The following is a 72,089-nucleotide window of genomic DNA, read 5'->3' on the forward strand; positions in this document are numbered from 1 at the left end:
ACCAGAGGACATAATCTCAGAATGAGATAGCACTCAGTTAATTGAGAAATGAAGAGTAATTTCCATGCTCAGAGAATATGTGGCTTTTTTTTTGGCAACCGAAGTAGAGGCTAAGTTGTTGGTTATTTTCAAATTGTGTCAGGTACTTAATCAGAAAGATGATGAAGTTTGTCGAGGTAAGTGAGCAGAATGGAGTTGAAGATTATCAGATCAACCATGAGTTCGTTGTATGGTGGGGCAGACTCGATGGGATGAATGGCATACGTCCACTTTGTTTAACATTTGGTCTAACGCCAAATTTTATTCATAAATTGAGAATTGTGAGTGGATGCGATGAAATGATAGAAAAGGTTTATCAAACAGATCAGGAACGAAGCTCATAAGGTCATGAAGAAGAAAGGTGCAGTGACCTGGGAACAACAAATGACACTCTGCACAGCACAGGTGGCGGTTTACAGACGCTATGATTGCTGAAGAAAATTGGTCGGCCTTGTACAGTTAGCGAGTCAGTCATCACGCTGCATGTGAAAGAATGAAAGGTTCGTTTCATTGGAGCAGTTTGCTGCGGTTCCAATTCCGAGTGTCTGTTTCAAATACTGATCAAATCATTGTGTGGACTGTTAGTTTAAAATAATCATGAATAATCCCATTGGATAAACTTGTGCTCCCGATCACTTGTTAGTTATTTCTCTATCAGTCATTTAAATTAATGGAAGGACAAGATGGAATGAGGGACATAAAGAAAAAAATGTGTACCTTCTCATTACACCAATTTAATTTACAACTGATTAGAACATCTGCTCTCATTCTTTATTTCAATTTTAATGTGGTGATTATCATTCGTGAATTTCCCGTGCAGTGAAGGGCAAGAACAAAATTCTCGATCCAGTGTAAACCAGAGGCGTGGGATGCAAAATAAAAATGCAGTAGTGTTATGTGGAAAGAGCAACCAAAATGTGACTCAACCCGTGAATGTGGAGCACCGTAGTATAATAACCCATAATCTCCCGGTCTCCTCAGCACGTTTTGGAAAGGGGTGACATGTGACCTCATCAAGGTTACATGTGGTGAAATCCGTGGATGAGAAATGTCTAGAGTTAAATTGATTCCACATCATATTGTTTCTGCTTTCACCAGAATTACAATAACAGCAAAATTCAAGAAATAGCCATGCTCGTCGGAATGAACATCTGTCATTGATTCATTCTGAATCAGAACTGTGTCAGAATGAAACAGCAAACAAGAATTTCCCGTCATATTCACACCCACATTTTGCCTTGACTCATAATTTCTTCAGTGACGTTCTCTCTCACGTGAAGAAGTAGCCATGGAGAGGGATATAAAGACGAGGTTGCGGTTCAATAGCCATTCTCATATGGATTAACTGAATTGGGTTAAATCGCAAGAAACGCTGTTTTGATCGTTTCATTTTATTAATTAAACTGAAAGTCACACTGTTCATTGTAATAATTGGAAGTGAATAAGATTTATCTCATTGGAACGATTAATGATATATGCAAATTTGTTCCGATTTATTTCAGCTGAAAGAAAATACTGCTTAGAAAAAGAGACGATTAAAGTCCAAAAGAAAAACCAACAGTTCTGTTGCTCGTGCTTTGGCAGAGTTCAATGATCACTAAATGGACCAAACATCATGGTGATCACATCTTTTAGCCACGTGATTAAAGCAGGAAGTCTATCTCCAAGTAACGGTTCACTTACCGCTCATTATGTAATATCTTTCCTTTACAATAAAAAAATCCACTGAGTTCCATTTGCAATGCTTCAGATGGCATAGTATGCCAAATCTTTCCAAATCCAGGGTATTTGAAACAAAATCTTATTCAGCTGTGCATGTTCACGTAATTTCTAGACTTTTAAAGTCAACCAACTGAGACATTGTTTCCCCGCGGCTTCCAACCGACTCCACCCCACCCCTACAACTTTACCTCGCCACAGGCTATTTCTATACTTGTGAAATTTATTCCTTGTATGTCACCAAGTGTGCCTTTCCAAATATTTTGTAAAACAGGTTCTCGGAGTGTCAGCGAAACTGCTCTCATCATTTCTTTGTCCCTCAATGGTTTTGAAGGTTTGACTTTTAGATATTTACTAACTTGAACACAAAAACACGAGTCACAAAAATACTAGACACAACTAAAAACAGTCACAAAAAGCATTGGCTCGTTACAATAAGACCCTTATGAAAAATGTTCTACTCAACAGTAATTCGACGACTGTGAACATCTTCATATCGTCCTTGCAAAGAACACTCTTATTATTCCTAAACTTTTATAATCGTAATTTATTTCGACATTTGTATCAGAACTAGGAAGAAAACGAGAAGCAATTCACGAGTATTTGCAGGAGTGAAAGTCAAAATAAATTAATTTTACAGTGTCACCATTAGTATTTTCTCTGACTAAGCAGATAAAGATGTTTAAAGTGCGAGCTCAAAATGTTTTTACCTACAGTTGTACTCAGTCAAAATTAAGTTACTTTATTGTGCGACACTCCAACTGGAACCCTGATTGGAAAGCGGCTCCATATGTTGATGTTCGAATCCTCCGTCATTTGTAATAAAGCATGGTTATTGGTTTTAGTGAAATATTTCCTGTGCAATTACTGAAGTCAGATGTAAGAAATCAAGTGCATGTATTGGGTGGAATTGTTCACCAAATATTTACTGTGGTTCTTGTTCTCAGGAACAATAAGATACTTCCTCAGGTTTTTCTCCTGAGCAGTAATTAGATGACCAGGAAGACTTTGTGTGACTGTATGCGCCGTGTCTGTGAGCATTTTTTAAAAATTACATTGAGATATTTTACTAATAACGGAAGGGATTAATAATCGTGTGTTAAAAGTCTTAACTAATGTCATATTTTCTTTATAAAATTACGAGGATTCCTTTGTGCAACAATGATTTGGAGATGCCGGAGTTGGACCGGGGTGGACAAAGTTCAAAATCACACAACAGCAGGTTATAGTCCAACAGGTTTGTTTGGAATCACTAGTTTTCAAGGTGCTGCCTCTGTATCGGGTGATCTGATGCACAGACAGCGCCAGGTAAACCAATGCTTCCAAATAAACCTGCTGGACTATAACCAGGTGTTGTGTGATTTTTTAACTTCGTGAAACAAACTGAAAAACCACATGTGATAAGTGAGATATATGCAAAATCGATTTTCAAAGCATTTCATCTTTACAATCAATTTGACTCGGCCATTGGAAAAATAAACCGAACTCTCAGGCAGTTCATCAATTGAACATTAAGTAGAAATTAAACTTAATAAAAGACATAGCAATAATGAGATGAATTACAACATTGTATTGTATAATAAAGGTAATCTGAAGAACTGAAGGGTACTAGCAAGTGGCATTTGCTTCATTTTACTGAAGAAAAATCGAACTTTTTTTTCATCTTGCTTGGACTAGAAAATAAGGATAAGTACATGTGAGGTGTTCAAATATACAATACTGGTGTACTAAATGTTTATTGAATCTCTTCTGCAGAATTAAGTTCACAGAATAAACAATGTTTGGGCATTCATGATCTGATTGGAATTAAAATCCTGTTGTCCACCATATGCATAATAATTGGATGTAGCAAGGTATTTTGATTTTAAAATCAAATGAATTTCATTTCTTAGATATATTAAATTTTGAAAACTACTAAGTCCTCAAACTTAAAATTTAGAGACAATGCAATGTGATACATCCTTTTATTAATAACCTGCAGATAAAAGATTGCAGATGTGAGATTATTAGAATGAATCACAGACAGAAGCAGATCCAAAACTGGATTTAAAAACAATGCAAACTCCGCTTAGTTATATTCTAATCACCATTCTAAGCTGCTCTGATGCATCTCTGTTCAAGATGAACTCACACCTCCAACAGTAATTATTGGTGAAATGGCATTAGATATCTCATAATTTATCAGGTTGTGATTACTTTGATTCTCCTAGGAGAGAGACACTAGTAGAGCTCCACAAGTTCCTTTCGTTATCTTCCCACCAAGGAAGGGTGGGATTATAATCGATTGGGATTACTCAAATGCAAACGAACCAGTGTTCATTCCGATAACTGGGCTGGTAATTAATTAGACTGTTTCTGTGTAATCGACTGAGAATGAAATGGCAATTCACAATAATGATGGAACTAATCACATGCTCTTACTTAAAAATTAAGATTATGATAATTGAGAGAAAGATAATAGACACATCATGCACTTATTGTAAATTCATAAAAAAAACAACTGCTGTAAATGTTTAAAGTGTTTTTTTTCTTATAATAGAAAGATCATTAGAACATTTAGCAGGAGGACGCAATCTGAAGAAAATGTTATTCACTGTGATTATTCAGCTGCAGAGAACTTCCCCTCCTTCCACAAACGTATAACTTCCAACGATTCCATATTCACTCTGATTGATAAAGGAAAGAGCAAACAGCTGTAAAATCCTTTTTTCTTGTTTACACAAAATGTCACAAATTTGAAATTTATTTTAGCTTTAAATTATTTAAATCTTACTGTGAACAGAAATACAATAAATCTTGGCGTTGAAGAACAATATAATCAAACCAAATTAAAATACACATTGATATTCACAATAATTGGGGGAGTGAACACTGCAATTTATTTCCACCAGTTGACGTACTGAGCCATAATTCCAATTTCATACTCCATTTGGATAGGCAATGGTTAGATATTAGCAATAACAAAATTATTATTATACTGTCAGTGAACTGAATATTAATGAGAAATCTCACATTGCTATTTGAATGAGCAATGTGTCGAAATAAACAGTAATTATTGGTGAAATGCCATTAGATATCTCATAATTGATCAGGTTGTGATTACGTTTCTTGTAGAAATGAGTAGCATTCAAATATTTCCAATGAGCATTGGATGGAAAATCAATGCTTTTTCGTGTAGACCTGAACGGTTTTTTTTTATTACAGTATCGGCACTAAGAAATAATGGATTAAACTGATGTAGGAATCTCACCTTACTGAATATTTCCAAGCTTTCTAAGATGTTTCTAGTTCAATCTTCAGTATAAAAAGGGTAATTTTGGCTCAGCACATCTGTAACTGTAAACATTTCAATACATCTCCACCAAAGTTATTAATCTGACAATTCAGAACAAATATAAAAAAAATCCTCTGTAAATGTCATTGACTATATCTTTTGATTATAGTTAAGTTCATTCTCTACTTACTTTATTCGTATTTCTGACACCAGTGATTAATATTGATTAGATTAAATGTCATATGAGTGAGACATTAGTTGTCTCTCAATGATCTGTGCAGCACAGGAATAGGTCATTTGGCCCATAACGTTGTGCTGAACATAATGCAAAAGAAACTCACTGCATCTGCCGACCCTTGGTCCATATTCTCCCAAATTATCTAAATGAACAGTAAAGAGCCTTAATGCATCTGCCTCTCCCACCATCTCTGGAAGTTCATTCCAGACACCTACCCCCACTCCCGTGTAAAAAAACAAATTGCCCCTTGAACTGTCTCCCCTAACCTTAAACGCAAGTCACATAGTTTTGACGTTTCAACTCTGGGAAAAACATTCACAGTGTCAACCCTATCTATGTATCTCATGATTGCATAGACTTACATAAAGTCTTCCCCCAGCCTCTGCCACTCCACAAAAAGGCAGAATGAGTTTTTCTCGCCTCTCCAAATCCAGACAGCACGGGTAACTGCTCTCTGTACCTTCTCCAAAGCCTCCATACCCGTCTTGGAATGTGGCGAACAGATATGAATACAATCATTTAAGTATGCCTTAACCAAAGTCTTATAACATGACTTTGGTTACAACATGACTTCCTGACTCTTGTAACCAGTTCCGTGACCAATAAAGACAAGCATGCCATTTGCCTTCCTTACCACCCTATCTAATTGCATGGTCATTTTCAGGGAGCCATGGTCTTGAACGCCAAGATCACTTTGAACAACAAAGCTGTTCAGGGTCCTGCCATTATACACTTTTCCTTAGTATTAGATCTACCAAAGTGAAACACCTCACACTTATATGGATTAAACTTCACCTTTAATTTCTCTGCCCATATCTGCAATTTATCTTTTATCCTGCAGTATTCCTTGACAACCTTCTACATTATCCACAACTCCACTGAACTTTGTAATGCCTGCAAACCTATTAACTCACTCAATTCGATTTTAATCCATGTCACTTATATACATTTTTATCACAAACGGAAAAGTTTCAGTACAGATCCCTTTGGAAAAAAAGACAGAAAATGAAAGAAATGCAGAATTCTTGAATAAATGCGGTTTTTCAATGACAGAACAATGCTGATGAATAATCTCTGAAGGTCTATTTTTGTTTTTAAATTAACCCAATATTTTAATTCTCAGTTTTCTGATCTTAATGAATACCGAGTAAAAAAAGAGCTTTGAAAATATTGAATCATTTTAAGTGTTGAGTTCTAACATTAATTGTTAGTTTATTGTCATTTCAATTACCACACCATAATGTATTTTAATCTTAGTAATGAGCATCAGGCGATTCACATTTCAGTTTAATCCATTATTTCTGATTGCAAGTATCATAATGAAATATTAACTTTCTTTTCAGGTCAACAGACCTGCAATCCACCAATGGTTTCTCATCCAAAATTCATAATAACTATCTCGTTTTCTTTCATTTGAATTCTCATATTAATGGAAGGAATATTAATCAGACTTGTCAATTAAGAAGTGGCTAACTATTTTTCACATAAATATTTCAGTTCTTTCCAACATATTGCACAATTACATTGCAATAAGGGTTTTCTCATCATTCTTAAATTTGCTATCACCCATTTTAAAACTAATTATTGCAATTAACAAACCGGTAATCATTGTTGAAATCTAATATCTCCAACTTTAGATGAGGAATTACGGCTCAGTACATCAACTGATGCAAAACGTATTGCACTCTACAATCTCTTAATCTTACCAAAAATAGTTTGAAGTGTGGAAGCTTAGTTGGATTGAACTGACTGTGAGCAAAAATGCATTCTGAAGATGGGTCACTGGACCCAAAGCATTAACTCTGATTTCTCTTCACAAATGCTGCCAGATCTGCTGAACTATTTTCCAGCAATTTCTGATTTTGTTTCTGATTTCCAGTAGCCACCGTTTTTTGCATTCTTGTCCTGATAGTTTTTCATTTCAATGCCAACATTTCTGTTTTCTGATTATTACAATAAGAGCTAACTGTTTTCATGCTAAATATCAATTCAATTTCATGTATTTCTTCCATACGCAAAACAGAATTAACAATTGTTTGTTCTCGCAAGGATTGTGACGGTTTATACCTCAGGTTGAGGTTTAGGGTGTAGGTTTGCTCGCTGAGCTGTAGGTTTGATATCCAGACGTTTCATTACCTGCCTAGGTAACATCATCAGTGGCAACCTCCAAGTGAAGCGAAGCTGTTGTCTCCTGCTTTCTATTTATATCTTTCTCCTTGGTGGGATAGCTGGGTTTTGTGGTGATGTCATTTCGTGTTCGTTTTCTGCGGGGTTGACAGATGGCATCCAGATCTCTGTGCTTGTTTATGGCGTTGTGGTTGGTGTGTCAGGCCTCTAGGAATTCTCTGGCATGTCTTTGCTTAGCCTATCCCAGGATAGATGTGTTGTCCCAGTTGAAATGTATTTTTTTTTTTACACGGATGAAAAAAAAACACCATTTCGACTGGATCAACACATCTATCCTGGGATAGGCTAAGCACTCCAACCACAACGCCATAAGCACACACATGGATCTAGATGCCATCGATCAACCACGCAGAAAACGAACAGGAAATGAAATCACCACAAACCCCAGGAACCCCATCCAGGAGAAAGATATAAATAGAAAGCAGGAGACAACAGCTTCGCTTCACTTGGAGGTCGCCACTGATGATGTTACCTAGCCAGGTAATGAAACGTCTGGATATCAAACCTAAAAATCAGCGAGCAAACCTACACCCGAAATGTTTGTTCTATTACAGTAAAACTTGAATTCTTAGAAATCACAATTTTGTGAAAATGAGGGAAGTTGTCTTTCGCTGAGTAGTCACATTGAATGACTAATTCTTTATTTCCAATTCATATGCATTACAAAGCAGTTTAATTTTAATTTCTGTATATGAATAATTGTTTCAAACATATCGAATTATTTGACTATCGTGACATTTTTATTTCATTGAGATCAATGTCGCTTCGGTCCATCAGTATTAGAAATTACTAATTATTTTAATTGGTCCATTACACACTGAACTGTCTAATACAATCCTAGTCCAATTATCACAATAAATATCTGAGCAGTTTCCCATTGAGTAACCATAGTAAGTATATGATTATAGTCCTGCCCATCCTGCATGGGAACATTATTGAGCGCTCTGGTAATGTCTGTACTAATACACCAGGAGGCATGGGTTGAATTCCCACCTTCAACAGAGATAGAACATAGAACATAGAACATAGAACAATACAGCACAGAACAGGCCCTTCGGCCCACGATGTTGTGCCGAACTTCTATCCTAGATTAAGCACCCATCCATGTACCTATCCAAATGCCGCTTAAAGGTCGCCAATGAATCTGACTCTACCACTCCCACGGGCAGCGCATTCCATGCCCCCACCACTCTCTGGGTGAAGAACCCACCCCTGACATCTCCCCTATACCTTCCACCCTTCACCTTAAATTTATGTCCCCTTGTAACACTCTGTTGTACCCGGGGAAAAAGTTTCTGACTGTCTACTCTATCTATTCCTCTGATCATCTTATAAACCTCTATCAAGTCACCCCTCATCCTTCGCCATTCCAACGAGAAAAGGCCGAGAACTCTCAACCTATCCTCGTACGACCTACTCTCCATTCCAGGCAACATCCTGGTAAATCTTCTCTGCACCCTCTCCAAAGCTTCCACATCTTTCCTAAAGTGAGGCGACCAGAACTGCACACAGTACTCCAAATGTGGCCTAACCAAAGTCCTGTACAGCTGCAACATCACCTCACGACTCTTGAATTCAATCCCTCTGCTAATGAACGATAATACTCCATAGGCCTTCTTACAAACTCTATTCACCTGAATGGCAACCTTCAAAGATCTATGTACATAGACCCCAAGATCCCTCTGTTCCTCCACCTGACCAAGAACCCTACTATTAACCCTGTATTCCGCATTCTTATTTGTTCTTCCAAAATGGACAACTTCACACTTGGCAGGGTTGAACTCCATCTGCCACTCCTCAGCCCAGCTCTGCATCATATCTAAGTCCCTCTGCAGCCGACAACAGCCCTCCTCACTGTCCACAACTCCACCTATCTTTGTATCATCTGCAAATTTACTGACCCACCCTTCGACTCCCTCATCTAAGTCATTAATAAAAATTACAAACAGCAGAGGACCCAGAACTGATCCCTGCGGAACTCCACTTGTAACTGGACTCCATGCTGAATATTTACCATCTACTACCACTCTCTGACTTCGACCGGTTAGCCAGTTTTCTATCCAATTGGCCAAATTTCCCTCTATCCCATGCCTCCTGACTTTCCGCATAAGCCTACCATGGGGAACCTTATCAAATGCCTTACTAAAATCCATGTACACTACATCCACTGCTCTACCCTCATCCACATGCTTGGTCACCTCCTCGAAGAATTCAATAAGACTTGTAAGGCAAGACCTACCCTTCACAAATCCGTGCTGGCTGTCCCTAATCAAGCAGTGCCGTTCCAGATACTCGTAAATCCTATCCCTCAGTACCCTTTCCATTACTTTGCCTACCACAGAAGTAAGACTAACTGGCCTGTAATTCCCGGGGTTATCCCTATTCCCTTTTTTGAACAGGGGCACAACATTCGCTACTCTCCAGTCCCCTGGTACCACCCCCGTTGCCAGTGAAGACGAGAAGATCATTGCCAACGGTACTGCAATTTCCTCTCTTGCTTCCCACATAATCCTAGGATGTGTCAAAGCACCTCTGTGAGTTGGTTAGAACATATCTAGGTGTCTATTGAATTGCTTTTCAATCCAACATTTCCTCAACTTGTATCTGTTGTTCATTGCTATGACCACAATATCTGCACTTTATTGGCTTTAGGTCACTGATTAAAATATAAAGGGGATTATGCTGCTTCTAAATACCTATCAACTTTGCAGTATTAAAGATTCTACAGTGTAAATAATATTTAAATTGAGAGGGGAAAGATCGAAGAGGGATCTGACGGGCAATTTTATTCGTACAATATGTTTGGCACATATGGGATGAGCTGTGAGAGGAAGGGGCAGCGGCTGGTACAATTACAACATGTAAACGACTTTTGGACAGTTACATGGATAGAAAACATCCAGAGGGGTATGGAACAAACACAGGAAAATGGGACGAGTTTAGTTTAGGAAACCTGGCCAGCATGCCAAGTTGGGCTGAATGGGCTGTTTCTGGGATGTGCCAATCTACCATTCTACAATTCAAAAGTTGACTGTGATTGGTAAAGGAGAGAACGAGCGTGTGTTAATTCTGTTTTGTGTCCAGAAATAAAGTGGAATGAATTTTAATTTTGTCATGTAAAATAGTTCACTCTTATTGTGATTAAAAACACAATGAATATGAACATTGAAGTGAAATATAATTAAATCAATTCAACTATGTTTCCATGGTTAAAGCAGAAATTGACCTTTACAATGATTGTGAGATTGTACACTGCAATATCTTCACAACAGTTCTTGCACTGAGCCATTATTGCACATTTATACCCCTTACTGAACTGAACAATTATTAGAAATTAGAATTTTGAAAATCTATCTACGCACTTAGAAGAAGGAGCAATTTTATTTTGCAATGTGACTGCGCAATGTGTAGACATGAACAAGAATTATTGCAGTGAAATGTAATTGCAGTTCCCTGAATTTCTACGGCTGAGATTAATGCGATCATTCAAATCAGTAAAAGTCAGATACTTTCAAAATATGTTGGATGCAAAATCACTGGTTCCATTGTGGGATAGTTGACCTGAAAACAACAATATTGTTACAGTGGATTAAATTAAACAATACATTAAATTAAAATGTGGATCACGTTAGAAACACAAACAAATTATTCTGCAATTATTATAAGGCTAATGAATTCAAAATAAATGCTGTAATCTGAACAAATAAATCAATTCAATATTTTAAAAACACTTTGCTCTGATGTTGATTAGACGTTCATTATGCTCAGTAAACTGAAAACTGAAATATAGTCGCGAGATTGATGGACTGGGAACAATAAATGAGCCATTCAGTTATTATTGAAAATAATTTATTTTTGATGAAAAATGCAGACAATACAATTCAAAAGTTATTGTGTTTGTTGAACTAAACAAGTGATGTAGGTAACTTCATTTCTCGCAAAAAATACAGTAATGCATTTCATTCAATTCAATTAATTGTAGAAACATGTATTTTTAATTTATGTGATTTTATCCTGATCAATGTTGAAACATTAGTACCTGAATTTGGAAGAAAATTATTGGTAAAGAAAGTGAATATCTGAGTGACCACAAGATACAGTCAATGACATTTGATAGAAAATCAATTTGCATGATTTTGTGATTATTGAACATTAATAAGTAATGTTGTAATAAACATTAAAACAAAATCAACAGTTCCAAAGCAGCTGTTTGTTGTAACAAATTGAACATAAAAACACTTCTGCAGGGCACATGATCTGAAAAAGCAAAAAATCTCTTGACGTGATATTTCAGCTAAAAGATACTTTCCTTTTTTTTTAAAAAAAAAGGGGTACAACTTTCAAGAATTCAAAAGTTATTGTGTTTGTTGACCTGAACAAGAGATGTAGGTAACTTCATTTCTCACAAAAGAAAGTGGAATGGGAACTTTAAATTTTTTTTTAGCAAGAAACACAATGTAGCTTTTAGTGTAATCATTTAAATTAAAATGCATGTTCGTATGGAATTGAAATATAATCAAAGCAAATGAAACAGGATTAAAATAAACATCAACACGAATTCCATTATTGAACTAAAAATCAACTAGCATTGCACTATTACAATAAAAATCAGCATTTGCTATGATTGCAAAACTGTACAGTGCAATGTGTTTACACAAGTCAATGTATGGAAACATGATACTACACTTTGGGATGAATGTACTGGATTGAACTATTATTAAATATTGGATATAAGCAACAATTAGTCTGAAAAACAGTTAATGTCAAACATTAAATTGGTGAGAAATCTGATTTTACTGTGCAACTGTGTAAAGTGTAGACATGAACAGTAATTATTAGGGTAGAATAGCAATCTGACATGACTTAAGGTTTCATATTAATTCCATGATTACTTTGTGTTTTCACATCAAGAAGAGATAACATATTTACTATGAATGCTTGGTTGTTTCATTGGTTGGTTTGTGGATGTTTTAACCTGGATAGAATGACTACATTTTTCATTGTAAGAAATAACATATTAAACTAAAATGGGAATCTCACGATGCTTGTCACAAAGATTTAACTGAATTACCGTCTGGTTAATGGAGTGACAATGAATTTACAATTAATTTTAGTACTCTGGCAAATTAAATGATTCGATATTTTAAAATTATTTTGCTCTAATGTTGATTAGACTTTTTATTGAGATCAGAGACATGAAGATTAAATTGCTTTTTTGGTAGATTGACAAAAAACATATTAGACATTCAGTGATTATTAATTATCATTGTTTTGTCATTCATAATTCTCAGTTATTCAAGAATTTCTTGCTTTACATTTCTTCCCAAAAAGAATAATTTCATGGAATTTTTCATATCATCAATATTTACAAATTTGAGTCAGAGTTGGGAAGAGAATAAATAGATAAGGAATGTGGGTATCACAGCAAAAAATAGGCAACAGTATTTGTCGCACAATTATTTTCAAAATTTCTCTGAAAAAATGTATAATCGGTTATGCGCAAATGCTTGCAGCTACAAATACAGTGAGCCATAATTACACTTTTGCTGTGATGAATAGTCGAGAAACCTATCACAAACATTAGTAATATTCAGGAATTTCTTCATCTCAATAAATGTCAGTATTAGCTTGCTCATCTATTAATGATGAAGGGTGATTATTGGTCAGAGAAAGATGTGTGTAAATTATAAGAAGGTGCCTATTGCATATCTTTGGATGGGGTGTTATGGTGATGTTTGTTGTGGTTATTCATCCTGGGAAAAATAAGATTATTACAAAGAGATATTCAGTGAACAGTGATTAGGTGACCTTGAAGACCATCGTTTGGTTTTATGTGCAGTGATTAAGAGTAATTTGATTTCAGTAGCATTGGGCTATTTTGCATGATTTGGCAAATTATTAATAATCTTGTGACAAAATTTTGAGGATGATCATGAGCTGTATTCGATCCATCCAGTGGGTTGGTACAAACATCCTTCACTGTTTTCCTTCCCATGAGAGGCGTGCTATGCTCAGGAACTGGCTGGAAGCCAAGATGCCAGAAAATCTGGTTCAACCTCTCGAATACACAACTCTCAGGCTGGTTGTCACTGGATCCCCGGAACTTTTGTGACCTCTTTTCTGGAGCTGAATGATGCTGGCTCTGTTTGATTTCATTTGAGCAGGTTTCTTTTCGATCAGATTTCTGTGGCTGTCGGTGAATTTCAAACATTCAATTTCGGGCCACAGGTCACTTGACCTCAGTCAATAATTAAAATAGAGTTCAGTTATTGTGACAGCGATGTGATAATTAACGGTGGCGTTTTAACTAATGAAATGATTAAACATTTTCCAGCAGTTTACACAGACATTAATTAGATATTCATTAAGATATGTAAACTGAGAAGTATAATCTAGTTGCAGGATTACTGAATTGTAAGAAAGATTTAGTTACTGTGTTTTCTAGAAGGAATTGTTTAATCATTCAAATAGGTCAGCTCTTCCTGAATTCTACGTACCTTTATTTGTAGCGAACACTCATCTAGGACTCATTTGATTTGTCTTTTAAACTGTGTTTCAAGATTTCAACGGGACATTGACATTGATCTGAGCTGAGAAGTAGGAGATTGAGTTCAACCTGGAAAAGTGTGAAGAGATTCATTTTAGAATTTTGAATTTGAATGCAGACTATTGAATGAAATGTAGGATTTTTGGCAGTGTGGAGGAACAGAGGGATCTTGGAGTCCATGTCCATAGATCCCTCATAGAGGAGGTTTACCAGGATCCTGCCTGAAGTAGAGGGCACGTCTTCTGATGAAAGGTTGAAGGAGCTAGGGCTTTTCTCATTGGAGCAAAGAAGGATGAGAGGCAACTTGACAGACAGGCTTAGATAGAGTGATGAGAGGCTTAGATCGAGTGAACAACCAGAGACTCTTTTTCCCAGGTGGAAATGACTATCATAAGAGGGCATAATTTCAAGGTGAATGGAGGCATGCTTAGTGGAGATGTCAGAGGTAGGTTCCTATTACAGAGTGATGAGTGTGCGGAATGTACTCCTAGCAGTGGTAGTAGAGTCAGATACAGTAAGTGTATCTAAGTAACTCATGGCTACGTACATGAATGATAGCAAAATGAAGGGAATATAGGTTAGTTTGATCTTAGAAGAGGATAAAAGGTTAGCACATGGACCAAATGTCCTGTACTGTGTTGTACTGTTCGATGTTCTATGTACTGAACTGAACAGTTATTACATATTAGCAACAAATAGATTTTCAAAGCTCTATTAGCGAACATTAGAATAATGATAAATCTCACCTTGCTATTTGACTGAGCTATGTGTGGACATAAACAGGAATTATTGCAGGGAAAAGTAATTAAGGTTTTCAAAATTAATAAATTTGAAGTTACCGAGGTCATTCAAATGGCGGCCTTTGTGGGGAGCCGCAGAAAATGGGGGAGATACTAAATGAGTATTTTGCATCAGTATTTAATGTGGAAAAGGATATGGAAGGGATATAGACTGTCGGGAAATAGATGGTGATATCTTGCACAATGTCCAGATTACAGAGAAGGAAACCCTGGATGTCTTGAAATGGGTAAAGGTGGATAAATCCCCAGGACCTGATCAGGTATACCCGAGAACTCTGCGGGAAACTAGAGAAGTGTTTGTTGGGCCTCTTGCTGAGATATTTGTATCATCGATAGTCACAGGTGAGGCGCCGGAAGACTGGACTTTGGCTAACCTGGTGCCAACGTTAGGGCAAGAAGGGCAGTAAGGACAAGCCAGGGAACAATAGACCAGTGAGCCTGACCTCGGTGGTGGGCAAGTTGTTGGAGCAAATCCTGAGAGACCAGACGTACATGTGTTTGGAAAGCCAAGCACTGATTATGGATAGTCATCATGGCTTTGTGCGTAGGAAATCATATCTCACAAACTTGCTTGAGTTTTTTGAGGAAGTAACAAAGAGGTTTGATTTTGGCAGAGCAGTAGATGCGACTTATATGGACTTCAGTAAGGCGTTCTTCCCATAGGAAACTAATTAGTAAGGTTAGATCTCACGGAATATGGGGAGAACTAGCCATTTGGATACAGAACTGGCTCAAAGGTAGAAGACAGAGGGTGGTGGTGGAGGGTTGTTTTTCAGACTGGATGTCTGTGACCAGTGGAGTGCCACAAGGATCGGTGATGGTTCCTCTACATTTTGACATTTATATAAATGACTTGGATGCGAGCATAAGAGGTATAGTTAGTAAGTTTGCAGATGACTCCAAAATTGGAGGTGCACTGGAGAGCCAAGAGGGCTACCTCACATTACAACAGGATCTGGACCAGATGGACCAATGGGCTGAGAAGTAGCAGATGGAGTTTAATTCAGTTAAATGCGAGGTGCTGCATTTTGGGAAAACAAATCTTAGCAGGACTTATACACTTAGTGGTAAGGTCCTTGGGAGTATTGCTGAACAAAGAGACCTTGGAGTGCAGGTTCATAGCTCCTTGAAAGTGAAGTCGCAGGTAGATAGGATAGTGAAGGCGGCGTTTGGTATGCTTTCCTTTATTGGTCAGAGTATTGAGTACAGAAGTCAGAAGGTCATGTTTCGGGCTGTACAGGACAGTGGTTAGGCCACTGTTGGAATATTTCGTGCAATTCTGGCCTCCTACCTACCGGTAAGAAGTTGTGAAACTTGAAAGGGTTCAGAAAAGACTTACAAGGATGTTGCCAGGGTTGGAGGATTTGAACTACAGGGAAAGGCTGAACAGTCTGGGGCTGTTTTCCCTGGAGCATTGGAGGCTGAGGCGTGACCATATCGAGATTTACAAAATTTTGAGGGGCATGGATAGGGTAAGTAGGCAAAGTCTTTTCTCTGGGGTCGGGGAGTCTAGAACTAAAGATGGTAGGTTTAGGTTGAGATGGGAAGATATAAAAGAGACCTACAGGGCAACTTTTTCACACAGAGGGTCGTAAGTGTATAGAATGAGCTGCCAGAGGAAGTGGTGAAGGCTGGTACAATTGCAACATTTAAGAGGCATTTGGATTGGTATATGAATAGGAAGAGTTTGGAGGGATATGGTGGGATTAGATTGTGTTGGGAAATGTGGTCGGCATGGATGGGTTGGAGTGAAGGGTCTGTTTCCATGTTGTATGCCTCTATGACTCGATGACTCTTAATGAGAAAAAAGTCAGATTTTTACAACGAGTGTTGTATCAGAAATCATTGATTCTTTTGTATGTGTGATGATCTGAAAGAAAATGGATTTTTATATTACTGTATTAGTACAAGGGAACACTAGATTATTTTCAAATATGAAATTCACTGTAATTGTTAGCCAGAATAAGTTAAAGCTTTGTGTAATTATTGTAATGCTGATGACTTAATAATTGTTGTTAGAATTCTGAAAAAAGAAAATGTTATACTATTTGTCCTAAGAGTCAATAAATTAAATTGATATATGAACCACAATATACCTGTTAGCAAAACTAATTTAAATTATTATGCAATTATTGTCAAGGCAATGACTTGATAATTAGTGCTAGTATCTAAACAAATAAATTGATTCAATATTTTGAAAGCATTTTGCTCTGAAATTGATTGGATATTTATTAAGATCGGAAAACGGAGGGAATAAAATGCAATAGCTCGCTTGATTGGATTGAAGAAGAAAATGAGACAGTCCATGTCAGTGTCGGTACCACAGCACAGTCGTTTTGGAGACAGGTCCCACCTGCAGATAGAGCTGAGCGATGCAGCAACCAACAGATCAGACCTAAACTCTACATTCATTCCACATCCAGTCGAGAATGGTGGTGGAGAATTGAACAACTCACCGGAAAAGGAGGTTCTACAAATATTCCCATCATCAATGATGGAAGAGCTGAACACATCAGTGCAAAAGATAAGGCTGAAGCTTTCTGGGAGCTAAATATCCAAGAATGCACATCCAAATGAAAAGGCAGGCAGGTGGGCAGAGAGGCTGGGGTTAGTGAACAGTAAGAAATGGAATTAAGTCAAGAGCAATAAATGACATTGGCTCAGATGATGTAGAATCTGTGTGGGTGGAGATGAGGAACCGCAAAGGTTAAAAAAAACATAATGGGAGTTATCTGTAGAGCTCCAAACAATAGTCAGGATTTGGGCATAAGTTACATGAGGAGATAGGAAAAGCATGTAAGGAAGGTAAGGTTACAGTGATCGGGGGGATTTCAATATGCAGGGGGACTGGGAAAATCAGGATGATAGTGGATTGCAAGAAAATGAATTTGTGGAATCTCTGCAACATGGCTTTTTGAAGAAGGTTGCAGTGGAGCCCACTAGGGAACAGGCAATTCTGGATTTAGTGTTGTGCAATGAGGCAGACTTGATAAGGGAGGTTAACGTGAATGAACACTGAGGAGGCAGGGACCATAATATGATAGAATTTACACGGCAGTTTGAGAGGGAGAAGATGGAATCAGGTGTAACTGTATTCCAGCTGAATAAAGGCAGCTACAGAGACATGAGGGAGAAGCTGGAGTGAATTGACTGAGAGAGGAGTCAAGCAGGAAAGAGAGTGGAACAGTGATGGCTAGGGATTCTGGGAGTGTCCGGGTGACACAGTAAAAATTCATCCCGAGGAAAAAGCAGCATGGATCAGGGAGGGTGAGGCAACCATGGCTGACTCGGGAAGTCAGGGAAAGCATACAAGCAACATATCACATGGCAAAGGGCAGTGGGATGTCAGTGAAATCGGAAGCCAAAAAAGAACAATGGAGAACAATGAAGAAAAAACATAAGGAGAAAGAAGATTAAGCATGAGAGAAAGCGAGTGTGTAATATTAAAAACATGATTGCCGGAGTTTCTTTAGTTACATAAAGTTCAAAAGAGAGGCGAAAATGGACATGTGCTGCTGGAAATTGAGGCTGGAAGAATAGTAATGGGGAACAAAGAAATGGATAAGGAACTGAATAAGTACTTTGCATCAGTCTCCATGGTGGAAGACACAAATAATATCCCAAAATTTCAGGGACAGTCGGGGTGGCGGGGGTGGCGGGGGTGGGGGTGGGGCGGGTGGCGGTGGAACAGAGATGAGTGTGGAATATAAATCACGAACAGATCAGGCTTGGTCTTATTGAATGGTGGAGCAGGCTCGAGGGGTCGAATGGTCACCTTCTTCTTCTTTCTCACATGATCCCAGGACTGAGAGCTTTGTTTAAAATTCATTCACTAGATGTAGGTGCCACTGGCTAGGTCAAAATGTATTACCCAGAGAGCATTTAAGAGTCACCAAGGAGAAAATGCTAAAAAATTGAAAAATTTGAAAATAGATCTATTACCTGGACAGATGGACCACGCCCCAGAAGGTGATAGCTGAAGGGATAGTGGAGGCTTTAATTGTGAGCTTTCCGGTATCACTGGAGTCAAGGACTGTCCCAGAGGACAGGAACATTGCTAATATAACCCCCAACCACAAGAAGGGAGTAAGGAAAAAGAAGGGAAATAACTGGGTATTAATCCTGGCCTCAGTCATTGGTAAATTGTTGGTACTATTTTGTCAGTAATATTTAACGAACTGGTTATTTCAATTATAATGCAATCTCTACAAAAAGACCAAATTTTTTTTGACGACAACAAATTTTCAAACAACTTCTCTCAATCTATCTCTCCTTCCTTTTCATTAGACAACGTAGGGAGGCATGGAAACACTACAGTGATGTAAGCTATATGTAATACAGTGAGACAGGAAAGCTAGTATGGCTCATGTTGATTCTTGAAACCCACACAGTGAAGCAACACATTCACTGCATAATAAAGATTAGACAACATTTCAACCCCACTCATACCGGCATGACAGAAATAAAATGTGGGTTGGTTGGACAGGCTGGTTTTGTTTCAGTTGGAGTGAGGGGTGACATGACTGAAGTATATAAGATCCTGCATGGTTTGATAAGGTGGATGTGGAAAGGATATTTCCTCTTGTGGGTCATTCCTGAACTAGAGGGAACTGCTTTAAAATTGGCTTCACCCTTTCAGGACATAGATAATGAAATTTGTTTCCTCTCAGAAGGCTGTGCAACTTTGGAACTCTGCCCCAGAAGGTGGATTCACTGAGTATTTTTAAGACACCGGTTGATAGATTCGTGTTAAGGGGCATTGGGGCAAGATGGAATAAAAATCACAAACAGATCAGGCTTGGTCTTCTTGAATGGTGGAGCAGGCTCAAGGGGCATAATGGTCACCTTCTGCTTCTTTCTCACATGATCCCAGACTGAGAGCTTTGTTTAAAATTCATTCACTGGATGTAGGCGCCACTGGCTAGGGCAACATTTATTACCCAGAGAGCATTTAAGAGTTAACAATATTGCTGTGGGTCAGGAGTCACATGCAGGCCAGACCAGGTAAGGATGGCAGATTCCTTCCCTAAAGGACATCAGTGACACAGATGGGTTTTTCCTGACAATCAATAATAGTTTCATGGTCATCAACAGACCCATAAGTTTAGATGATTATTAAATTCAAGGTCCACATTTGCTGTAATGCGATTTGAATCAGGGTCCCCAGAATATTCGCTGGGTCTCTGGATTAACAGTTCAGCAATGATAACACGAGGCTGTTACCGAGCTACAAAGGGACAGTTTTACGGGTGGAAACCAAAACCTTGATCAAACTGGATTAAATAAAGGAGTGCTGATAGAATGGAGGAGAGTTGAAGGGATTGGGGGAAGAGAATTACCAAGTTTAGGTTCAAAGCAGCTGAAACTAAAGCCACCAACAGGGAGGAGATGAAAACAAGAAACTCTCATGCAGCTGGAATTGGATAAGTGCAGCTCCCTCAGGGAGGTGTGGAACTACACTGGGAGGACAGGGTGAAGGCATGGGTAGGTTTAAAAGCAGTGAACCAAATTTTGAAATCATATTTCTGAACATAATGTCGATGAGGTTAAAATGGAGGGAGATGTCTTACGTGACTTGCTTTAAGGACACAGACAGTAGAATCTGAGGTGATCATGAGGATGTGGAGGTGAATGTGGGAGACAAGCTGGGACTGTGTTGGAGTAGTCACTGTGAGAGGGAACAAATGCTGGATGGAGGGTTTCAGCAGCTGATGGACTGACACTGAGGTGAGCCATCGGAAACTGAGCAAGTGACCACCATCTAATAGGACAGAGAAACTGATCCATCAGCCTGAAACTGACTGACCACGTGGCTGTCAGTGACTCCAACACAAGTGAATGGAAACATTGCTCAGAGCCTGTTTCTGTAACATTCAACACAACCAGGAAATGGAAAGTGAATAATTAGCTGAAAACAAGGCGACTGCTCTGTTAGAGTCAAAATCATTCAATGTTCAGTTATTGAATATTACTGACTCTCAGAATATTCTAACCTGCAGAATCACAGTAAAAGGGGAAAGTAAACAACATTCTTGGCAAAGACAGAATGAACCAACTACTTGTATAAAACTAGCTCAAAACAAAGGTGCTGAATCCTCCACAAACTGACAAACACAGGTATATGACAAACACACCATCAGTTTGTAGATAGACAATGAAATTCTTCAGAAAAACACTTCCCTGCTTATGGTGTGTGGTAGAAATCATTCTCAGTGAGAACTGCCACTTATTTCCTTTGAAAAGAGTCTCTGTTTCCCTTCAGAAAAGCAGGTGTGTCGCGCACTTACAGACTGACTTACAGACAAAGGAAACCTGATCTGAGACTCGCAGGTTAATTAAGCTATTAGTGACAGTCCATTGCACACAAGAGCTTACACCACAACAGATTACACCACAACAGATTCTAGGGAAACCAACAATGAAATGAAAAAGGTGAATTAGTCTTAATAATCACGCAGCCTCTCTCGATTAAATAATTCTAGTCAACTTCCAAACATTTTAAAACTATTAATACCAATGCATACATATTTATTTCCTTTCCTAAGTTTCCTCCAAAAAATATATCTGACTATTCTCTTCAAAATATATTTTAAATGGTCAATTCATAATCACAATTCATTTCCAATTATTCTTAGAGCAAAACAACTTGCAAACTAAAATAGTTTTCATGTCAATAATGACACTGGAAACTTTGTTATGTAGTTTAACCATATTTCCAAATATTGTTTTGGTTCATTATTGCAGTGAAGCTAAAATTAAAGTCTATTTATTTTCTCTGATATCCTTCCATTACTTTATTCCCTAATAACAATGCCCACGGTGTAATGGGTGACAAGCATTAAAATAAAATTGAATTTTCAATGCAAGAACTGGTACAAATAATCACATATTATTCAGTTCATTCATTGTCGTTGATTATCAGAGTTATATTCATTGTATGATCATGTTAAATTCACTTAAATAATCACAGTACAATTCTCACCTCTATAGATATGTCAAAGTGAATGTCAAATTATTAATATTCCAAGTCAAACCAAATTTACATTTTGCTCTGTTTTATTCCAGGAATGACAGGATGTGTTGAATTATTATGGGAAACAGGAACAAGTGAAGGTGGTGGCTCTCAGACGTGAGGCCTTAAAGCCAAAGGGCCAGGTGGTAGTTACAGTGGGGGAGGTACCTAGTGCCCCGCTCTCCTCAGAAGGCAGTGAGGATGGTGACACTGACTGGAACGGGTTAGATGGTGAAGCAGCCACGTATGGACAGAGGGACGACAATGGGTGGGATGACCGACCGCCCTATAAGACCCAGAAGGCCCTGTCTATGGCTCCACTGTGCATCAAAGCTCAAACTTGGACAGACAGTAGGGAGCAACAAGGGGAACTGACAGAAACGAAACCTGAACCGTTTATCCAGCTGAACGACAGATGTTGGTGAATGAACACCCAGCCTGACAGAGAATTGGTAATAATGGGCCTTATTGGGACAATATGGATGAATTAGTATATGTACACAGTCTCACCGAAAATGATGTACGGACCCTCCCTCAGCCCAAGATGCCCTGACGTGTACAGCAGAATCTGTCCCTGCAATAAGAGGGTGAGGGGGAGAGTCGGTTCCCCCAATGCACAGCCGATCAGTGGCTCCAGGCATTTACAGATATTACAGGGACACACTGGGGAGGGGACAGGCTGAATGGGCTAAAATAACTTTGGTGACTCAGAGACAAAAGGGTGATATCGAGGATCATACAGAAAGGAAGCCTGATGTATGTAAGGACCACGGGGGATGACCAAACCCCAACCTGTGATGATGAAATCGGTTTGATGTATTTAAAAGATGACATGGGACCCTATTTAACTGTAATTATAAACATGGGACTCTCAGTGGGAGATAATTCTAACCACATTCTGAATTGGGCCATGAGAGCTGAGGCAAACACAGAAACACAGGGGAATAGCTGCAGTACAGGGAGGGTAACCAGACCCACAATGTTACAAGGGAAGCAGGAAAGGGCACATAGACAAGGAATGTAGGCAGAGAGAGGGAGATAGGTGTTCATATTGTGAGTGGCCTGTGTTCATGTAGGTATATGCATAGCCCATGAATATTCATTGATGCGCTGTTAAGGGGCCAACACTTTCATGATTCTAACACCGGAGCATCTTTGTACTTTATGCCTCACCCTGTAGCTCAAATCCTCCAACCCTAACAACATCCTTGTAAGTCTTTTTTGAAACCTTTCAAGTTTCACAGCACCCTTCTGATAGGAGGCAGGCCGGAATTGCACACAATATTCCAAAAGTGGCCTAACGAATGTCCTGTACAGCAACATGACCTCCCACATCCTATACTCAATGCTCTAACCAATAAAAGAAAATACACTGAACACCTTCTTCATCATCCTATCTGCCTGCAACTTGACTTGCAAGGACTATGAACCTGCAGTCCAAGCTCTCTTTGTTGCGCAAACGTCTTCAGGGCCTTGCCATTCAGTGTACAAGTCCTGCCCTGATTTGCTTTTCCAAAATGCAGCACATCACATTTACCTAAATTAAACCCCATCTGATCAATATCTTATTGTAATCTGAGGTAACCTTCTTCATTATCCACACCCCACCAATTTTGTATGACCTGTAAACTCATTTACGATACCAAATTATTTAAATGAATAACGAAAAAAATCCAGAAATAAACATCCATTTCTCTGAGTTTGAATGTGCTCTGTGTAAATCCTGCCCAATGACTCTGTACCAGAGAGAGGCTGCACATGCACCTGGCTGCACCTTGCCCCCTACAAAGATGGTGGCTCCACACGTGTACAGAGAATTCTTTCCCCGAATAAAGATGGCGGCGCGCACTCATGCCTGCAGCCACACTGAGGCAATTCCCCGTTTACTGAAAAAACGAGACTGGGACGTTCAAATTTGTGTTTTCCGATGTGCACATTTTGTTTGTAAAACCTCTCCGCTCAAACAGAATTGCTCTCACCTCCTGCTGTTCCACAGACAGCCTTGATGATTTTTGCGGGTACCTATTCTCTGCCTGGTTACTCGTTTGTCCTTAGTGTATTTGTACAATCACTCTGGATTCTCCTTAAGCCTATTTCCTAAAGCTATCTCATGTCCCCTTTTTGCCCTCCTGGTTTACCTCGAGTATACTCCTACTGCCCCTATACTCCTCTAGGGATTCACACAAACACAGCTCTCTGTACCTGCCATATACCTCCTTCATTTTCTTGACCAGGCCCACAATATCTTTCGTCAGGCAGCATTCTCTACACCTACCAGCCTTGGCTTTAACAGGAACATACTGTCTGTGTACTCTCATTGTCGCAGGCCTATGGAGGCAATGGCAGATGAGGAGACAGAAGCAATCATTCTCAGTAAAGAGGTAATGTTGGGAAAGATAACAACAGCCTAAAGGTAGATGGGTATCCAGGCTCTGATGGAATGCATCCCAGGGACTAAAAGAGATGGTGGGGGGTTGGGGGGAAGGGGGGGTGGGGAGTAACAAATACACCTCGTGATAATTCACTAGATGGTGGGGGTGGGGGTGGGGGTGGGGGGAGAAGGTGGGGTGGGGAGTAACAAATACACCTCGTGATAATTCACTAACATTTATTGGATTCTGGGATGGTTTTGACAGACTGGAAGCTGCAAATGTGGTGCCACTATCTATCAAAAAGGACCCGTTAGCTTAACTTCTGTAGTGGGGAAAATGCTTGAATCTCTCAAGGAAGTAGTGGTGAGATATCTGGGTAGAAATTGTCTCATTGAGCAGGCACAGCATGGGTTCATGAAAGGCAGGTCACGTTTAACGCATTTACTGGAAGTATTTGAGGATACGACGAGTGCGTTGGACAAGGTGGACTCGGTGGATGTGGTGTACATGGATTTCCAGAAGGTATTCGACAAGTTGCCACACAAAAGGCTGCTGAATAAGGTAAAAATGCATGGCATTGTGGGTAATGTATTATCATTGATACTGGATCGGTTAACCAACAAAAAATAAAGAATGGGAATAAACGGGTGTTTGGATTAATGTTGGCACAACAACTGTTTGCAATTTACACAAATGTTTTGGAGTTGAGGACCAAGTGTACGGTGTCAGAGTTCATATTTGATACAAAGATGAGGTCGAGCAATGTCTGCAGAGGCCACTGTCAGTCTGCACAGGGATACAGATAGGTTAAGTGAGTGGGTAAGGATCTGGCAGATGGAGTTCAATGTTGGGATATGTGAGGTCATCCATTTTGGTCGGACTCACAGCAAACTGAGGATGAAATGGTGAAAACGTGCAGCATGCTGCTGTGCAGAGGGAGCTGGGTGTCCTTGTGCATGAATCACAGGAAGTTGGTTTGCAGGTGCAGCAGGTAATTATGGCAGTGAAGGGAATATTGTCCTTCATTGCTAGAGGGATGGTTATGCTGCAACTCTACAGGGGAGGCCACACCTGGAGTACTGTGTACAGGTTTGGTCTCCTTACTTCAGAAAGTATGTACTGACACTGGAGGGAGTAAAGAGGAGGTTCACTAGTTTGAGTTGGGAGTTGTGGGTTGGTGTATGTGGAGAGATTGAGAAAACTGGTTCTATAGTCATTGTAATTTAGAAGAATGGGAGGTTGGAGAGGAAACAATAAAATTATGAAGGGAGCAGATAAGACAGAAGCAGGGAGGCTATTTCCACTGGGGGCGGGTCAAACTACAGAGTATTACCTCAAAATAAGGGGGAGCAGATTTATTCTGAGTTCAGGAGGAGCTTTCTTCAGCTAAAGGGTTGTGCATCTGTGGAATTCCCTGCCGAGTGCAGCATTTGACGTTATCAACTTGAATGCCTTTATGGCAAAATGTAGATTTGTGAACAGGAAAATAATTAAGGGTAGTGGTGAGAGATCGGGAATGTGGAGCTGAGGCCATGAAAAGATCAGCCCTGATCTTATTGAATGGCAGAGCAGGCTTGAGGGGCCAGATGAACGTTCTTGCCTTGTGCCATCAAAATTGGCCTTTGTCCAATTCAGAACCTTAACGTTTAGATCTTGTATATTGTTTTCTGTAACTATTTTAAAACTAGTAGAATTATTAGAGACTCCCAACAGTGTGGAAGTAGGTCATTCAGCCCATCACATTGATACTGACCTGGAGAGCCTCCTAACCTCCCCCTGTAACATTGCATTTCCCAGGGCCAGCCAACCTACACATCCCTGAACACTGTGGGCAATTCAACCTGGATAATCCACCCAACCTGCACATCTTTGGACCGTGGGAGGGAACCAGAGCACCCGGACGAAATCCTTGCAGAAAATCCCAATAAGGTGATCATCCCTTTCTTACTTTCTAGTTCCACCTAAAAAACTTCACTGGGCGTACTCCCAGGAATATCTTCCCTAAGCAAAAACATGATGCTATCCCGAATCAAAAATGCCACTCCCCTCCTCTCTTGTCCCCCTTTCTATTCTTCCTATAGCATCTATACCCTGGAACATTAAGCTGGCAGTCCTATCCATCCCTGAGTGATGCCTCTGTAATTGCTATAATATCCCAGTGCCATGTTCAAAACCACACCCTGAGCTCATCTGCCTTCCCTGTCAGGCCTCTTCTATTGAAGTAAATGCAGTGCAACTGCTCAGTCCGACTTCATTTTGTGCCTTGCCCTTGCCTGCCTTGATTATTTGACTTCTGAACTGTACCAGCCTCAGACATACCTCTATTCTCACTATCTTCTTGGGTTGACACCCACTCCCTCACTGGTTTAATGCCTCCCGAGTATCACCAGCCAGTCTCCCTGCCTAGATATTAGACACCTTCCAATTCAGGTACCATCCATCCTTCTTATGCAGGTCAACTCTACTTCAGAGGAGATCACAATGATCCAAAAAACGTGAATCCTTTTCCCCTGCACCAGCTCCTTAGCTGCTCATTGAGCACCACCTCCTCCTCTGTAATATGGACATTTTTCAAGATGTCACCATTTATTTCCCCACATTCTATATCTCCCATGTACTTCTTCACAGTAAACACTAATGCAAAATACTTGTTTCCTATCTCGCCCATCGCCTGCAGCTCCACACAATGGCTGCCTTGCTGATCTTTGAGGGTCTCTATTTTCTTCCTAGTTAGCCTTTTGTTCCTCATGTATTTACAAAAGCCCTTTGGATTATCCTTAACCCTATTCGCCAAAGCTATCTCACGTCCCCTTTTTCGCCTCCTGATTCCCCTCTTAATTATACTCCTACTGCCTTTATACTCAAAAATGGTTTGGATTGGAATAAATGAAAAATATAACATCCTGACAAAACAAACGAGGGCAGGACTTACACTCCATAAAAGTAGAGCCTTGAGTAGTGATATGGGAACAAAGAGACCGAGGGCTTCACGTCTTTGAAGTGTGTGTTACATGTAGACAGGGTGGTTAAGAAGGTGCTTAGCAAACTTACCTTCATCGTTCAGACCTTTGAGTCCAGGAGTTGGGACTATATGTTGAGGATGTACAGGACGTTGGGCAGGCCACTTCTGGAATACTCTGTCCAGTTCTGGTTGTGCTGTTATAGGAAGGATGTTATTAAATTGGAGCAGGTTCAGAAGAGATTTACCAGGATGTTTCCATGAATGGAGGGATTGTGTTCCAAGGAGAGGCTGGATAGGCTGGGAATTTTTTTCACTGGCGTGCACGAGGTTGAGGGGTGACCTTATTAGAGGTTTACAAAATCAGAAAGAGTGTAGATAAGGTGAATAGCTGGGGGAAGAGTGAGATTCAAAACTCGGGTGCATTCATTTTGAGAAGAAATTAGAAAGATTTGAGAAAAGACATTAGGGTTTTAAAAAAAATTATACGTGTGAAATGAACTTCCAGAGGAAGTGGTAGCTGTGAATACAATTACAATATTTAAAAGACCTTCAGATAAGTACATAACTAGGAAATATTTGGATGGATGTGGACCAAGCGGAGGCAGGTACAATTAGTTCAGTTTGGAATTATGGTCGGCATGGACTGGTTGGACCACAGGGCCTGTTTCCTTGCTGTATAACATTAGGACTCTAATCCTCACTAACTCTAAATTCCTCCATCCTCAACTCTCCCGATCACTGTCACTTCATCCAGCCTCACAACTCTTCCTTATTTATATAATTCCTCACCAGCCACAGAATGCTCCCTATCTCATGTCCTCCAGTTTCTCAGATCTCTGCGATATGTGCCTTTCTTTAGTTCCAGCCTTGAGGATGCCCTCATTCACTCCGATTGGTTAGAGGACAAACTGGTACGACCTGGTCCTCCAGTACTGCCCTCTGCCCCCTATTGGCCTGCGCTGACATCAATCATCAGGGCCCATTGTGAGGTGAGTGGTGGGATCCTCCCTCTCTCTGCCCTGGGATGAGCTTCAACATTCACAGTCAATGGGGCAGTATCACAGAGCACAGGGGCTGGGGCTATTCAGCCCATTTGGGATGTACCCTCTCCCTCTGGAGATGCTGCAAATCTGTCCCAATTCCCTTCCTATTTGCCCATAGCCCCCCAAATCTTCCCTTAAAAAGTAAAATTCTAAATATGTTTATGAATAACTGCTGAGTCTGTGTCCAGCATATTCACATTATTTGCCAATTACCTGAAAATAGCTACTAAGATTGCGACATTGTTAACAATTCCCCTCTCTCTGCAGATTAGATATCCTAGAAACAAATTTGCACCTGGTCAAAATCACTGCTTAACCTTCTCAGCTCCAAGAACAATGATCTGTGCTTCTACTAGCTCTCCACAAAAGAGGAACACATCTTATTTTCATTTATTAGTGTCATAGAGATGTACAGCACAGAAACAAACCTTTGGTCCAATTTGTCCATGACAACTCGGAATCCTCAACAAACAGAGCCCCATTTGCCAGTTATTGGTCTGTATCATTGGAAACTCCTCCTATTCATGTACCCAATCGGATGCCTTTCAATGTTGTAATTGTATCAGCATCCACTACTTCATCTGGCAGCTCATTCCACACATACACCACACACAGCTTGAAAACTTTGCCCCTTGGATCCGTTTTTAATCTTTGCCCTCTCAACGTAAGCCAATGTGATCTTGTTTTGAACCCACCTAATTGGGGAGGAAAACACCCTGGTTGTTCACCTTATCCATGCCCCTCATGATTTTATAAATCTCCATGAAGTCACCTCTCAGTCTTTGACTCTCCAGGGAAATTAACCCTGGCCTATTCAGCCTCTCCTTGTAGCCCAAATCCTCCAACCCTTGCAAAGTCTTTGTAAATCTTGTCTGAACTCTTTCAAGATTCACTACATCCTTTCCAAAACAGGGAATTTCGAACTTAAAACATAATTCCTGAAATGGCTTAATCAATGTCCTGTCCAACCACAATTTGATGTCCCAGCTTCTGAACTCAATGCATTGACCAATAAATATAAGCATGTCAAACACCACCTTCACTCGTCTGTCTACCTGCGACTCTACTTTCAAGGAATAATGAACCTGCACTCCATGGTCTCTATGTTCAGCAACATTCCCAAGGACTTTACCATTAAGTGTACAAGTCATGCTCTGATTTGCCTTTCCAAAATCCAACAGCTTACATTTGTCTAAATTGAACCCAGTCTGCCATTCCTCGCTCCAATGGCCCATCTGGTCAAGATACTGTTGCATTCTGAACTAACCTTCTTCATTGTCCACTACACCTCCAACTTCTGTAAACCCACATACCATATCTCATATATTCACATCCAAGTCATTTATTTAAGGACCCAATATCCATTCCAGCAGGACAATGCTGCTCACAGGCCTCCAGTCCACAAAGCAACCCTCCATCACCACCCTCTGCCTCCTACCTTCAAGCCAGTTTTGCATCCAAATGGCTAGTTCACCGAACATATCATGTTATCTAACCTTGCTAACCAGTCTGCTTTGTGGAACATGGTTCAGTGTCAATATAGACAACGTCCACAGTCTGCCTTCATCAATCACCTTTGTCACATCTCCAAAATAACTCAATCAAGTTAGAGAGAGAGAATTTCCCACACACAAAGCCATGTTAACTATCCCTAATCAATCCTCGTCTTTCCAAATACATGTAAATCCTGTTCCTCAGAATCCCTTCCAACAACTTACCGACCGCTGACGTTAGGTTGACTGTTCTCTTGTTCCCTGGCCTTTCCTTACCACCTTTTTTAAATAATGGCACCCATCTTCCAGCACCTCATCTGTCACAAACAATGATATAAATACCTCAGGGAGGGGCACTGCCAACACCTTCCTAGCTTTCTACAAATTTCTGGGATACACCTGATCAGGTCCCAGGGATTTATCCACCTTGCTACTGTTTAAGACATCCAGTACTTCCTCCTCTGTAATATAGACACTTTTCAAGTTATCACTACTTATTTGTCCAAACTCTCTCGAATAGAATAGCATAGTATTTCTCCCACCTCCTGTTGTTCCATAAATGGCCTTGTTGATCTTTAAGGGGTCCTATTCTCTGTCTGGTTATTATTTTATGCTTAAAGTATTTGTAGAAACTCTTTGTATTCTCCTTAAACTATTTCCTAGAGATATTTCAAGTCCCCTTTTTGCTCTCCTGATTACCCTCGAGTATATTCCTGTAAAAACGTGATCCTGTACTCCCAATTCCTCTGTCCCTGCCATATCTGCTCCCAGGAGAAGCAATTCCACTCCAGGACATCCCAGAAAGGTTTCCTCTTTCAAGGACCGCATTTCCCTCCCACTTGATCAACAATGCACTCCAACGCATATCCTCCACTTCCTGTACCTCTGCCTTCCCCCCCCCCCAACCCCTCCAACCACAATAAGAATGTAATCCCCCGGTCCTCACCTGCCACCCACTAATCTCCATTAACCTCTGCAATGTCTGCTACCTACAGTCAGACCCCACCACCAGGGATATATCTCCCTCCTCAGCCCTTTCTATCTTCTGCAGAGACCATGGGATCTTTGGTGCTGATGTGCTGCCCCACGGATACCTCAGTCACTCACCCTGCCAAATGGCCTAGTGAGATTATCACTAGATGGATAATCCAGACACCCAGATAACGTTCTGGGGTCCAGGGTTTGGATCCCGTCACGGCAGTCAGTGGAATGTGAGTTCAATAAAAATTTGGAATTAAGAATCTATTAAAGACCACGAATACATTGTTGATTATTCCGAAAAAAAACCTCATCAGATTCGCTAATATCCTTCAGGGAAGGAATCTGCCATCCTTACCTGGTCTGGCCTACATGTGACTCCAGAGCCACAGCAATGTAGATAACTCTTTACTGCCCTTTGGGCCCAGTCAGTGATACCCTCATCCTGTGAATGAATAACAAAGAAGGTCAAGTCTTGTACACAACCATACTATTCTTACAGATAAGTGATCTCTTAGTAAATTTGCTTCTCAACTCCCTGCTGACGATTGGGGAAGTGGGAGGGCGGTCAATAGTACCATCCCAATAAGGAGATCATCCCTTTCTTATTTCTCAGTTCTGCCTGGATGTACTCCCAGGAATACCCTCTTGAAGCCCAGCTGTAATGTTATCCCCCTGCTCTGTTGCCCCCTTTATATCTTTGCTATAGCATCTATACACTGGAACATTAAGCTGCTGGTCCTATCCATCATTAAGTTATGCCTCTGTAATTGCTATAATATTCCAGTGCGATGTTCAAAACCATACCCTGAGCTCCTCTGCCCCCTGCATTGAAATAAATGCAGTATAACTGCTCATTCTGTTCCTTGCCCTTGTCTGCCTTGACTGTTTGATGTCTGAACTGTACCAGCGTCATACTTAGCTCTTCCCTCACTCTCTCTCTGGGTTTACCCACATTCCTTCACTGGTTTAATGCCTCCTGAATAGCACTAGCCACTGTTCCCTTCCAGTGCCAGTACAATCCATCCTTCTGATGGAGGTCAATTCTACCCCACAAGAGATTCCAGTGATCCAATAATGTGAACTCTTCTATCCCTATGTCATTGACAGCGATAAACAACAGCCTCCCCTCAAAATGGTTATTCTCCCCTTTAAGAATATTCTGCTCCCTCTCTGAGACATCCTTATACAAAAATTACACATTCGAATAATAAACCTTACACTCATCAGGTCATCATAAAAGGATTACAGGACACATTGAAGGTTTGGGGAGACCTTTTGAGAGAATGCGATGATTCAAAGGAGAATTTTTAAGCAGCAAATTGGATTGATCTGGAACACAATACTCACACACACAATGCGAATATCCAGATCCTGATGTACTGAGTAATTCAATCAGAGTTTAGCAGAATATTTACTGAGATTACCATCTGAATGTCCACCTGTAATATCCCGTAATACAAGTTTATAAAATCTGTCACTATCAGTTCAAGTTAGAAACTCACATCATCCCCTCCTTGTGGCCCAGGATTACTGTACATATTACCCTAGAGGACATCAGCAGTCAACTCAGAGGGAAATCTGTGGGTTTCTAGGAGATTCCAACTTGAGATCTCATGTGACTGAACACAGCAGTTCTTTGACACATTGGAGAAAATGATCCAAGGGTCAGTGAGATATGGGGAACAAGAATTACTTTATATTCTTTCATTCCGTGCTGCCGCTCTGCCTCATCAATAAGGCATGGGTGTGAAAGGCTAATGCCAAACGATGGGCAAGTTGTCTCCATCCTGACAAATGGGTAGGAAGATCTTCTCAATCACTCCAAAGCGTATCCCTAAAAAGATAGTAACACTGTCTGCTTCCCACTGCTCCCAGTAAATGTTTGGAAGAATGGGAAGGGGGGGGGGGGGAATATCTCCTAGAAAAGGCATAACTGTAAAGGTCTAAGAGGAATATGAAAAGAGAGAGATGCACAGGAGAAGGGGGCAACAAGTTGTCAGATGGGGTGTAACTTGGGAAAATGGGAAGTTGCTCATTTTGGAGGAGATAATAAAAGAACAAAGTACTATTTAAATGGTGGAAACTGTAGAAAGCTGCACCACAAAGGGACCAGGGGTAATTGTTCAGGAAACACAGAAAGCTACCACACAGTTACAACAGGGAATCAGGAAGGGGAATCGAATGTTTGTTTCAAAAGTTTTCAGTATGAGAGTTTGGAGTATATACCTGAGAGTAACGTGTGGAAGTGCTGGTGAGACCACCATATCTGCAGTAATGAGAGCAGTTTTGGTCCCTTTAGATAAGGAAATGTGTCACTTTATTGGAGGCATTTCAGGGAAGATTCAATGAGATGATCCCTGGTTTGGAGGGATTATCTTTTAAATAAAGGCTGAAAAGTTTGGAACTCTACTCACTGGATTTTGGAGAAAGAGAGGTGGTCTCATTGAGACAGATGGGATTCTTAAGGGGTTTGACAGGATAAATACTGAGAGGATGTGTCCGAGGGTAAATACTGAGAGGGGAGTCTGAAACAATATTCTGAGTTACGGAATCAAGAGTTCTGTTTTGGATTCAAGTATAAGGGAACACAGACGTGGGTAAGGGATTTCAGTAGCAATGGAGCTGGGGTGAGGTGGAGAAAAGCAACGTTTAAGAGATTGGATTTCCTGGTGCTGTGATTGTGTGGATGTCTGATCAGAAGGTCACCTTGGGGTCAGATATAACAGCAATATTGTTGAGAGTGTCGTTCTGCCTCAGAGTTCCCAGTGGGAGGCAGGGGCTCAGCAGTAAGGCAACGGGTATAACCTTGACAATGTTTCATTGGAGGAAATTGCAGCTAATTGAGTAGTGGGAATGTGGTAAGCAGTTTGATAACTGAGTAACAGTGGAGTAATGGAGAGGGATAATGGGGAGAGCGAGCTGGGTATCGTCAGTGTACATGTCAAGCCTAACACAGTGTTTTTGGATGATATCACCTCCTGGCACTATGTACGTGAGATACAGGAGAGACCAAGGATAGATCGTTGAGGGACACCAAATGCAAGGAATTCAGAAAGCAAAGGGAGAATGGAGATGGAGCAGGATTTTCCAACAATGGTGAGGTCAAATATCAGTTTTTCACAGAATGGGAGAGAAGGACATAACCAGAAAAGACCAACAGACAGAACAAGGAACAATATCTATGAATTGGCGAGGGGGGGTGATGAGGCGGCAGCGGAGGAAAGAGAGTTGGAAAGTGAGTTTAGCGAGATTAGGGTAAAGGGTCAAGGTGAGCTCTGATAAGGCTTGATAAGAGACTGGAGAAAGATGTAGGTTTAGGACAAAAACCAGGAACATCACGTGAGGCAGTTTGGCTCAGTGGGCTAGTGGGAGGGAGAGAAACAGCAGATCGGATTATCTCAGTCTTAGTGACAGAGAAACTCCATGTGCTCCTCACTCGTTGTTGGAGGGGAGGATGGAGGAGACAGGATGATGGACAGTGTTTTATAAAGAAACAAAACCAGGGTTCGTGATATTTAAAATGAGTGATCAAACCTGATGTATTTAGCTTTTATCCAGAATATTAAAACAAACGACTGAAGTCCTGGATCGAATCCCATCTTGGCAGATGGTGGAATCTGAATTCAAGAAAAAAACAACGTATTAGGAATCTCCTGATCTCCATGAAACCATTGTCAATGGTGAAAAAAATCCTGCCGACCTGATTGCGGCCCAGCCAGCTACTCACTGTATTAATCACTGCAAAGTCTCAACACAGGAATGAAACTGGATGGACCAGTTGGCAACTAACAAGGCACCAGAAAGTACAACCACAGAATCAGCTCTCTCGATAGTGCAACATCCTCCTCACTAACATATGGTTTTTGGGGCCAAAATGTGGAGAGCTGTCTCACAGACTAGTCAAGGAACAGCCTGACACAGTCAAACTCACGGAATCATCCCTTACAAACAATGACCAGACACCACCATCACCATCCCTAGATATCGAGAGTGTGGTGCTGGAAAAGCACAACAGGTCAGGCAGCATCCGAGGAGCAGGAGAATCGATGTTTCGAGCCTAAGCCCTTCATCAGCCTGACCTGCTGTGCTTTTCCAGCACCAGACTCTTGACTCTGACCTCCAGCATCTGCAATCTTCACTTTGTCCTGAAATCTCTGGATATGTCCTGTCCCACTGGCATGACATACCAGGCAGAGGTGGTGGCACAGTGGTGTATAGAGAGGGAGGATTTGCCCTGGGAGTACACAGCATTGGCTCCGGAGACCAGGAAGTCTCATGGCTACTGCTGATTACCACATCCCGTCCTTGCTTGGCTGATGAATTACTTCTCCTTCATGTTGAACAACATTTGGAGGAAGCACCGAGGCAATAAAATGGTGTCAAATGTACTCTGGGTACAGGATTTCAATGTCCACAATCGAGATTAACTCTGCAACAGAATTACTGACTGAGCTGGCCAGGTCCTAAAGAACATAGCTGCTCAACAGTGGGTGGTGAGGGAAAAACATACTTTATCTCATTGTTATGAATTGACCAGTTGCAGATACATCTGTCTATGACAGTATCGGTAAGAGCGACCATCACACATTCCTTTTGGAGACAAAGTCTTGCCTTAAAGTTGAGAAAAACTTCCATTGTGTTAAGTGGAGGTTCTAAATGAGACAGACTTCGAAGAGATGTAGGATCTCAAAACTGGGTATCTATGAGGCACTGTGGGACATCAACAGCAGCAGAACTGTACTCCAGCACAATCTGTAATCTCATGGGTTTGTAAATCCTGCTCGCACCCATCACAATGGACAGGAAAGGAGGGCATGCCATGAGAAGCACCAGGCAGACTTAAAAATGAAGTGCCAACCTGGTGATGCCATAAAACAGAACTACCTGCATATCAAACAGCATCAGCAGCAAGCAACAAAGCTAAGTGATCCTACATCCAATGGAACAGATTGGAACTCTGCAGTTCTGCCACACCCAGTTGTGAACGGTGATGGACAATTAAACAACTCACTGCAGGAAGCATCACAGATATCCCCACCCTTACTGATGGAGGGGCCTCACACATCCATGCACCAGATAAGATGACAGCATTTGCTGCAATTTTCAGCCAGAAGTGTAAAGTGGGATGATCCATCTCAGCCTTCTCCAGTGGTTTCCAACATCACAGATGTGAGTTTTAAACCAGTTCAGTTGAGTTTGAATAACATCAAGAAATGCTTAAGTAGTGCAAAGGCTACGGGCCCGACCAATATTCTGGCAATAATACTAATGGTTTGTGCTCCAGAACTTGCCACCCACCAAGCCAGCACTGGCATCTACCGACAATGTGGAACATTGCCCAGGGATCTTCAACACAAAAACACAGGGCAATCCAACCCAGCCAATTTCCATTTATCAGTGCACACTCGGCCAGCAGTAAAGTGATGGAAGATGTCATCAATAGGGCTACCAAGCAGCAGCTGCTCAGCAACAGTCAGCTCAGCGACACTCATTTTAGGCTCCACCAGAGCCACACAGCTCCCGATTGTGCTACCGCCCTGATTCACAATCAGGCAACCAGCTGAATCCCAGAGGTGAGGTGAGGGTGACAGCCCGGTCCGACTCCAAGACCACTATTTCAAGCTGATTCTACCCTTGTATCATCCACCTTGTGTTGTCTCCAGACTTCATTTTCCAAACACACTCAGGGCCAGCTTCCCACATTCAATCTCCCTGTCATCTCAAGAAAGTCGAAATCTCTGCTTGTTGATTCATCAAAAGGCTCCTAATTATAATCAACAGCATACAGCCATAGAGATGTACAGCAAGGAAACAGACCCTTCGGTCCAACCCGTCCATGCCGACCAGATACTCCAACCCAATCTAGTCTCACTTGCCAGCACCTGGCCAATATCCCTCAATTTAAAATTCTCACACTTGATTTAATTTCTGGCTGTAATAATCCCGAGCTCCCTGTACTACACACACTGAGACCTCGACAACCCATTTTCTTCGAGATTCCCAACCATTTGTTAATTCATTACTTCACCTGTGTGGCTGTTTCTACAGTTTCTGAAGCAGCATGGTCTGAAATTCGCAGCCAAAACCTCACAGGTCTGCTTTCCACCTTTAAGACATCCCTCAAAACCTGCTTTTCGGCAATGCTTTTGGTCACCTGATCTAATATCTCCATCTATGGCCTTATGTCTAAAGTTCTCAATCGTACTTTTGTGAAATTATAAGCATGATAATAAAAATACAAACTGTTGTTGATTTGGACATTATTTTCAAATTATCACTGTTGCTGAAATAATAATCTATAATGCCACTTACCCAACCACATTGTAAGGAGCACCTTCACCACACAAACTGCAGCTGTACATGAAAGTCAAACATCACCCTCTTCACAGGCAACAGGGCTTTGGCATTAATCACTGGTTTCTGTGGAAGGAGAAACACAGTTGATGATTCAGGGAGTGCAAAACAGATTACAGGGAATGAAAATGGTGCAGAATTTGATAGTCAGAAATGGAAGGAAAATCCACTCGCTTATTGGAAAAAAGAATTCTTTACTGTTAAAAATATTCAAGAAAAAAGTAATCTGATAATAGAGTAGTACATGGTCAGGGGCTGGGCCGCAGTGAAAAAACTCATTTACAAAAGTAATAATACAATAGTAAACAGACCAAAAATACACCCATGGTTTGAGACTGAGGAAGCTAGATATTGACAAAGTGGTTATGAGGGAGCCCAGAGGTGAATCAGAGCAGTATTGGCTGTTATGGTCCCAAAGACATTATCCGAGAGAAAGGCTGCACATGCGCCTGGCTGCACCTTGCCCCTTACAAAGATGGCGGCTCCGCACATGTCCAGTGAATCGTTGTCCCGAATAAAGATGGCGGTGCTTACTCAGGTCTGCATTTACTAATTTACTGCAAACACGGGACTGAGACGTTCAAATTTGTATTTTCCGACGTGCACAATTTGTTTGTAAAACTTCTCCGCTCATAGCAACACAGTTTTTATCCCGTTTCCCTGTTTATTTATTTTCTTACCGTATCCTTTCTCTCCATAACTTCCCAAACATTCATTACAGAGACTCTGCGCCGCGCGCGAGGGTGATCACATGGTTTGGCTTAGCACCGCCTTTCTTTCACTTTGATTGGTTGGAGGACCAACATCCCTTTCGGTCATCCAGATCCGCCCACCGTTCTTTCATTGGTCCGGCGCTGATATCAATCACCCGCGGGTCACTTTGTTGGCTAGAGCATGCGCAGTGTGTCCTGCTTTTGCAGACATGTTGGGTAATGTGATGGGAGAGTTTACTGAGGGTAGGAATTCCCTGTGTGTGAGCTCTGCTGTAGATTTCCTTTATTCATGGAGGGAATTGCCTTCCCACTCATGACTGTATAGCTGTGATTGATGAATCAATGCCATCTGAACCTGTACATAAACACACCATTTTCACTGCTTTTCACAACATCTGAGATCTTTAGCACATTATATCATGCTCTTCTTTAGAAACAAAAAACATGAAACGGAGCCTCAAGGAATCGGAGCAGGAGTAGGGCATTCATCGCCTTCACCTTCTTCCCCTATTCTATCAGATCATGGCTGGGCCAATCCAGACCTCAACACCTCTTTTATGCTTGATCCGCATAGCCCTCAACTGCTCAATATTTCAAAAATCTATCTGCCCTCTTTTAAAATAATTTGAGACAGAGTCACAGATTCCCTACTATGTGGGAACAGGCCTTTCTGCCCAACAAGCCAGAACAACCCTCCGAAGAGTAACCCAACCATTCCCCTCCCACATTTAACTTTCACAATTGTTTGGGCGAGAAAATTCTAACCATTCATTGAGAGAAAAAATTCTTTACATTTTCTAAAATGAATGTTCCCTTATGTAATGTCCCCTGCTTTGAGACTTCACTGGTGCTAGAATATCTAGTCAACATCTGCCCTGTCAAGCTCCTCAGAACCTTGTTTCCATAAGATCACCCCTGCTTATCTATTCTTGATCAGTCAACCCTTTTGTCCTCAAAGTAGCTAAGTGAATCTTTTTTGAATGGTGTCCGATGTTAGTTTATCCTTTATTAAACATGGGAGCTAACATTGTATACAGTACTCCAAGTGAAGTCTCAGCAACAGCCAGTGTGGTTAACCAATCCTCAATCCATGCTAATACATTACCCCGATACCATGAGCTCCTAAATTGTGCAATTAACTTTTATTTAGCACCTTATCATTTACACTTTTAAAATCCAAATACAGAACATAATTCGATTACACTTTATCAGCCCTGCTTGTTACCTCCTCAATGAACTGTCGCTAAATTTGTCAAATACAGTTTCTCTTTCACAAAACCCAGTCTACCATGTTTAATGATAAGCTTTTCCAAATGTCCTGCAATTTCTTTCTTTAATATTCGACTCTGTCGATTCTTTTAGTTGATTTGCTAAGTTTAATTCCCCTCTCTTAAATCCATGTGGACTCTGTCCAATCCTGTCACTGGTCACTAAGAAACTTGACTGTACTCCAATATAGTTAGCAAATGTATCTGAATTTATTTTTAAAAATTGATTACTTTTAAATGCTGGACCCATGCAATATCAATAAATTAGTGACTCTGAATTTGGGTTATAATGTTTTTTTTTGTTAACTCCTTTTCGTACTGTGTTATGCAGACAGCACCAAGCGATCACTCTTAATTGTGAGTAACTTTGAAAATAATATATTTTAAAAATGACATCCCAAAATGCTGCCTCATTATTGTGCAAGGAGGATTTTCCATTCAATAGGTTGCAGATAAAACTGAACAGATCTTTGCTGCAATTTGGCCAGACTGCAGGTTACACCAAAGTGGCAACTGTGTTCTCAAATTCTTACTTGACACTGCCCAAGGCAATACTGATGGGACTTCACTTTGCCATTCTTGTTCACCAGCTTTATTTTTAGGTTTAATTGTATAATAATTCTAGAGCTTGTAAGTTTAGACAACTTCTCTTTTAGGTACATATGTAAATATCAGACTGAAATGTTGCACTGAACGGTACCAAATCTGAAATTAGTCTCTAATCTGATAGTAACATGCTCTGGCCCTTCTACATATGTATTGGCATAAGTCTATGCCAGTAATTTTTCTGAAACCTGTGATTCCTGATGAAGGGCTTATGCCCGAAACATCAACTCTCCTGCTTCTCGGATGCTGCCTGAGTTGCTGTGCTTTTCCAGCATGACACTTTTCGACTCTGATGTCCACTTCTTTGGTCATCACTTTTTCCTTTGATCAACAAAAATTATTCTTGGTTTAATCTTCTCAAAGTGCAATACGAACCAATTCATGAAATTCAGATATCTCACATTTACGTTAACTGTGTGAAGGCTAAGACATTACTAAATTATTGTCAGTAATTGAAACTGTGCTGACAAACTTGTGCAGTATCAGTGCCTTACCTTTACAGTGTTCCCAGATATCGCACAGCTGCAGTATTTTGTTTTGCACTCAGCTCTCTGTTGTTCTCACTTGTTTCTTTGTGAAAGATTATAAAATTAACTTGGATGAATGAACTTATGATTTCTTTAACCAATGTTGGGAAAAAAAAAGTCAGTATTTCAAGTGCTGATAATGTAAAATAAACTGATAATCAGTAGAAAGGGTTAAAGATGGACATGGATCAAAAGCTGGCAAATGGGACTAGATTAATTTTGGAGATCTGGTCAGCATGGGCAAGTTGGACTGAAGGGTCTGATTTTGTGTTGTACAACTGCGACTTCATTCTCTCAATTATTCAAGAAGTTGAATGCTTCGAGGAGGAAAAGGAGGATTTATGCAGAGAATGCACTTGAAATGATGATTGAGGTATATCACATTGTTTCATGACCTTTTCCTCTGGGTTCTTCAATGAACAAACTTGTTTTATTATCTGAATAACTATGTATCATGTGATTTGTTTCACACAAAATATTTTGTTAGGATCTGGTGAACTATTAAGAAGTGTTCATGTTTAAAACTTAGGCAGCGTGATTGTTAAGCAAGAAAAGGTTGGCGTTTTACTCCCACTGAATCATTGCTCTATAAAAGGTAACAAGCTTTTTATCTGTTCTGGGCACTGAATATATGGAAGTCAATTCTGAAGGAAAAAATCCTCGTCGGTAATGTTCCCACATATGTGGAGTAATTGCTTCTGGTCATTCTTCAGGTTATAGAGGCTCGGAAAGAAATGAGTTGGCCAAAGTTAGCAACATCATTTGGATGGACTATGCTCATTGGGGAAACTTGCAGGATCTGTAGAAGAAACATGTGTTTCAGAGTGTATGCAATAAACCTGAACATTGTTATTTTTTTCACAGAGTTTGTGACCCGACTGGAGCAGCAATGAAGCTCGTATTGTTTTTTAAATTTCCGAGCTTGCCAAATTATTGTTGGGAAATGTAGGTGGCTTTATCAAAGCACATTTCACACTCCCCAGCTAGGAATTTGATCCCAATTCTGTCAGTCCATCCATTCCTATGGATAACAGGTATTTTAAATGTGAGCACTCCATTTAACTATTTGAATTGAATACTTCAGTGGTTAAGTCCTCTTGGATTCTTAATTTCAAATTACTCCATGTGATTTTTTGTCCCCCCTGAATTTGCCAAGCACTGGGCAGTTGTGGAATATTCCAAATATTTACAATAGATGCATTCACACTGTTGAAGGCAATCTGGTCAATTTGAATACCATTCAGGTAGTCAACAACAATACATAAGTAACTTTATGAATTGCTTACTGTTCACCAACAACGCAAGCCAAGTATTAGTGAAACCACAGATTGATTCCCATGGATTCCCAAATCTAAACAGTGCATTCCAGATATGCTCACTATCACCATCTGGGAACAGTCTCCCAAAGTGCTTCCAGAATTTAGAAAGCACACACACTGCCCTCCAAAGATAAATCTGCTGTCACAGGCTTCACTCTTATTGTATACAATGACATGTATTGTCCAGTTCTTTAACGTGACAATTGATTTCACAAACAATTTATAAAATACTTAAAATCCTGAAGAAATGTGATGTCAGCCCTTTGTAGAAGTGAATGGAAAGTGTGATGTTTGCTTGACCTTTGGCTCTATGTATCAGGCTGAACTGAACCTTTAACAAGATGTGGGATGTTTCCCACACACTATGCTTTTTTAAACAAAGATTATGCTCTGAGATTTAAATGTTCAATCAGGTTTAATAAAAATCCTTCCAAAAATTGAGTTTGACTTCAGCTCCTTTAAAGAGACATGCTCTTGGCCTTCAATTTTGCGATATATAATCATTCTTTGGTGAAGGTGGCTGTGTGTAACACTGCAGGATGTTGGGCTGAAGTGCCTGATTGGGTGGATGAGCTTTATTACTGGTGTAACTTGGTTAATTTTGAGATGAAATATTATTTTTAGTTAAATCTTGTTTTTAAACTGAGACGTGCTTGTGTAACTCAAGTGTGGAAACTATGCTCATGTTTGCAATGAACCTTTCACTTTCAGAGATTAGTATTTTTCCGATCTGTTTTGTAAATAAAGTTCACTATAGAAAGCACAATTCTGGAGAACTGCAGGTCCAGCAGCATCTCTGAGGGGAATAAAACATTGGAAGCTCCAAGTCTCATGACCATTTTTCCGTTCAGACAAAGAGTCTCTGAAATTGAAATGTAACATTATTTTTCTCTTCACCAATGCCTTCAGAACTGCTGAGTTTCTCCAGCACTTTGTTTCTGGGATTCAGATCTCCAGCACCTGCAGTTTATTGTTTTGTCATCAATCCTATGATTTGACTTGGGGAGCGAGAGGCAGCAACTGTGATCAATTTGGATAAAACTCCCCAACCATGGAAAACAAACACATAGTTCTTTATACTTTGCAAACCATGACTGTAATTAAGAAATGCAATTAAGCTAAGTGTAAGATGGTATACCACCTGCCTTGTCTCAAACTTGCTACTCATCTTTGAGGACTAATCTGTCAGAATTGTGTTTGCTCCCTTCCTTTGAGATCACAGTCCACAAATGTCCAAGTTCCAATTCGTGGGCCGGGCCCAGGATACCACATTGCAGTGGGGTGGGGAGATTTGTGTCAGCCTGAAGTTTTGTTAATAACAATCTTGCAGGTTGAAGTTGACGGTTTTGACGAATATTGCATCTTCAAACTTGGAGGAAATCCTTCTGAATGTATTGATTAACTGGACTGAGCCTGTTTACATGCAGTCCTGTTAGTAGTGTTGTAATATTTTCAGTTAATAATCACACAACACCAGGTTATAGTCCATCAGGATTATTTGGAAACACACTAGCTTTCGGAGCACCGCTCCTTCATCAGGTGATTGTGGAGGGCACAATTCTAAGGCACAGAATTTATAGCAAAAATTTAGTGTGATGTAACTGAAATTATCCATTGAAAAATACCTTGATTGTCTGTTGAGTCTTTCATCTGTTCGAATACCATGATAGTTTCACTTCTTTCATGTGTAAATCACAAATCCTTTTTTTAATAGTTGCATCCCTGACAGTGGCCCATCAAATCACTCATTGTATTAATCACTGCACAGTCTCAACAAAGGAATGAAACTGGATGGCCCACATTACATCTACTAATGCACTGAAAAATACAACAATACAATCAGCCCTCTTGACCCTGCAACTTCTGTCTCACTGTGGGCCAACAGCAGCAGCAGAACTGTACTCCAGCCCAATCTGAAATCTCATGGCCTGGTATATCCCCATTCAACCATTAACATCAAGCCAGGGGATCAACCCTAGTTCAATGGAGAATTCCGCAGGAGCAATACCAGGCATACCTAAAAATGTCCCCAAGCTACCCAACCTGCATGCCAAACAGTGCAAGCAACACCAAATAGAACTATGTGATCCAACAACCAATGGATCAGATCGGAGCTCTGCAGTTCTGCCACACCGAGACAGGAATGGTGATGGACAATTAAACAACTCACTGAAGGAAGCATCACAAATATCCCCACCCTTACCGATGGAGGGGTCTCACACATCCGTGCAACAGACAAGACAACAGCATTTGCAACAATCTTCAGCCAGCAGTGCCAAGTGGATGAGCCTTCTTCATTGGTCCCTGACATCACACACGTGAATCAACTTGGTTGAAAACTTATTTCAAATCAGATCAAGAAATGGAGAAGTAGTATAAAGGCTGTCGGCCCTAAAAAACATTGTGGCAATAATACTGATGGCTGTGCTCCAGAAATTGCTGCTTAACAAGACAAGTCCAGCACTGTCACCTCCTGACATTGTGGAACATTTCTTAGGGATGTTCAACACATAAACGCAGGACAGAGCCAGCCCAGCCAATTTCCATCCATCAGTCGACACTCGCTCAGCAGTGAAGTGATGGAAGGTGTCATCAACAGTGCTGTCACGCAGCTGCTCAGCAATAACCTTCTGTGACACTCAGTTTGGGTTCTGCCAGGACCACTCCGTTCCTCCGTTCACAAACTGACAAACAGCTGAATTCCAGAGGTGAGGTGAGGGTGACAGCCCAGTCCCACTCGAAGACCACTAATTCGACTTCAGTGATATCACCGGACCTCACCACAGTCTCAGCTCATTTACTGAAACTCTCATTCATTCATTTTGTTAACACTAGATTTCATTATCTGAACCCACTCCTGGCCAGCATCCCACAATCATCCTCCCTTTAATCTCCAGAATATTGAAAACTCTACCGCCCAAAAGCTCACTTGTACCAGAACTTGCTGATCCATCAAAAGGCTCCCATTTATAAGCAACAACAATTTACTTTCACACACTTTATTTAATTCCTGGCTGTAATCATTCCTATCTTCCTGCACCACACACCCTTTCATATCTCAATAACTTATTTTAGTTTAGACTCCCAATGATGTGTTTATTTGTGAGTTCAGCTGTGTGACTCTTTCTATAGATTCCAAGGCAACACGGTCTGGAATTCCCACCCTCTAAGATCTGCTTTCTTCCTTTAAGGCATTCCTGAAAAATTGCCTATTTGGCAATGGGTTTGGTCACTGGACATAATATTCTCCAGCTGTGGCCTTATGTCAAAAGTTCTCAATATTTTTGTGAAATTAAAAACATGTTGATTTTTACAGATATCTTCTACTTCTCACTATCGCTGAGTGAATAATCTGTAATGTCTCTTACCCAACCATGTTGTGGGAGTGCCTTCACCATTCAAACTGCAGTTGTAAAAGGAAGTCAAACATCACCCTCTCCACAGGCAACAGGGCTTTGGCAATGATCACTGGCATCTGTAGGAGAAATACACATGATGTTTCAGGGAGTGCAATTTGAATTATAGGGAATGAAAATGGTGCAGAATTTGACTGTCAGAAATGGAAGAAAAATCCACTCCCTATTGGAAAAAAGAATTCTTGACTGTCAAAGATATTGTGGAAAAAATAACCTGATAATGGAGCAGCATACGGTCAGGAGTCAGGCAGCAGTGGATAATCCATTTCCAAAAAGGTCTGTGAATGTAGTAGTAAAATACTAAATGTGGCAAAAATACACTCATGTGAGACTGAGGAAGCTAGATAATGAACAGGTGGACATCAAGGAGCCCAGAGGTGAATCAGAGCAGTGTTCACTTTTATGATCCCACAGTCAGAGATGTCTAGCACAAAAACAAACTCTTCAGTCCAACCCATCTTTGCAAACCAGATATTCTAACCTAAACTATTCCCATTTGCCAGCACTTGACTGACATCACTCTGAACCCTTCCTATTCAAATGCCTTTTAAATGTTACAATTTTGGTTGACCTTTAGGCTCCTTTTGAATTTTCCCCTCTCACCCTAAACCTATATCCTCTCGTTCTGGGTTCCACCACCCCAGGGTAAACACCTTGTCTATTTACGCTATCCATGCCCCTCACGATTTTATAAACCTCTTCAACATCACACCTCAGCCTATGACACTCCAGGGAAAATGGCCCCAGCATATTATGCCTCTCCCTGCAACTCAAATCCTCCAACCCTGGCAACATCCTTAAAAAAATCAATTCTCAAACCTTCCATGTTCCAGTGCCTCTTTCTGATAAGAGGGAGACCAGAATTCCACACAATATTCCAAAAGTGGCCGAACCAATGTCCTGTACAGCTCCTTTACTCAATGCTCTGACCAACGAAGGGAAGAATCCCAAACAATTTCTTCACTGTCCTATCTACCTGTGACTCTACTTTCAAGGAACTATGAACCTGCATTCCAAGGTCTCTTTGTTCAGCAAGACTCTCCAAGACCTTACAATTCAGTGTGAGTCCTGCTCTGATTTGCTTTTCTAAAATGCAGCATCTCACATTTATCTAAATTAAACCCTATCTGCCACTCCGCAGCCCATTGGCCCATCTGATCAATATGGGGGATTTTAACATGCAGGTAGACTGGGAGAATCAGGATGGTATCGGGCCTCAAGAAAGAGACTTTGTGGAGTGCCTCAGAGATGGATTTTTAGAGCAGCTGGTGCTGGAGCTGACCAGGGATAAGGTGATTCTGGATCTGGTATTGTGTAATGAACCAGAATTGGTCAGTGACCTCGAAGTGAAGGAGCCATTGGGAAGTAGTGACCATTATACAATAAGCTTCAATCTGCAATTTGAGAGGGAGTGGGTACAATCGGAAGTGACAATATTTCAGTTGAATAAAGGGAAATATGGAGCTATGAGGGAGCAACTGGCCAAAGTTCAATGGTTCAATACCTTAACAGGGAAGACCGTGGAGGAACAATGGCGGATATTTCTGTGTATAATGCAGAAGATGCAGGATCAGTTCATTCCTAAAAGGAAGAAAGATCCCAGGAGGAGACATGGGCGGCCGTGGCTGACGAGGGAAGTAAAGAAACATATAAAGTTAAAAGAGAAAAAGTATAACTTAGCCAAGATAAGTGGGAAAACGGAGGACTGGGAAGCTTTTAAAGAACAACAGAGGATTAGTAAGAAGGAAATACGCAGAGAAAAAATGAGGTACGAAGGTAAACTGGCCAAGAATATAAAGGAGCATAGTAAAAGCTTTTTTAGGTATGTCCAAGGCAAAAAAATGGTTAGCACAAAAATTGGGCCCTTGAAGACAGAAACAGGGGAATATATTACTGGGAACAAAGAAATGGCAGAGGAATTAAATGGGTACTTCAGATCTGTGTTCACTGGGGAAGACACAAGCAATCTCTCTGAGGTAACAGTGGCTGAAGGACCTGAACTTAAGGGAATTTATATTTGCTAGGATTTGGTTTTGGAGAGACTGTTAGGTCTGAAGGTTGATAAATCTCCGGGGCCTGATGGCCTGCATCCCAGGGTACTGGAGGAGGTGGCTCGGGAAATCGTGGATGCGCTGGTGATTATTTTCCAGAGTTCAATAGAATCGGGGTTGGTTCCTGAGGATTGGAGGGCGGCTAATGTTGTGCCACTTTTTAAGAAGGGTAGGCGGGAGAAAGCAGGAAATTATAGACCAGTTAGTCTGACCTCAGTGGTGGAAAAGATGCTGGAGTCTATTATAAAGGATGAAATTACGGCACATCTGGATAATAGTAACAGGATAGGATAGAGTCAGCATGGATTTATGAAGGGGAAATGATGCTTGACTAATCTTCTTGATTTTTTTGAGGATGTAACTCGGAAGATGGACGAGGGAGATCCAGTGGATCAGAAAGCTTTTGATAAAGTCCCAAACAGGAAGTTAGTGAGTAAAATTAGGGCGCACGGTATTGGGGTCAAAGTACTAGATTGGATCGAGAATTGGTTGGCTAATAGGAAACAAAGGTTAGTGATTAATGGCTCCATTTCGGAATGGCAGGCAGTGACCAGTGGGGTACCGCAGGGATCCGTGCTGGGACCGCAGCTTTTAACAATATATGTAAATGATATAGAAGATGGTATCAGCAATATCATTAGCAAATTTGCTGATGATACAAAGCTGGGTGGTAGGGTGAAATGTGATGAGGATGTTAGGAGATTACAGGGTGACCTGGACAAGTTAGGTGAGTGGGCAGATGCATGGCAGATGCAGTTTAATGTGGATAAATGTCTGGTTATCCACTTTGGTGGCAAGAACAGGAAGGCAGATTACTACCTCAATGGTATCAAATTAGGTAAAGGGGCTGTTCAGAGAGAACTGGGTGTTCTTGTACACTAGTCAATGAAGGCAAGCATGCAGGTACAGCAGATCGTGAAGAAGGCTGATAGCATGCTGGCCTTCATAACAAGAGGGATTGAGTATAGAAGCAAAGAGGTGCTTCTGCAGCTGTACAGGGCCCTGGTGAGACCACACCTGGAGTACTGTGTACAGTTCTGGTCTCCAAATTTGAGGAAAGACATTCTGGCTATTGAGGGAGTGCAGCGTAGGTTCACGAGGTCAATTCCTGGAATGGCAGGATTGCCTTACACAGAAAGACTGAAGCGACTGGGCTTGTATACCCTTGAGTTTAGAAGACTGAGAGGGGATCTGATTGAAACGTATAGGATTATGAAAGGATTGGACACTCTATCAGGAGGAAACATATTTCCACTGATGGGGGAGTGCCGAACCAGAGGACACAACTTAAAAATACGGGGTAGACCATTTAGGATAGAGATGAGGAGAAACTATTTCACCCAGAGAGTGGTGGCTGTGTGGAATGCTCTGCCCCAGAGGGCAGTGGAGGCCCAGTCTCTGGATTCATTTAAGAAAGAATTGGATAGAGCTCTTAAAGATAGTGGAGTCAAGGGTTATGGAGATAAGGCTGGAACAGGATACTGATTGGGAAAGATCAGCCATGATCATATTGAATGGCGGTGCAGGCTCGAAGGGCTGAATGGCCTACTCCTGCATCTATTGTCTATTGTCTAATATCCCATTGTATTCTGAGACAACTTTTATCTCTGTCCACAATACCTCCAATTTTGGTGTCATCTGCAAACTTACGAACCGTACCGGCTCTATTCACATCCAAATCATTTAAATGGATGAAGAAACAAATCCAAGAAAACAAAACATCAATTTCTCTGGGTTTGAATGTGGTCTGTAAATCCTGTCCTTTGATTCTCTACCAGGGAGGGCTGCACATACATACCTCTGAACTTTGCCCCCAACAAAGCTGGCAGCCGCGCACGTGTCCAGTGAATCTTTGCCCCGAATAAAGATGGCAGCGATCACACAATGAGGTTATTTTCCAGTTTACTGCAAAAACAGGACTGTAAGTTTCAAATTTGTATTTTCCGATGTGCACCAAATGTTTGTAAAGCCTCTCAGCCCATACCAACACCATTTCTGTCCAACTTCCTGCTGTTTATTTCTTTCCTTACCAAAAGCTCTCCATCTACACGTACCGCACATCCGCGCCCACGATGAGGATGATCACGTGGTATAGTCTAGTCCCGTCCTTCATTTACTCTGATTGGTCGGAGGACCAAATGCCCCGCCAGGTCCTCCAGCTGTGCCCCTGCCTTTCCATTGGTCTTCTGCTGACATCAACCACCAGGGGCCCCATTGTTGCCTGGAGCATGCACACTGCTTCGTGGCTTTTGTTGCTGTTTATCAGTTACAAGAGTGAGACACAAAGTTAAAAATCACACTACCACCTGATGAAGAAGCTGCAAAGCTAGTCCTTCCAAATAAACCTGTTGGACTATAACCTGGTGTTCTGTGAATTTCAATTTTGTCCATCCTAATCTAACACCAGCACCTGAAAGTCAAGAGTGTGGGAGGAATGCAAAATATAACAAAAGAACTAGGAACAGGAGAAGGCCGTCCTGCCCTTTGAGCTTGCTCTGCCATTCATTAAGATCATGGCTGATCATTTTGTGGACGCAGAACCATTTACCAACGTTCTCACCATATCCCTTAATTAATTAATTAATTCTTTTTTAAAAAGCTACCTTAGCTTTAAAAACGTTTACTGAACTAGCATCAACTACTTCCCTGGGCAATGAATTCCACAGAGGTCAAGAAGTTCTTCTCAATTCAGTCCTAAATTTGCTGCCTCTAGTCTTATAGTGATGCCCTCTTGTCCTAGCTTCACCTGCCAGTGGAAACATTCCCTCTACTTCTGTTTTATCCATTCCATTCATTATTTTATATGTTTCCCATTCTTCTGATTTCCAATGAATATAATCCCAATCTACTCAGTCTCTGTTAAGCCAACCCCCTCAACTCCGGAATCAACCTAGTTAACCTCCTCTGCACCCCCTCTAGTGCCGGTACATCCTTGAGCAAGTAAGGAGACAGAAACTGCATGCAGTACTCCAGATGTGTCCTCACCAGCACCCAATACAGCTGGAACATAACCTCTGCTTTTAAACACAATCCCTTCAGCAATGAAGGCTAAAATTCCATTTGCTTTCTGAATTGATTGTTGTACCTGGTAACCAACCTTCATTCAGAAGGATACTCAGGTGCCCCTACATAGCAAATGATGCAACTTTTTAAAACTCAAGTAATAATCTCTTTTTTAATGTTACTCCAACCAAACAGTAGGACTTTACATTTATGAACATTCTATTCCAAATGCCAGACCATTGCCCACTCACTCAATGTATTAATGTTCTTCTGCAAAGTTTCACAGTCCTCCGCACACTTTGTTCTGCTACTCATCTTAGTCTAAGATGCAAACTTTGACACCCGACATGTGGTCCCCAACTCCAAATCATCTGTATCAATTCTAAATAATCGCAGACCCAACACTGATCCCTGAGGCACACTATTAGTCACTGATTGCCAGCCGGAATAGTACTCATTTATCCCCACACTTTGCTTCCTGTTAGTCAACCAATCTTCTATCCATGCTAATACTCTACTCCTAACACCATGCACCTTTATATTATGCAACTGCCTCTTGCACAGCACCTTGTTGAAGGCCTTTTGGAAATCTGGGTACACCGCATCCACTGGGTCCTTGTTGTCCACCTTGCTCGAAATGTCTTCATAGAATTCCAAAAGATTTGTGAAGCATGACCTGCCCTACATGAACCCACGCTCTGTTGTCCAATGGGACAATTGCTATTAAGATTCCCTGTTATTTCTTCCTTGATAATAGACCCAAGCATCTTTCCCACTACAGAGAATAAGCTAACTGGTGTATAATTCCCCACCTTTTGTCCACCTCCTTTTTAAAAACGTGCCGTCACTTTTGCTGCTTTCCAATCTGCTGGGACTGCCACAGAGTCCAGTCAATTTTGGAAAATTACTGCCAGTGCATTTGCTATTTCTCCTGGCATCTCCTTTAGTACCCTGGGATGCATTCCATCAGGGTCAGAAGACTTTTCTGTCATTAGCTCAATTAACTCCAACAGTCCAACACTAGCTGTTCCGTAATAATGACAGTTTCCAAATCCTCACCTATCTTTGTCTCTTTGCTAATTATTGGCAAGATATTAGTGTCCTCCACTGTGATATCCCATAATTAAATGTTCCTTCTCATTTTCCAAAGGACCAACATTTACTTTAGCCACTCTTTTCTCATTCAATATAAAATTTTGTTTTCTGTCTTTATAGTCTGTGCTAGTTTTTTTTCTCATGTTCTATCTTACTTTTCTTTATAGCTCTTCTGTGGCTTTCTGTTGACCTTTATAGTTTTCCCAGTTCTAGTTTCAGGCTGTTTTTGGCCACTTTGCATGCCTTCTCTTTCAATTTGATTGCTTTCCGTAGATACCCATCACAGAGTATGCCTTTTCTTACAGTCCTTCCTTTTCACTGAAATATATCATTGCTGAGCACTTTGTAAAGTGCCTCTGAAAATCTTCCACTGCTCATCAATTGTCCCACCATAAAATCTTTGTTTCCAGTCTACTTTATCCAGGTTCTCCCTCATTCTATTGTAGTTCCCTGTTTTGAAGCACAGGACCCAGGTGTTAGATTTTATCTTCACATTCTCCATATGTATTCTAAATTCAACCATACAGTGATCACTTCTTTCAAGAGGATCCCTAACTCTGAGGTCATTAATTATTCCTGTCTCATTGCACAGGGCCAGATACTGGATAGATTGCTCCCTTGTCAGTTCCATTTCATACTGTTCAAGAAAACTATCATGGATACACTTAATAAACTCAAGGCTACCCTGACTGAGCTGGTTCGACCAAACTACATGTAGATTAAAATCACCCATGATAATAGCTGTACCATTTTACCGGCAATAGTTATTTCTTTGTTTATTGCCCATCCCAATGTGATGTTATTATTTGGTGGCCTGCACACAACATCTGTCAGTGACTTTCTTGTTGGAATTTTGAATGCATCATTCCAGTTTCTCCGAATGTACAGCAATAACAACAACTATTTGCATTGAATGGAATCTTTTACAATGGCAAATCTCCCAAGGTGCTTCATGGATGATCAAAATATTGATTAAAGAGAATGATTTTAAAATACATCTTAAAAGGAGGATAGAGAAGGTGAGGGAGGGTATTCCATAGACTTCTGCCCTTGACAGCACCATTCGTGGAGTGATGCAAGTGGGATGGGTTGGAAAGGGAATGTGCAAAGGGGAAATGGAGGGGCACAGACAGAGCATAAGGTCTTAAGGACAGAGGAGGTTCCAGACTGAGTCTCTCTGTCACAGAGTATGGCTGCCTCATGGAGTTTGAAGCTCTGCAATGGGTCCATGCATGTCACGTTAGTCGAGGAGTGTATAACGGTGGCTGAGAGAACTTTTGATGAGGATTAGTCTCCTGAGGTAGTGTGGGCTGAGGTTAGAAACAGAAGAGGAGAGGTCACACTGCTTGGAATTTATTTTATATATAGGCCTCTGCAGAGTTCCAGGGAGGTGGAAGAGAGGATTAGCAAAATTATTCTGGATAGGAGTGAAAGTAACAGGGTGGTCAACATGAGGGACTTTAACTTCCCCAAAATTGACTGGACATGTTATTAATCTAATACGTTGGATGGATCGGTTTTTATCTAATGTGTACAGGAGGGTTTCCTGACACAGTATGTTGAAGGGCCGACAAGAGGGGAGGCCACATTGGATCTGGTCCTTGGTAATGAACCAGACTAGGTGTTTGATTTAGTTGTAGGTGAGCACTTTGGAGAGAGTGACCATAATTCAGTTAAGTTTAGTTTAGTGATGGAAAGGAATTAGTACATGCCACAGGTCAAGAGTTATTGATCGGGCAAGGGCAATTATAATGCTATTAGGCAAGAATTAGATGCACAGAATGGGGTAGCAAAATACAGGGAATTCAGACAATGGAAATGTGGAGTTGGTTTAAGGAACAGATATTGCATGTCCTTGATAGGTATGTCCCTGTCAGGCAGGAGGAAGTGATAAGGTAAGGGAACCTTGGTTTACTGTGGAAACTGCATCTCTTGTTACGAAGAAGAAGGAAGCTTTTAAGTGTTGATGAGGCAAGATGGTTCAGATGAGGAGATGGAGAATTACAGATCAGCTGAGAAGGATTTAAAGAGAGAGTTAAAAAGAGCAAAGAGAGGACACGACCAGTCTTTAACACATAGAATAAAGGAGAACCCTAGAGCTTTCTATAGGTATGTGAGGAATAAAAAGATGATTAGGGTAGGAATAGGGCCAATCACAGACAGAATGGGAAGGTGAGTGTTGACCCTGTGGAGATCGGAGAGATGCTAAATGAACATTTCTCATCAGTTTTCACTCAGGAAAAGGAGAATATTGTAGAGGAGGAGAATGAGGTGTGAGATATTAGACTAGAAATCATCAAGGTTAGTTACGAACAGGTGTTATCAATGATGGAAGGAGTGAAAATAGACAAGTCCTCTGGGCTGGATGGGATTTATCCGACGATTCTCTGAAAAGCTGGGGAGAAGGTAGCATAGCCTTTGGCTTAGATATTTGAGTTGTCATTGTCTGCAGATTTCGTACCAGAGCAGTGGAAGATTGCAAATGTTGTGTCCTTGTTCAAGAAGGTCAGGAGAGATGATCCAGGTAATTATAGACCAGTGAGCCTTACTTCTGTTGTAGGAAAGGTTTAGGAAAGGATTATAAGATTTAAAATCATCTGGCAAACATCAATTTGATTTCAGATAGTCAACTTGGTTTTGTCAAGGGCAGGTCATGTCTCACAAACCTCTGAGTTTTTTGAGACGGTCACCAAGCTTGTAGATAAGGGTAGGGCATTTGACGTGGTATACATGGACAAAAGTAAAGCCTTTGACAAGGTTCCACATGGTAGGCTGTTGGAGAAAATGCAGAGGCATAGAAACAAGTCTCACTACGAGAGCAGATTTGTTCAAGCAAATTCGAAGGCAGGTTTGCAGATGGGAAAGCAAGCAAGAAAGCTCCGTTCTTGTCCATGTAAAATTCTGCAGTTGAATAACAAAGCAGTTTCTGCCCAGTTTCAAACTGGGGACCTTTCGCGTATGAGGCAAACGTGATGAGTCCAGTTACTGGTCATGTGCCACCAGGATCTGTTTTGGGACCACTGCAGGTATAGGTGAATGGATTAGGAAATTTGCAGATGACACTAAAGTCAGTGTAGTAGTGGACAATGTGGAAGAATGTTACAGGTTGCAAGCGGACTTGGATAAACTGCAGAATTGGGCTGAGAGGTGGCAAATATAGAGTTCAATGCAACTAAATGTGAGGTGATGCACTTTGAGAAGAATATCAGGAAGGCTGAATACTGGGTCAATGGAAAAAATCTTGGTAGTGTGGTGTGCAGAGGGATCTTTGAGTCCATGTACATAGATCCCTGAAAGTTGCCACCCAGGTTGATAGCGCTGTTAAGGCGGTAAACGGTGTGTTCGGCTTCATTCATGGAGGGATTGAAATACCATACTGCAAGTATACAAAATGCTGGTGCAGCTACACTTGGAATATTGTGTTCAGTTCTGGTGCCCATATTTCGGGAAGGATCTGGAAACATTAGAAAATGTGCAGAGGAGATTTACCAGAACATTGCCTGGTCTGGAGAGAAGGTCTTGTGAGGAAAGGCTGAGAGACTTGAAACTCTTCTCATTGGCAAGAACAAGGCGAGAGGGGATTTGATAGAGATATACAAGATGATCAGAGGATTAGAAAGGTAGGCAATGGAGGTATTTTTCCTAGGATGATGACGTCAGCATGGGGGGAATGGGGGTGGAACCCTGCTCATGACTCCACCTCCATTTCCCCCACTCCATTTACAGGCTCCGCCCCTACTCCCAGCTCCACACTCACACCAGATCCCAGCTCCCAGCCCTGCCGAGTTTTCACCATCCCTCCAGACCTTCCCCTCACTGGGGACGAACGATCAGATCTTAGCAAAGGACTCATCTTCATCCCCCTCCGTCCACTCATCAATGAATTTAATACATGCCGTGACATTGAACAATTCTTCTGTTGCCTCCGCCTCCGAGCTTACTTTCACAATCAAGACTCCGGCCCACCTTCCGAGGACCCCTTTGCCCATGTCCAACACACTGCATCCACCTGGACACCTCGCGCTGGCCTATTACCTGCCCTCGACCTCTTCATTTCCAACTGCCGCCGGGACATTAACCGCCTCAACCTGTCATCCCCCCTCCCCCACTAAAACCTCTCACTCTCACAACGCGCAGCCCTCCAATCCTTTTGCTCTAATCCCAACCTCACCATCAAGCCAGCAGATAAAGGGGGCGCAGTGGTAGTCTGGCACACTAACCTTTACACCGCTGAACCAAACGCCAACTCGAGGACACCTCTTCCTCCTGCCCCCTCGACCATGACCCCACACCCCCATCACCAAACCATCATCTCCCAGACCATGCAGAACCTTATCGCCTCAGGAAATCTCCCACCCACAGCTTCCAACCTCACAGTCCGGGAACGCCGCACTGCCCGGTTCCACCTCCTTCCCAAGATCCACAAGCCTGACCACCCTGGCCGACCCATTGTCTCAACATGCTCCTGCCCCACTGAACTCATCTCTACCTACCACGACACTGTCCTATCCCCCTAGTCTAGGAACTCCCCACATACATTCGAGACACCACCCACGCCCTCCACCTCCTCCAAGACTTCAGTTCCCCCGGCCCCTAATGCCTCATCTTCACCATGGATATCCAATCCCTCTACACCTCGATCCGCCATGACCAGGGCCTCCAAGCCCTCCATTTTTTCCTCTCCCGACTTCCCCAACAGTACCCTTACACCAACACTCTCATTCATTTGGCTGAACTGGTCCTCACCCTTAACAAGTTCTCCTTTGAATTCTCTCACTTCATCCAGAACAAGAGGGTAGCCATTGGAACACGTAAGGTCCCCAGCTATGCCTGTCTCTTTGTTGGCTATGTAGAACAGTTGATCTTCCATAGTTACACCAGCACCACTCCCCACCTCTTCCTCCGCTACATTGATGACCGCATTGGTGCCACCTCGTGTTCCTGCGAGGAGGTTGAGCAATTCATCAACTTCACCAACACATTCCACCCTGACCTTAAATTTACCTGGACCATCTCTGACACCACCCTCCCCTTCCTACACCTCTCCATCTCCATTAATAATGATCGACTTGACACTGATATTTTTTACAAACCCACCGACTCCCACAGCTACCTGGATTACACCTGTTCCCACCCTACCTCTTGCAAAAATGCCATCCGGTATTCCCAATTCCTCCGCCTCTGCTGTATCTGCTCCCAGGAGGATCAGTTTCACCACACAACACACCAGGTGGCCTCCTTCTTTAGAGACCACAATTTCCCTTCCCACATGGTTAAAGATGCCCTCCAATGCATCTCGTCCACAACCCACACCTCTGCACTCAGACCCCACCCCTTCAAACATAACAAGGACAAAACGCCCCTGGTGCTCACCTTCCACCCTACCAACCTTCGCATAAACGAAATCATCCGCCGACATTTCTGCCACCTCAAAACAGACTCCACCACCAGGGATATATTTCCCTCCCCACCCCTTTCTGACTTCCGCAAAGACCGTTCCCTCCATGACTACCTGGTCAGGTCCACGCCCCCCCACTACCCACACTCCCAATCTGGCACCTTCCCCTGCCACTGCAGGAATTGCAAAACCTGCGCCCACACTACCTCCCTCACCTCTATCCAAGGCCCTAAAGGAGCCTTCCAATTACCTCAAAGTTTTGCCTGCACATCCAGTAATATCATTTATTGTATCCGTTGCTCCCGATGCGGTCTCCTCTACATTGGGGAGACTGGACACCTCCGAGCAGAGCACTTTAGGGAATATCTTCGGGACACCTGCACCTCTCAGGCCTCTCGATCCAAGATTCGGGATAGTTTCAAGATATCACAAGGCATCGACTCTAACTTCCCTTGTCCCTGAGCCTGCTGAGTCACGCCTGAATCAACTCTGCAATTGAGAGGAAGGGGCTGGACTGGAGGACCGAGCAGCGGCCGGTCCGCCAACCAGAGTGAGTGAGGAGCGGGACCAAAGCATTCTCGGGGTTGAACGCTTCAGGATTGGTCAGAAAGCAAACTATTTTGCAGAATTGATCATCCTCACGACACAGTGGAGCATGACACCTCTCCCATGAATCAATGTGAGATTTTTAAGAAATAGTTGAGATGTGAATCTGATAACGTACATTAGGGAGATTTAAACAATCCTGAGAGAAACACATGGGTGATTTTGAAATAGTGTAGGGGGACGAGCTGAGAATAATTCACAGGTCGGTTTACACAAGTCGAGTAAGAAACTTATTTTGAAACTCCCAGAACAATTGGTAATTTACATATCTGGCTAGCATGGTTAAATTGGATCGATCAATCTATTTGCATATAAACCACTCAATGATTGCAACTCGACAGAGCATTTGTTAATGACTAATATTTCACCCATGATCCTGTGCAGTTATGAATATTGTGGATAAAGTCACTGGCAATCTCAGACGCACGCGCAGTTTGGTTTCCATACAGAGCATGCGCACTGTCACATTGATCAGGTCACTGAGAAAGATAGACATGGAGCTGCTTTCTCCGGCAGCGGCTGCGATCAGCTTCAGAGAGCGGCGCTCAGAGCCAGTGTGTGGGAGCCTCGCTGGGAGAAAGGAGCGGAGAGATTTCACAAGTCCTGGAATCAGGTTAAAAATAACTCGAAAAAGACCCTCCAGGCCCGGGTAAGGAGGTGGCGGTCTCTGATCAGGGAAGGGGCCCAGAGTCACGGCCGCCATTTGTTTGAGGGAAGAGTGAGCGCTAATGGCCGCCATCTTGAGAAGGTCAAGGTGCAGGAGGGCGGGGCTCCCGGGGTCTGTAGACCAATCAGAGGAAAGGGAAGACCCATTGTTATTGATTAATTCCACGAACACAGCTTCACTGGGCGATCCTGCAGGAATATCCTCTCTCAGTCCTGCTGGGATGTTTCACCCCATCAGAACCAGCAGCTCTCCTCCTCTCTCAGCTCCCCTTCTGTCCTTCCTGCAGCATCTGTCCCCTGGAACATTGAGCTGCCTGTCCTGTCCCTCCCTCAGCTGTTGTTTCTTTAATACCTGTGATATCCCAGTCCCATCTCAGATTACTTCACTAAAGACAGGAATGCACCCGATGGATTTTTATTAACATCAGCAATTGTTTAATACTCACTTACAGGTTTTTAATTACATCATTTTTGAAGCATTTACTTCACATTCAACCATTTGCAATGGTGGGATTTGAACCTGTGTCCAGAGAACACTTGCTGAGTTTCTGGATAAATTCTCACACAATAATGCCACTAGGCCATCACTTCACCTGCTCACAGTTTGTATATCCCAGTGCAACATGAATCAAAACTCTTTCTTCCTGCACAATTGTTTGAGCCGGCACTCTGGTGATGTGACTCAGTACCTCTCCATGTGGTATCCCTCACTGTGTGTGTCTAATTGCAGCCTCTGTCAGCGTCTCTCACTTTTGAAGCTACTCCAGATCATAAGCCAACAGAATTCTCCACTCCAGAGAGATGAGGCAACACAGGTCAGGATTTTCCAGATCTCTGTGGGCTCAGTGCCATTCTGTATGTGTAACCTTCAAAGCATTCGTCTAATTTCCCATTTTGCCTATTTCTGTGTCTTCTACAGGTACCCATGGTGTTCTTGACTCAATAGACTGGCCAACGACTGGTTGGGACGATGGTTGGTCAGCCAGAAAGACAAAGTCAGGGAGGTCGGGAGTCTTCAATAAATCCTGCTGCCAGGTAAGATCATTCCAGTGCACAGAGCAGAGGGATCCAAACATCAGCTAACAAGACATGACATAGAGAAAGTGCTGCAGGGGGAGCACAGTACAGACACACCCCAGGCTCAATCACCACGCCTGCTGCAAGTTTTGTTGTAATGAGACAGCATCGAGAGTTCCCAGTTATCAGTCCAGGCCTGTGCTTTCTTAGGGAGCATCAGAACAACTGAGGGGAAAGCAGGCCTCCCACGAGAGAGTGGTAATGCTGCCTGGGATCTTTCTGTTCCCTATTCCCTCTCCAACACTGTATCTATGGCTTGTATTGATGACCAGTGCCTTTAATCATTCTAACTTCTATAGCAGTTCATGTTCTGTCATGTCCTCCCCTCTCACCAATTATTTCACATATTTGAAACCTCTAATCCAGATGACCATTCGTATCGCTGTAACTTGCTTCAGTCTCTACAACATGCCTTGTCTCGATAGTCTCCTCCTCCATGAACTGGAGACATCGGGTCTGTTTCTGTGCTGCATGACTTTTCGGCTGAGATTTCCTAAATGGAATGAGTCAGAATTGCCTGTGTTTGGCCCATATCCCTTCAAACCTTCTCCTCTCCATGTACCTGCCCGAGTGTCTTTTCCGTGTTGTAATTGTACTTATTTTCACCATTTCCTCTGGCAGTCCATTCCATCCATGCACCATCCTCTGTGGATAATGTTGCCCCTCAGCTCCCTCTTTAAATCCTTGTTCTCTTACCTCACGTTTATGCCTCTAGCTTTGGACTCACCTACCCTTGGCAATTTACCTTACTTAGACTATACATAGTTTCATAAACCTTTATAAGGTCACCCCGTGGCCTCCTCTGCCCAGGAGAAATATTGACGACAGTGTTACCAATATCTCCAACTCATGTTCTCAATGCTCTGACCAATGAAGACAAGTGTGCCAATTGCCGCTTTCAACACCCTGTCGCCCTGTGATGCCAGTCCAAGGAACAATGTAACTGCACCCCCTGGTGTCTCTTTTTTTCTAAAATACTGCCCAGGGCCCAACCATTACCCGTGTTAGTCCTCCCTGGTTTGTCTGAACTAAATCCAATACCTGAATTAAATTCCATCTTTCATTCCTTGGCCCAGTTGATTAACATCCCCTTCGATAACTATATTCTCTGCCCACTCTTCCACTAATCTTGGTATCCATAAACATACTAACAGGGACACCTATATTTTCACTCTAGTTGTTTATGTAAGTGGTGCACAACAGTGGTCCCAGCACCAGTCCTTACAGCACACCGCTGGTCAGAGGCCCCAGTCTGAACAACAACCCTCTCCCCCCACCCTCTGTCTCCCACTGTCATCCCATTTTGTATCCAGTTGGCTAGCTCTCCCTGATCCCTTGTGATCTAACCTTACTAACCAATGTATCATGTTACACCCTGAACAAGGGTTTGCAGAAGCCAGAAACAACGTCTGTTGCTCTGCCTTCATCTATCTTTTTGGTCACATCTTGAGCAAACTCCAGTCAAGTTTGTGGGACATGTTATCCCACGCACAAAGCCATGCTGGCTGTCTGTAATTAGGCCTTGTCTTTCCAAGGCCTACCTCTCAGAATGACCTCGAACAACTGACCCACCCTGATGTCTCGCTCATCAGTCTGTAGTTCCCTGGCTTTCTCTTGTAGCCTTTCTTAATTAATGACAAAAGATTATATTCATAGTCGGAGTCATACTGCACTGTTCAGTTAACGCTAACCATACTCTAAAACGGATCTCATCCCACCTGCCTGTTCCTGGGTCATATCCCTTCAAACCTTTCCTATTCCTGTACTACTCCAAATGTCTTTTGAACATTGTAATTGTCCCCATGTTCACCCCTTCCTTAGGAAGTTCATTTCACACACAACCCACCCTCTGTGTAACAATGTGCCTCATGTCTTTTTTTTAAAATGTCTCTCCTCTAAACTTAAAAATGTAGTGCCTTGTCTTGAAACTCCCCTGTCCAAGGGGAAATATAACTCCCATTAACTCTATCGATCCCCTCATGATTTTATAAACTTCTATGTGGTCATCTGTCAACATTCAGGTTTCAGTGAAAAATACCAACCTATTCAGCCTTTCTTTATACTGAAGCCTTTTGTACCCAGCCACATCCCAGTAAACCTCCTCTCAACCCTTTCCAACTTAATAATATCCTTCCTATAACTGGGCGACCAGAACTGGACACAGTATTCCAGAAGAGGACTCACCAATGGCCTGTATAATCTCAATGCGACTTCCCAACTCCGATATCCAAAGGACTGAGCAATGAAAGCAAGTGAGGCCAGCACCTTTTTTTAAACTATCCTGTCTCTCCATGTTGCAAACTTCAAAGAATTATGTAGCTGAACCCTGAGTTCTCTCTGTTCTACAACACTACCGAAGGTTTTGCCATTAATTGTATAAGTCCTGCATGTGTTTGTTGTACCAAATGCATTTCCTCGCATTTATTCAGATTGAACTCCATCTCCAGTTTTTCAGCCATTCACACATTTCATCAGGATCCCTTTGTAATCTCAGAAAACCTTCTTCACGCTCCACAATGCCACCCTCCAGTCTAACAGCCTATCACACATAGCTCTCTATGGGACAAATATATCTGCTAGGGGCCCTACAATTTCTTCACCAGCTTCCCACAATGTCCTGAGATCCATTTGATCAGGTCCTGGGGATTTATCTACCTTTGTGTTTTAAAACCTCCAGCACCTCCTTTTCTATAATGTGGACTCATTTCAAGACATTGAGTCATTGAGATGTACAGCACGAAACAGGCCCTTCGGACCAACTCCTGCATGACGTTTCTAGTCACATTTGCCACAATTTTGCCAATATCCCCATAAACCTTTGCTATTCATACACCCATCCACATGCCTTTTAAATGTATTTCTATCAGCCTCCACTATTTGCTCTGGCAGCTTATTCCATCCACTCTGCGGGAGCCAGTTGTCCTTTAGACCCCTTTGAAAAGTTTCCCTCGCCTGGGGAAATGACCTTGTCTATTGACCCTGTCGATGACCACCATGATTTTAAACCCCTTTTATCGGTTAACTCCTCAGCCTCCCATGTTCAACTGAAAACAGCCCCAGCCTATTCAGGCTTTTCCCTGAAGCACAAACCCTCCAACCCTGGCAACATCTTTGGTCATTTCTTCTGAACCCTTTCATGTTCCACGATATCCTTCCTGTGGCATTGAGACAGAATTATACACAGTATTCCAATAGTAGTCAGGCCAAACACTGTTTAGTTCCCTGAGCGCCCCAGTCTTTATCCACAGTAAGTTCCAAAGTGAAATATTTGTTTTGGATCTTGTGGTTTCACACATCGTTGCCTTCATTGATCATTAAGGAGACCGGGTTTGTCCCGAGCTCTTCTTTTGCTCTTAATACACTTGTAGAGTCTCTTTGGATTCTCCTTAACTTTCTCTGCCAAAGCGATCTCGTGTCCCCTTTTTACATTCCTGATTTCCATCCTAAGTGTATTCCTACAGCCCCGATGCTCCTGAAGGGATTCCCTTGAGTCAGCCAGTTATATCTGACATGTGACCCCTTTTTTTCCTTGACCACAGCCTCGAAACTCAGCCAGTGTTTCCTAATTCAGTCAGCATTGAGCTGCACACTAACAGGAACACGCTGGCGCTGAACGCTCCTTTTATCTCGGTTTTAAAATATTCCTACTTGCCAGACTTCCCTTTATCTGCAAATAGCCTTCCCAGATCTACTTTAAAAATTCCTGTCTAATACTATCTTGCTCCATTGAATAACTTTAACTTGTGGACCAGGCCTGTCCTTTTCCATCGCTATTTTCAAACTAATACAATTGTGGTAACTTTCCAAAGTGCTCCCCCACTAACACCTCAGTCCTGTTCCCGACCTTGTTTCCCAAGGGGAGGTCAGGTTTATCCCCATTCTCCAGTTGGGCCATTTACATAATGACTGGGAGTTTTCGGAACACACTAAACAAATTCCTTCCATCCAAATGCTTAACTTAGTAGCAATCCCAGTCCAGGTTTGGAACGGTTAAGATCCCCTATCATTACAACCCTATTATTCTAAGAGATATCTGAAATCTCCTGACATATTTGCTCCTCCATCTCCCGTTGCCTATCGCTGTAGTCTGACCGTAGAAAACTAATGACCAATTTTTATTTCTCGGTTCCACTAATATCGTTTAACTGGGCGATCCTACATGAATCCTCCCTCTAGGTACTGCTGGGATGTTTCCCCCAATCAAACCCACCCGCTCTCCTCCTGTTTTCCCTCCTGTTCTATCCTTCCTGAAGTATCTGTCTCCGGAACATTGAGCTGCTGCTCCTGTTGCTCCCTCAGCTGTGTTTCTGTAATATCTATGGGATCCCAATCCCATGTTCCCATCCATGTTCTGGGTTCATCTGCCTTATCTGTCTGGCCCTTTGTATTGAAATAACTGCAGTTTAATCCCCCAGTTTTCCCTCATTGTCTGCTATGTCCTTGCCCTCCCTTGTCTCCTTATATTCCTCTCTTCAACATTTGTACCAGCCTCAACTTTCTTTCTGACCTTACGACTCTTTGGGGTCACCCAGCCCTGCCAGACGAGTTTAAATCCTCTCGAGCAGCTCCAGCAACGTTCCCCACCAGGATGTGGGTCCCCCTCCTGTTCCCAGTTCAGGTGTATTCCCCACCCTGTCTACCTGTGCTGACACCTTCAGACATCCAGGGACTTGCCCACCAAGGTCCCTGTATTCCTCAGTTCTCCAGGAGGACCTACCATTCATGATGTATACCCTTCGCTTATGAGACTTCCCACTGTGCATTACCTCACAGTGATCAGAAGTAAACTCCATCTGCCATGACTCTGCTCAGTTTATCATCTGATCGATATCAGACTGCAGCCTGAGTCCATCCCCCTCACTGTGGACAACACCCTCACCTGTCATGTCATCTGCAAACCTACTAATGTTACCTTCTGCTTTCACATCCGAGTGATTAATGTCCATAATGAACAGCAATGGTTCCTGCACAGATCCCTGTGGTACACCCGCTGGGCAAAGGCTTTCAATCACAAAACCAACCCTCCACCAATTGTGGACCCAATTTACCAACTTACCTTGGATCCCATGGGATCTTCCCTTTTGGACCAGCCTTCCGTGTGGGACCTTGTCAAAGACCTTAATGAACTCCATATAAACCACATCATCTGCACTGCCCTCATCAATATCAGAGGACAGTCGTGTAGCAAATCCATACAGACAATCCCTAATGAAATTGCGGGGGTATCCGTTTTTGGTGAATACATTGTATAGGTGTTCTTCTTCCTCTTTTTGCAGTTCTGGTGTACTGCAGTGTGTTGTGGCCCTTTTGAACAATGTCTTGATGCAACTACCTTTGTGTTTGTTGGGGTGATTGCTTTCATAGTTCAGGACTCGGTCTGTGTGTTTGTGGCTTTCGTGTATACCTTTGTGGTGAATTCTCCGTTCGGTGTTCTCTGTACAGTCACGTCTAGGAATGGGAGTTGGTTGTCCTTTTCTTCCTCTCTAGTGAATTGGATTCCTGTGAGTGTGGCGTTGATGATCCGGTGTGTGTTCTATATTTCTGTGTTTTTAATGATTACAAAGGTGTCATCTACATATCTGACCCAGAGTTTGGGTTGAATTTGCGGTAAGACTGTTTGTTCTAATCTTTGCATTGCCGCTTCTGCTATGAGTCCAGAGATCGGTGAGCCCATGGGTGTGCCGTTGATTTGTTCGTATATTTGGTTGTTGAATGTGAAGTGTGTTGTGAGGCACAAGTCCAGTAGTTTAAGTATGCCGTCTTTGTTGATAGGTTCAACGTCCTGTTGTCTGTTCTGTATGTCCAGCAGGTTGGCTATTGTTTCCCTGGCTAGGGTTTTGTCGATAGAGGTGAACAGTGCCGTTACATCGAATGAGACCATGGTTTCTTCCTTGTCTATGTGTATATTTCTGATGATGTCCAAGAATTCCTGTGTTGATTGTACAGATTGTCTGGATCCGCTGATCAGGTGTTTCAGTTTCTGCTGTAGTTCTTTAACCAGTTTGTGTGATGGTGTCCCTGGGAGTGATACTATGGGTCTGAGTGGGATGGCTGGTTTGTGCACTTTATGTAGTCCATAGAATCTGAGGGTGTTGTTGCTTTCAGGTCTCATTCTGTGTAGGTCAAATCTGGTTATCTGTCCGTTTTGTTTTTGTAGGTTTCTCAGTGTGTTGTTTATCCTATTGGTGAGCTGCGGGGTGGGGTCAAACTCCACACAATTTCATCCACAGATGCCTAAGGGAAAGACAATGGAACGAGGACATGCCACGACCCAAAGGACTAGCCACATTACCATACATCAAGAACATTTCGGAACGGACAGCCAGACTACTGCGACCACTAGGACTGATAACAGCACACAAACCAACAGCCACTCCCGTGCGCGTCCCTCCCGCGCGGTGAGTGTGCGCGTCCCTCCCGCGCGGTGAGTGTGCGCGTCCCTCCCGCGCGGTGAGTGTGCGCGTCCCTCCCGCGCGGTGAGTGTGCGCGTCCCTCCCGCGCGGTGAGTGTGCGCGTCCCTCCCGCGCGGTGAGTGTGCGCGTCCCTCCCGCGCGGTGAGTGTGCGCGTCCCTCCCGCGCGGTGAGTGTGCGCGTCCCTCCCGCGCGGTGAGTGTGCGCGTCCCTCCCGCGCGGTGAGTGTGCGCGTCCCTCCCGCGCGGTGAGTGTGCGCGTCCCTCCCGCGCGGTGAGTGTGCGCGTCCCTCCCGCGCGGTGAGTGTGCGCGTCCCTCCCGCGCGGTGAGTGTGCGCGTCCCTCCCGCGCGGTGAGTGTGCGCGTCCCTCCCGCGCGGTGAGTGTGCGCGTCCCTCCCGCGCGGTGAGTGTGCGCGTCCCTCCCGCGCGGTGAGTGTGCGCGTCCCTCCCGCGCGGTGAGTGTGCGCGTCCCTCCCGCGCGGTGAGTGTGCGCGTCCCTCCCGCGCGGTGAGTGTGCGCGTCCCTCCCGCGCGGTGAGTGTGCGCGTCCCTCCCGCGCGGTGAGTGTGCGCGTCCCTCCCGCGCGGTGAGTGTGCGCGTCCCTCCCGCGCGGTGAGTGTGCGCGTCCCTCCCGCGCGGTGAGTGTGCGCGTCCCTCCCGCGCGGTGAGTGTGCGCGTCCCTCCCGCGCGGTGAGTGTGCGCGTCCCTCCCGCGCGGTGAGTGTGCGCGTCCCTCCCGCGCGGTGAGTGTGCGCGTCCCTCCCGCGCGGTGAGTGTGCGCGTCCCTCCCGCGCGGTGAGTGTGCGCGTCCCTCCCGCGCGGTGAGTGTGCGCGTCCCTCCCGCGCGGTGAGTGTGCGCGTCCCTCCCGCGCGGTGAGTGTGCGCGTCCCTCCCGCGCGGTGAGTGTGCGCGTCCCTCCCGCGCGGTGAGTGTGCGCGTCCCTCCCGCGCGGTGAGTGTGCGCGTCCCTCCCGCGCGGTGAGTGTGCGCGTCCCTCCCGCGCGGTGAGTGTGCGCGTCCCTCCCGCGCGGTGAGTGTGCGCGTCCCTCCCGCGCGGTGAGTGTGCGCGTCCCTCCCGCGCGGTGAGTGTGCGCGTCCCTCCCGCGCGGTGAGTGTGCGCGTCCCTCCCGCGCGGTGAGTGTGCGCGTCCCTCCCGCGCGGTGAGTGTGCGCGTCCCTCCCGCGCGGTGAGTGTGCGCGTCCCTCCCGCGCGGTGAGTGTGCGCGTCCCTCCCGCGCGGTGAGTGTGCGCGTCCCTCCCGCGCGGTGAGTGTGCGCGTCCCTCCCGCGCGGTGAGTGTGCGCGTCCCTCCCGCGCGGTGAGTGTGCGCGTCCCTCCCGCGCGGTGAGTGTGCGCGTCCCTCCCGCGCGGTGAGTGTGCGCGTCCCTCCCGCGCGGTGAGTGTGCGCGTCCCTCCCGCGCGGTGAGTGTGCGCGTCCCTCCCGCGCGGTGAGTGTGCGCGTCCCTCCCGCGCGGTGAGTGTGCGCGTCCCTCCCGCGCGGTGAGTGTGCGCGTCCCTCCCGCGCGGTGAGTGTGCGCGTCCCTCCCGCGCGGTGAGTGTGCGCGTCCCTCCCGCGCGGTGAGTGTGCGCGTCCCTCCCGCGCGGTGAGTGTGCGCGTCCCTCCCGCGCGGTGAGTGTGCGCGTCCCTCCCGCGCGGTGAGTGTGCGCGTCCCTCCCGCGCGGTGAGTGTGCGCGTCCCTCCCGCGCGGTGAGTGTGCGCGTCCCTCCCGCGCGGTGAGTGTGCGCGTCCCTCCCGCGCGGTGAGTGTGCGCGTCCCTCCCGCGCGGTGAGTGTGCGCGTCCCTCCCGCGCGGTGAGTGTGCGCGTCCCTCCCGCGCGGTGAGTGTGCGCGTCCCTCCCGCGCGGTGAGTGTGCGCGTCCCTCCCGCGCGGTGAGTGTGCGCGTCCCTCCCGCGCGGTGAGTGTGCGCGTCCCTCGCGCGCGGTGAGTGTGCGCGTCCCTCGCGCGCGGTGAGTGTGCGCGTCCCTCGCGCGCGTTGAGTGTGCGCGTCCCTCGCGCGCGGTGAGTGTGCGCGTCCCTCGCGCGCGGTGAGTGTGCGCGTCCCTCGCGCGCGGTGAGTGTGCGCGTCCCCCGCGCGCGGTGAGTGTGCGCGTCCCCCCCTCGCGGTGAGTGTGCGCGTCCCCCCCTCGCGGTGAGTGTGCGCGTCCCCCCCTCGCGGTGAGTGTGCGCGTCCCCCCCTCGCGGTGAGTGTGCGCGTCCCCCCCTCGCGGTGAGGGTGCGCGTCCCCCCCTCGCGGTGAGGGTGCGCGTCCCCCCCTCGCGGTGAGGGTGCGCGTCCCCCCCTCGCGGTGAGGGTGCGCGTCCCCCCCTCGCGGTGAGGGTGCGCGTCCCCCCCTCGCGGTGAGGGTGCGCGTCCCCCCCTCGCGGTGAGGGTGCGCGTCCCCCCCTCGCGGTGAGGGTGCGCGTCCCCCCCGCGCGGTGAGGGTGCGCGTCCCCCCCGCGCGGTGAGGGTGCGCGTCCCCCCCGCGCGGTGAGGGTGCGCGTCCCCCCCGCGCGGTGAGGGTGCGCGTCCCCCCCGCGCAGTGAGGGTGCGCGTCCCCCCCGCGCAGTGAGGGTGCGCGTCCCCCCCGCGCAGTGAGGGTGCGCGTCCCCCCCGCGCAGTGAGGGTGCGCGTCCCTCCCGCGCAGTGAGGGTGCGCGTCCCTCCCTCACTGTGTGCGTGTGTGTGTGTGTGTCCCTCCCTCGCTGTGTGTGTGTCCCTCCCTCGCTGTGTGTGTGTCCCTCCCTCGCTGTGTGTGTGTGTGTGTGTGTGTGTGTGTGTATGTCCCTCCCTCGCTGTGTGTGTGTGTGTGTGTGTGTGTGTGTGTGTGTGTGTCCCTCCCTCGCTGTGTGTGTGTGTGTGTGTGTGTGTGTGTGTGTGTGTGTGTGTGACCCTCCCTCGCTGTGTGTGTGTGTCCCTCCCTCGCTGTGTGTGTGTGTGTGTGTGTGTGTGTGTGTCCCTCCCTCGCTGTGTGTGTATGTGTCCCTCCCTCGCTGTGTGTGTGTGTGTCCCTCCCTCGCTGTGTGTGTGTGTGTGTTTGTGTGTGTGTGTGTGTGTGTGTCCCTCCCTCGCTGTGTGTGTGTGTGTCCCTCCCTCGCTGTGTGTGTGTGTGTGTGTCCCTCCCTCGCTGTGTGTGTGTGTGTCCCTCCCTCGCTGTGTGAGTGCGTGTCCCTCCTTCGTTGTGTGTGTGTGTGTGTGTGTGTGCGTGTCTCTCCCTTGCAGTGAGCGTGTGTGTCCCTCCCTTGCAGTTTGTGCGTGTCTCCCACTTGCAGTGTGTATGCATCTCCCTCGTCCCTCCCTCGCAGTGTGTGCGCGCGCGCGTGTCCCTTCCTTGCTGTGTTCGTGCGTGTCCCTCCCTCGTGTATGTGTTTGTGTGTGCGTGCGTGTCCCTCCCTCGTGTATGTGTGTGTGTGTGCGTGCGTGTCCCTCCCTCGTGTATGTGTGTGTGTGTGTGCGTGCGTGTCCCTCCCTCCCTGTGTGTGTGCGTGTCCCTCCATCGCTGTGTGCGTGCGTGTCCCTTTTCAGTGTGTGTGTGTGTGTGTGTGTGTTCGTGTCCATCCCTCTTGGATGTGTGTGTGTGTGTGTGTGTGTGTGTGTGTGTGTCCCTCCCTCGTGTATGTGTGTGTGCGTGTCCCTTCCTCGCTGTGTGTGTGCGTGTCCCTTCCTCGCTGTGTGTGTGCGTGTCCCTCCCTCGCTGTGTGTGTCCCTCACTGTGTGCGTGTCCCTCCCTCATGTGTGTGTGTGTGTGTGTGTGTGTGCGTGTCCCTCCCTCGTGTGTGTGTGTGTGTGTGCACGTGCGTGTCCCTCCCTCATGTGTGTGTGCGTGTCCCTCCCTCATGTGTGTGTGTGCGTGCATGCCCCTCCCTCTTGAGTGTGTGTGTGTGCGTGCGTGTCCCTCCCTCGCTGTGTCCGTGCATGTCCGTCCCTTGCTGTGTGTGTGTGTGTGTGTGTGTGTGTCCCTCCCTCGCTGTGTGTGTGTGTGTATGTGTGTGTGTGTCCCTCCCTCGCTCTGTGTGTGTGTGTGTGTGTCCCTCCCTCGCTGTGTGTGTGTGTGTATGTGTGTGTGTGTCCCTCCCTCGCTCTGTGTGTGTGTGTGTGTGTCCCTCCCTCGCTATGTGTGTGCGTGTGCGTGTCCCTCCCACGCTGTGTGTGTGCGTGTCCCTCCCACGCTGTGTGTGTGCGTGTCCCTCCCTCGCTGTGTGTGTGTGTGTCCCTCCCTCGCTGTGTGTGTGTGTGTCCCTCCCTCGCTGTGTGTGTGTGTGTCCCTCCCTCGCTGTGTGTGTGTGTGTCCCTCCCTCGCTGTGTGTGTGTGTCCCTCCCTCGCTGTGTGTGTGTGTCCCTCCCTCACTGTGTGTTGTGTGTGTGTGTGTGTGTGTGTGTGTGTGTGTGTGTGTGTGTGTGTGTGTCCCTCCCTTGGTGTGTGTGCATATTCCTCTTTTGTTGTGTGTGCGTGTCCCTGCCTCGCTGTGTGTGTGTGTGTCCCTGCCTCGCTGTGTGTGTGTGTGTCCCTGCCTCGCTGTGTGTGTGTGTGTCCCTCCCTCGCTCTGTGTGTGTGTGTGTGTGTTTCCCTCCCTCGCTGTGTGTGTGTGTGTGTCTCTCCCTCACTGTGTGTGTGTGTGTGTGTGTGTGTGTTTCCCTCCCTCACTGTGTGTGTGTGTGTGTGTCCCTCCCTCGCAGTGAGTGTGCGCGCGTCCCTCCCTCGCAGTGAGTGTGCGCGCGTCCCTCCCTCGCAGTGAGTGTGCGCGCGTCCCTCCCTCGCAGTGAGTGTGCGCGCGTCCCTCCCTCGCAGTGAGTGTGCGCGCGTCCCTCCCTCGCAGTGAGTGTGCGCGCGTCCCTCCCTCGCAGTGAGTGTGCGCGCGTCCCTCCCTCGCAGTGAGTGTGCGCGCGTCCCTCCCTCGCAGTGAGTGTGCGCGCGTCCCTCCCTCGCAGTGAGTGTGCGCGCGTCCCTCCCTCGCAGTGAGTGTGCGCGCGTCCCTCCCTCGCAGTGAGTGTGCGCGCGTCCCTCCCTCGCAGTGAGTGTGCGCGCGTCCCTCCCTCGCAGTGAGTGTGCGCGCGTCCCTCCCTCGCAGTGAGTGTGCGCGCGTCCCTCCCTCGCAGTGAGTGTGCGCGCGTCCCTCCCTCGCAGTGAGTGTGCGCGCGTCCCTCCCTCGCAGTGAGTGTGCGCGCGTCCCTCCCTCGCAGTGAGTGTGCGCGCGTCCCTCCCTCGCAGTGAGTGTGCGCGCGTCCCTCCCTCGCAGTGAGTGTGCGCGCGTCCCTCCCTCGCAGTGAGTGTGCGCGCGTCCCTCCCTCGCAGTGAGTGTGCGCGCGTCCCTCCCTCGCAGTGAGTGTGCGCGCGTGCGTCCCTCGCAGTGAGTGTGCGCGCGTGCGTCCCTCCCTCGTTGTGTGTGCGTGTCCCTCCTCGCTGTGTGTGCGTTTCCCTCCCTCGCTGTGTGTGCGTGTCCCTCCCTCGCTGTGTGTGTGCGTGTCCCTCCCTCGCTGTGTGTGTGCGTGTCCCTCCCTCGCTGTGTGTGCATGTCCCTCCCTCGTTGTGTGTGCGTGGCCCTCCCTCGCTGTGTGTGCGTGGCCCTCCCTCGCTGTGTGCGTCCCCCCCTCAATGATTGCGAGTGTGTCCCTCCCTCGCTCTATATGAGCGTATCGCTCCCTCGCTGTGTGTGTCCCCCTTGCTGTGTGTGTGTGTGTCACTCCCTCGCTGTGTGTGCGCGTGTCCCTCTCTCGCTGTGTGTGCGCGTGTCCCTCCCTCGCTGTGTGTGCGCGTGTCCCTCCCTCGCTGTGTGTGTGCGTGTCCCTCCCTCGCTGTGTTTGTGCGTTTCCCTCCCTCGTGTATGTGTGTGTGTGTGTGTCCCTTCCTCGCTGTGTGTGTGCGTGTCCCTCCCTCGCTGTGTGTGTCCCTCACTGTGTTTGTGTCCCTCCCTCATGTGTGTGTGTGTGCGTGTCCCTCCCTCGTGTGTGTGTGTGCGCGTGCCTGTCCCTCCCTCGTGTGTGTGTGCGTGTCCCTCCCTCGTGTGTGTGTGTGTGTGCGTGCGTGCCCCTCCCTCGTGAGTGAGTGTGTTTGTGCGTGCGTGTCCCTCCCTAGCTGTGTGCGTGCATGTCCGTCACTTGCTGTGTGCGTGACGCCTCACTGTGTGTGTGTGTGTGTGTGTGTGTCCCCCTCCCTTGCTCTGTGTGTGTGTGTCCCTCCCTCGCTGTGGGTGTGTGTCCCTCCCTCGCTGTGTGTGTGTGTGTGTGTGTGTGTCCCTCCCTTGGTGTGTGTGCATATTCCTCTTTTGTTGTGTGTGTGTGTGTGTGTCCCTGCCTCGCTGTGTGTGTGTGTGTCCCTCCCTCGCTGTGTGTGTGTGTCCCTCCCTCGCTGTGTGTGTGTGTGCGTGTCCCTCCCTTGGTGTGTGTGTGTGTGTCCCTCCCTCGCTGTGTGTGTGTGTGTGTGTGTGTGTTTACCTCCCTCGCTGTGTGTGTGTGTCCCTCCCTCGCTCTGTGTGCGTGCGTGTCCCTCCCTCGCTGTGTGCGTGCATGTCCGTCCCTTGCTGTGTGAGTGACCCCTCACTGTGTGTGTGTGTGTGTGTGTGTGCGCGCGTGCGTGCCCATCCCTCGTGAGTGAGTGTGTTTGTGCGTGCGTGTCCCTCCCTCGCTGTGTGCGTGCATGTCCGTCACTTGCTGTGTGCGTGACGCCTCACTGTGTGTGTGTGTGTGTGTGTGTGTGTGTGTGTGTGTGTCCCTCCCTCGCTGTGTGTGTGTGTCCCTCCCTCGCTGTGTTTGTGTGTGTGGGTGTGTGTCCCTCCCTCGCTGTGGGTGTGTGTCCCTCCCTCGCTGTGTGTGTGTGTCCCTCACTTGGTGTGTGTGCATATTCCTCTTTTGTTGTGTGTGTGTGTGTGTGTGTGTGTCCCTGCCTCGCTGTGTGTGTGTGTGTCCCTCCCTCGCTGTGTGTG

At 44.4% G+C, this 72,089-nt stretch overlaps 2 long non-coding RNA genes across 6 annotated transcripts; both read right to left on the reverse strand.

Annotated features, from left to right (window-relative positions):
* Positions 1-10,685: 10,685 nt before the first annotated feature.
* Positions 10,686-37,775, reverse strand: LOC140483952 (uncharacterized). 5 transcript variants are annotated; one of them, XR_011962079.1, is made up of 9 exons: positions 37,702-37,775; positions 36,980-37,087; positions 34,202-34,284; positions 31,023-31,109; positions 27,240-27,344; positions 18,747-18,861; positions 14,751-16,674; positions 13,955-14,073; positions 10,686-13,647 (listed from the first exon to the last, which is right to left on the reverse strand). It is a non-coding gene; the product is annotated as an uncharacterized lncRNA (long non-coding RNA). The 5 variants fall into 5 exon arrangements; XR_011962076.1 differs by lacking the exon at positions 14,751-16,674 and having other exon boundaries at positions 10,691-13,647; XR_011962077.1 differs by lacking the exons at positions 14,751-16,674; positions 27,240-27,344 and having other exon boundaries at positions 10,692-13,647.
* Positions 37,776-38,610: 835 nt separating this feature from the next.
* Positions 38,611-49,173, reverse strand: LOC140483490 (uncharacterized). The gene is made up of 3 exons (XR_011961978.1): positions 48,720-49,173; positions 44,823-44,929; positions 38,611-39,929 (listed from the first exon to the last, which is right to left on the reverse strand). It is a non-coding gene; the product is annotated as an uncharacterized lncRNA (long non-coding RNA).
* Positions 49,174-72,089: the final 22,916 nt, after the last annotated feature.

This window comes from Chiloscyllium punctatum, chromosome 12 (genome assembly GCF_047496795.1).
Source record: "Chiloscyllium punctatum isolate Juve2018m chromosome 12, sChiPun1.3, whole genome shotgun sequence".
NCBI lineage: Eukaryota > Metazoa > Chordata > Chondrichthyes > Orectolobiformes > Hemiscylliidae > Chiloscyllium > Chiloscyllium punctatum.